The 66,211-nt window shown below is 41.5% G+C and overlaps 1 protein-coding gene across 1 annotated transcript; it reads right to left on the reverse strand.

Annotated features, from left to right (window-relative positions):
- Positions 1-20,537: 20,537 nt before the first annotated feature.
- On the reverse strand, positions 20,538-58,941 carry RHOH (ras homolog family member H). Its single transcript, XM_081249182.1, has 2 exons — positions 58,689-58,941; positions 20,538-21,852 (listed from the first exon to the last, which is right to left on the reverse strand). The coding sequence occupies exon 2, from the start codon at positions 21,633-21,635 to the stop codon at positions 21,060-21,062; it is 576 nt and encodes a 191-aa protein (XP_081105308.1). The 5' UTR covers positions 21,636-21,852; positions 58,689-58,941; the 3' UTR covers positions 20,538-21,059.
- Between the last annotated feature and the right edge of the window lie 7,270 nt (positions 58,942-66,211).

Below are 66,211 nucleotides of genomic sequence, written 5' to 3' on the forward strand. Positions count from 1 at the left end.
AGAGATTGAGAGAGGTATATACTCTAAGCAAAAGGAGAGAGCGGAGGGGGAAATGTCATCTTACATCCACTCCCTATATGTACCTCATTTTAAGCTCTTGATTTAAACCCTCTCAGCTTCCGTTTTTTCTGTAAAATGGGGTTAAATACACTTGCCTTGGAGGATTCTTTAAGAATTGAGTTAGCTTTAGCAAAACAGACAGTGGTTTGGTGCATAAATTCTGGAACTAGATTGACAGGGTTTAAATTCCAGATTTCCCACTTATTAACTAAATCCATGCATAGTGCCTAGACAGATGCAAACTGTTCTTAATAGATGTTCAATAAAGTTACTTTAGTCCATACCCCCGTAAGAATTATTTCTAATCTTTACATTGTTCTAGTAAATGATTTACAATCAAAGCTAATTTTAAAGCAGATTATTATTTTAGAAATACCCTAAGAACTGATAGGGGCCAAAACAATGTCAATATGTTGAGTATTAAATAACTTTGATAAGATTATAAAATATTTATACCTTCTGATCAAGGTATAAACACCTGAAGATAGCCCAGAAAAATAACATAAATGCAAAAACACTTAGATATTTATGGCATCTATTCATGCAATGGAATATTTAGCCATAAAATAAATATTACTGTGGAAAAACATGAAAATTTGTTCAGAAAATAATGTTAAATGAAAAAAATATATATACAAAAGAGTATATACATATTAATTGCAATTCTACAAAAATACAACTACACATTGAAAATGATCGGAAGAGAATATTGAATAATATGAATAGTTGTCATTCCAAGTTTGTAAGATTTTAATAAAATTATCAACAAGTATACTATAATTTTAAAGTTCGGAAAATGCAGATCATTATGCTATACTATCATAAAAAGTGTAAGTATTCGTAGGCCATTACTCAGAGAGAATAACAATATATTTTTATTGGTATTTATCAATAAATTTAATTAAGCATTGGTATGTTTTATTGGTAAACATAAGAACAAGCTATTACATAAGCAAAATTTTTTATTCTCTTAAAACCTGCAATCTGAATGTTTACACTAGGACTCTTTCCCTCACTCCCACTCCCAAACCTACATCCATTCCTCCTTGTTTTTAAAAACGAAACAGAACAAGACAAAATTCCAATACTTCTAGGTGTCGATCAGACTATATCAGGGGAAATAAAGGTTTCATCCTCACCAGTGACAGCATGTTGTGTTCAGCCCACCAGGTAAACAGCGTAATCCCAGTTCTCCGGGTTCCATGTTGTCTGACAGAACATTCGCACACAGGGCGTCACAGTCACACTCAGCTTTCGGCATGTCCCCCTCTGGTTGCATGTGGAAAAGTAGATCTCCCTCCTCCTGGATACTACTGCTGAGTAGAAGCCACTCCAACATTCTTCCAAAGGAGGATTTGGGTAATTTGTGGTTTATTTTAACAGTGGAGGAAGGGAGGTACTGACTAAAGACAGCTTCATTGATGAGCTGGCGGAGCTCAGTTCTCTTCCTGAATCTTGCCAGTTGAGTATGGACTCTGGTTTTCTTGTCTGTAAAATGGCTGATTCTTTTTGCCCTTTCCTACTTCACAGGTGATGATGGTGGTGGTGATGGTGGTGAGAGCAGCTAATGAGAACCTACTATGTGCTAGACCCTATGTTAAGCTCTTAACCCTCATTATCGCATTTCATCCCCACAAAAACCCATGAGAAAGATATTTGTATTATCCCCAGTTTTATATTTGAGAAAACAGAAATTTGGAGAAGCTACACAATTTGCCTTTGGTCGCACAGCTAACAAAGGGCCATAAAAGAACTAAAACTCAGATCCATCTGATGCTAAAACTTGGCTTTTAACCTTGATGTAAATTTATAAAACATCATAGGAAAGCATGTTAAATAATCCAAAGAGTCTGGAATAGACATATTAGAAGATTAATGAAAGGATATTTCATGCTATTATCCTTGGTATGTAGTATAGGTTCCAAAACAAACTTCATTTCTGAAACATTCTTCTCTACTTGGGAAGAAAAACAAACAAAAAAAGTTGTGTGTGTTTTTTTTTTTAATTGCTCTCAACCCATGGAACTTGCAGTCATGTGATACCAGCTCAGAGCACCAGAAGGGACTTTCAAAGTTACAGAGACCAGTCACCTCCTTTCATAATTGAAGACACTGCAGCTGGGAGAGCCAAGGGTCATGGCCACGCAGAGCTCCAGTCCAAGCTTGATTTTGCCAGGCCTCGTTTAATTCCCTCCTGGCCCCTTCCTCAGAGCTTTAATCTCTGTTCAGATGATTCTCAGAAGCATTGAAAAATTCACTTGTCCTCTCCCCGTCTCTGTCTCCGTCCCTCCCCCCCCACCCCACCAACCACATCCTTGGGCCCTCAGTCATCGTCAAGCTGTCCGTACTTGTTGGGTTGCCTGTTTTCATAGTGCTCCACACGCAGGTGCAGGAAGGGCTGCAGGTGTGAGCTTTGATTAGGTGGTGAGACGCTCTCCCAGACCTCAGCTATTCTCAGGTAACCACGTTCCAGGCAGCCTCATCACTCTGCTGCAGACAGTGGGTCCCTGACTCCACCACAAATTTGAAGGTACCCGCAGCCAAGATGTCTGCAGAACTGCATCTCCAACCTTTGCACAGATTCATGCAGTAGCAAAGGAATGAAATATAACTCTACAAAATACAGAGATCTGTAGAAATACAGCTGACGAAGGCCCATTCTTTAACGTTTCAGTTAGACCCAATAAAAAAATTCTCTATAGAACATACACCAATCAATCTTTTGCCAACAACTTTTGGATGAAACTCCTCTTGACAAGGTCACTACTGTGTTAATAAATCCAATGGCTAATTCTCACTTCTCTTCCACTTGAAACTCAGTAGCATTTGACACAGTTGAAGACAGTGTAAGTGCCCAGATAATAATGTCACTTGGCTGAGAGGTTCATCAATGCCTCAGTGACAAAGTTTTGGTAGTTAACACCAAAGTGGACCAGCATTCTTTGTAGTTGTTGACCATATGTTTGTGCTGAAGTGAACTGTGGACATGTCCCTCTATTTTATTGTCTTTAGGAAGTACCACATTTGTCAAGTCATATAAATTTCTTAATAGAAATCTGTTAAGCCTAAGGGGATGTAATATTACAACTACTACCCACACCCCTGCCACTTGGTGTCAGTCCGCTGTGCATCAGGAGTTGCATAGTCTAGTGGTTAAGGTCACAGACTTACTGGAACCTTCTGGAGCCTCACCACCTGGGTTCAAATTCTGGCTCTAAGACCAAGCAGCTTAGAAAACAAGAGAAATGTAAAACACATAAGGCTACCACGAGCAGTTGCCTAAGTTGTTCACTGCACAAAAGTACTCCACCAACAAGTGAGTGGTGGCTACAGTTATACCCACAGTCCTCTCACCAAGCCCTGTGTCCAGTGCAAGATTATGTCCGCCTGAAGGAGGGGGCACTGCTTGCAGAAGTGTGTGCCTGTGTGACTTCAGACGAAGTGACTTTTTCTAATTTACACAAAGGTACCAAATGGACTAGCAGCAACTCTGAAACTGGGGCCTCTCTCATCAATATAATTTTGTTGTGGGATCAGTTACATTTAGAACTTCAATACCCAGAACACCACCTGGCACACAGCACTCAACAATACTTGTTGAATGAATTAAACAATCTGAGAATTATCTTTATGAAAAAGCTGTAAAAATAATGAACAATAAATCACTGTAGGAACCTCAAAAAATAGTCAAAACTATGTTCATAATAATACTAAGGTCTTACTTGTCTGTTTTGCTCATTCTCTACAAGTGTTCAGAGTTCATTGATATGGTTCCAGATTCCACATTGCAACTAACTTTTAAGAAAATATAACATCAATTTTTGGAGTACTTTCAAAGAAAAATATCCACAATGATCTGAAAAGTCTATGAAAATACTTCTTTTTGTTCATGTGAAGCTGAATTTTCTTCATATATTGCATCCAAAACCACACATTGCAAATTGCACCAGACTGAATGCAAAGACAGATATACAATCCAACTATCATCTATTAAGTTAGACATTAAAGCAATTTGCAAAAAAGTAAAACAATGGTACTCTTCTCATTAAAATTGTTGTTTAGGAAAACATTTTTTATTTAAGAATGTGTCATTCACAGATGTAGAGAACAAATGTATGGACACCAAGGGGGGAAAGTGGTGGGGTGGTGGTGGTGGGATGAATTGGGAGGTTGGGATTGACATGTATACACTAATATGTATAAAATAGGTAACTAATAAGAACCTGCTGTATAAAAAATAAATAAAATAAAATTCAATAAACACACAAACAAAAAAGAATGTGTCATTTATGTTAACATTTAATGGATCTATTATTGTTACTTTGAATGAATTAATATATAAATATTTTGTCATTTATCCATTGTAATTTTAGTTTGGTTAACATTAATAACTACAACTCACATCAACAAAAACTCTTTAGATTTTTCAGTGATTTTTAAGAGTGTAAAGTGGCCCCAAGACAAAAAAGTTTGAGAACTGCAGATATAAAGCAAACTAGGTTATCAAAAACATCTAGGGAACTTTGTAAAAATAAATATTCTGGTGCCCATCCCTCTAGATTCTGATGCAGTAGAGCTGGGATAGAGCTGAGAATTTGTATTTTATAAAACTCTTCCAGTAATTCTGATTATCGGTCCCTGGTAGAAACAATAAATGTAATAGAAGTTCGGGGAAATACAGGTCCGGGGGGGGGGCATGCACTATAATTGTCAGAGAAAACTTCAGTTATCCAATAAATATTTAAGTATCCAAGCACATACTAACTTCCAGGCAATATTGGGAACGTTGGCCAGACACAACCCCTATCTGGAAGAAACTCACTGACCAGTGGGAGAGATGAAGAGGGCAGGCAAGAGTTACTGAACACAGTCATGGGGTCTGTGATGGTGCTGTGGGAACACAGAAGCAGGGCATACCACTTCAGAGAGCTGGCCTTAAATGACGGAAGTTTCTGGAAAACTGAGGGGAAAGGGGTGACAAAGACCTAGATTAAGGGTAATGACCCTTAATGGTTGATGGTCACAATGTCCGTGTCGTGAGCAGTACATTGACCAACCCGGCTGGCATGGAGGGCTGGCTAAAGAACAGAGCAAGATAAGGTCAGGGAGTTTGAGTGGGCCAGACGATGGAGGAGTTTAACACCAATGAATTGCTTGGAGTTTGGTGAAGATATGATGAAAGATACACTTTAGGATTATAACTCTGGTGACATGTAGAGCCTGAGGGGCTGAAGAATGGGAGGCCTGCTAGCTGGCAATTAGAATAATGTGATTCTGGGGACCATCCAAGACAGGCAGGAGAATAAGCAGCAGTGTTCATGCCCGTGGTCTGAAAGAAATTAGATAAGCTGCTGAAAATCAGACAGTGGGATAAAATAAATTTAATAAACCCTCCCTGAACTTTCTATGTCCCTTTTGTTTAGATTCTGTGAGTCATTTTATAGCAGCGGCTCTTGAAATTTTTGGCTCGTGGACTCCTTTGACAATCTGATGAAAGCTTTAAACAGTCTCTCCACGGGGGAAGAAAATAAATTAAAGCAAAAAACTATGGGTGACTAGGCAGGATTTTCTCCACTCTCATGTTCCTTTACCCTCTTAGCTTTTTCTTCTCTTTCTTTCTAAAAGAGGTGTCATTTGATAAGAGGAAAAAAATTTAAAAATAAAAAAAGATTCAGCAGAATAAGGCACCAGAGTTTTCCTGTACGTGGTAGTGAGTATTAGTAGCAGAAATGTTGGGGGTAGAAATTTCACTCTGAAGTCCAGGAAGCCCCTTCCTAGGGAGCCCAAAAGAAGCAATACCGGGGAGGGGGGGAAACAGGGACAGAGTCCAAGTCTGGTGGAAAAGGAGGGGGAGAATTAGACTACATAGGGTTTGACTGATGCTTCGTGGAGAAAGTAAAGAGCTGTACTCGATGAGTAGAGGGACTGCCCAGTAGTAAGGCTTTCTTTCTGGAAATGGACTGTAGCTTTATACCCACCAGACATGGTAGCCATAACCAAGAGCAGGTGTTACCTCTTTGCTTCTTATCTCAGTTTCTTGTGAGCCCTCATCTGCCACAGCATTTGGGAACTGTCTTCTCCCAGTCAGGGCTGCTGGTCACAGTTGTGCAGCTGGTTCACTGAACAAAACTCTAGGCAGAGGGGACAGTGGAGGCTGAAAGCCAGCCTGTGCTGGGCTTGCCAATCTCTGCTGGCTGGCGCAGAGTCAGATGCACCCAGAGCAGGCGGCATTTCTAATCCTCACAAAGGTGCCCTGCCAGCTGGCATCGCTGTACCACCCGCAAACACTCTTTCTCTTCTCCTGCGTCCTCCTCTTCCCTTTACCACTGGGGGCCATGGCAGAGAATGGTCAGTTTGTAAGTCTCCACCATATAAAGTGGTCTGCGGACATTGGCCAGACTCCCATCTCCCTTCCTCTCCCTCCCTTGACTCCTCCTCTGTCTCCCCCTCCTGCCTCTTCCAGAACCTCTTACACAGACGTCATTCTCTCAGAAAAAGCAGATTGAGGTTGAAAGAGGAAAATTATTCACTACATGACACGTGTGCTTCTTCTATCAAGAGCAGAACGGATGGAACAGAACCAGCAGAATTCAGCAGCCTCCCTCCTCCCCTCAGTCCCAGCCTCAAGCTAAGAGAAAAGCTGTGAAAAAGGGCAGCCCATAAACAGTACCTGAGTAACAGCCACAGGACTGAAACCACAGGAGACCACTGCCTTCTCCCACAGTTGTGGGGTGAGTCTGCTTGGCTGGCTTCCAGATCACACACCTGCTGTAAGTCTTTCAGCCAGAATTGGCCCCAAGGTGACTCGAGCTTAATGCCCTCCCCTCTACCGTAGAGGGAGCTTTCAAAGTGTGGGAAATGTGAGTGTTACCCCACATGCACGCCTGGCTGACTTACCCACTTCAGACTGTCCCCTCCTCCCCCTGAGAAACTGGGCTTCTGCTGCTCTAGACAGTTCCTTTCCTGAGCCCGGTGGTGGGTCTGTTCCCTCTAGTCATCGTATAGAGCAAGCTAAGGCCCAGAGCTTGATTTGGAGCAGAGGGGGAACCTGGTACCACAGGGCTTTTGACTCCAAGGAGACCAGGAATCCGCAGTCATCATCATAACAATGGTGAACACTTACGGTGCACTCATTACCTACCAAGCCCTTTCCATTCAATGCCTCACCTAATTCTCACAACCTGAGGTATTAGTCGCTCCATTTCACAGATGAAAAAAATGAGACTCAGAAATTTTATTTATTTATTTTTTTTTTTGCGGTACGCAGGCCTCTCACTGCTGTGGCCTCTCCCGTTGCGGAGCACAGGCTCCGGACGCGCAGGCTCAGCGGCCATGGCTCACGGGCCCAGCCGCTCTGCAGCTTGTGGGATCTTCCCGGACCGGGGCACGAACCCGTGTCCCCTGCATCGGCAGGCGAACTCTTAACCACTGTGCCACCAGGGAAGCCTGAGACTCAGAAATATTATAAAGCTTGCTCAAGGTCATGGGTTCCTGCCAACTCCACCAACCCATGAGAATTGTCGCTTCCTTCCTTAGATATGATCATGTGTCAAACTATTGCAGGCTTTCTCCAAGGGAAGAGGCCTCTAGGAGTCCATTTCAAAGATTCACACTTGATAAGGATGGCCAGATAATCAGGCTAGAAAAGGAAAGAAAAGACTGCCTGGTTGAAGGTCAACTAGACTGTGTCTGAAGGTCAGCTGGGGATGGGGGGAAGGAAGTGCGAGGGTGACTGGTTTCCTGGAACAAGTCTCAATCCCATTACAATCTAGCAGAAAATTGCATAGGTGTTTTATCAGGAGCTTTCATTTTCTTCCCAGAAAGAGGTTTTGAATTATATCACACACAGAAAGGTTCTGTCCCAGATCAGGTCTGGGACAATTTTTCTTTCCAAAGCTATTACAGTGAACATCACATTATATTGATATATACTATGATGATTGCAATTTAATTATGTAAAAATAACACATAATCATGGTGTCACTGTAATCCTGAGAAAGTCAGGATTAACCTATATGCCCCGCCTGTAACAGGTGCTTAACAAATGTTTATTCAGAGAATAAATGAGTGAATGAATGAACTTTTCCGGCAAAGAAACGAGTGAACTAGATCATAGCTGCTCGCAGTGTGATCCAAACACCAGGCAGACAGGTCTTCAAACTGTTATGGACCACAGCAAGATAAGCACAGAAATCAGGAGTTTAGATTAGAAAGTTTTTTAGCAATTGGGTAATGTCTATTGAATCTAATAATAAAAATGGGACTTGCATTTTAAGACTTGTTTTGTTTTGTTTGTTTGATTGTTTGTTTGTTTGTTTTTTGGCAGTGCTGAGTCTTCATTGCTGCGTGGGCTTTCTCTAGTTGCGGCAAGCGGGGGCACTCTTCGTTGCGGTGCACGGGCTTTTCATTGCGGTGCCTTCTCTCGTTGCGGAGCGGGGGCTCTAGGTGTGCGGGCTTTAGCAGTTGCAGCACGTGGGCTCAGTAGTTGTGGCTCACGGGCTCTTGAGCACAAGCTCAGTAGTTGTGGCACACGGGCTTAGTTGCTCTGCGGCATGTGGGATCTTCCCAGACCAGGGCTTGAACCTGTGTCCCCTCATTGGCAGGTGGATTCTTAACCACTGTGCCGCCAGGCATGTCCCATATGTCTTTTTTTTACTTCATTTTTTTTCCTATTAAATCTTTGTCTTTCCTTCTCCGTCCTCCTCCTCCTTCTTCTTCTTGGAATTTATTGTACTTTTAAGCAGTATTTGTCTGCAATGATTGGAAATAAAGAAAAAGAAAAGGTCTTTTACCACAGTGGTTTAATCAGAAGATCACAGACCCACTGGAAAGGCCAGATGACTTTCTCATATGAAAAGTTCCATTCTGAAAACCTCCTGGAAGAGAAGAGACCCTGAGTCCATCCTACACAAACCTCCAGCCATTCAACTCTAACAATAGACTTACCCAAGGTGACTGTCATTCTTTGGAGGGGAGGGAAATAGAGGCATCCATTCAAGGTCCTCATCAAACAGCTTCTTAGAGCCATGCCATTGCTTGGAGGCTCAGCGGCCCTCATGCCCTCCTCCCTACCCCACCCCCCAACTTCAGAACGAACCAGGGAGAATCAGAGACGTTAGCATCAAAGCAGAGCAAAATCCGAGGCTCTGTGTTGTGGCAGGATGGGAGTTTTCTTCCCCTCTCACCCCTCTTTCCTTCCTCCCCAAGGCCCCCAGCCAGCCCTTCCTGGGAGGAAGTCTGGTAAAATGGAAGAAAGTGACTGTGAGAGCCTCACACCAAATAGTTCTGTCTGACAGGTGTCAATAGTAACCAAAGAAAGGTGTGTTTGTTTTATAGCTGTTTCACTCTGAAGGGCTTAAGCCTCCACTGGGGACCTTCTACATGGAGCCCAAGGCTGCGGGAAGGGCAGAGAATGTAGAAGAAGATGGGTTTTGCGGGGGGGACTGCAGGGGGAAGATGGTCGGAGAAGACCAGAGAAAGAACAGCTGGATGGATGATCGTCAAACTCTGTGATGAACTTACAGGTGACTTGACAGGAAAATCAAGAACTCTCTGGACTTCACACCTGTCATACTAAGACTTTTCTTTCTAGGACTGGATGTTCCTACAGGCCCTCCAGTTTTGTAACCGAGGAGCTGGAGTGTAGAACCAAATAGGTGGAACCATTCTTGGAAGTGTGGTGTCAGGAGCACAGGCTTGGGCCAGATTGCCTGGACTGAATCTTGACTCTGACACATGCTAGGTGTCTGACCTTGGGTAAGTTTCCTCATCTGTAAAATGGGGATGATAATATTAACTTCATCTTGAGTGCTTACAAGAAAATAAATTAACATTCATAAAGCACATAGTGCAAGATATATCTATGGTTTTTACTACAGCTTTAAGCAAGGCCACACACACACACACACACGCACACAAATTTCCCATACACAGTTCAATAGATGCCCATAGGTGCAATTAACAAACATGTGGTTACAGGTTCCTTGGAAAAATCTGGAATAGTTACCATGCTGCCTTTACATACAACAGCATAAGAGTATGTATATTCATTGGGGCTTCCCTGGTGGCGCAGTGGTTGAGAGTCCGCCTGCCGATGCAGGGGACACGGGTTTGTGCCCCGGTGTGGGAAGATCCCACATGCCACGGGGCGGCTGGGCCCGTGAGCCATGGCTGCTGAGCCTGCGCATCCGGAGCCTATGCTCCGCAACGGGAGAGGCCACAACAGTGAGAGGCCCGCGTATCGCAAAAAAAAAAAAAAAAAAAAAGAGTATGTATATTCATTAACATGCTAACATAGAAAGCTGTTCACAATATAGTAAATTTTAAAAAGTAGATTGGAAATCAGATTGTACTATATGATCCTATTTTTGCAAAAATACATGCATAAGTGTATAAGAAAAATTCTGTAGGGGTAAATACAAAAAATGATGTAACAGTGATAATCAGTGATTTTAATTATTGTCTTTTGTTTTGCTGTCTTTTTCTAATTTTGTAAACAATAAGCAGGGCTTCCCTGGTGGCGCAGTGGTTGAGAGTCCACCTGCCAATACAGGGGACGCGGGTTGGTGCCTCGGTTCGGGAGGACCCCAGGTGCCGCGGAGTCTGGGCCCGTGAGCCATGGCTGCTGGGCCTGATCATCTGGAGCCTGTGCTCTGCAGTGGGAGGGGCCACAGCAGTGAGAGGCCCGCGTACCGCAAAAAAAAAAAAAAAAAAAAACAATAAGCATGCAATATTTGTATAATCTGGGGGAACAGATATAGAAATACGTATCTATGTAAAGAATCTATTTCCTTTATGACTCTTTTAACCTGTCACAACCAGGCTGGCTTGCAAATTTCCCTTCTGAGCATTTGGGTGGAAGAAGGGAAAGACTCTCTCAGATTGCCCCTGAGCCCATGAAGGCCCAGCTCTGAGTTGTTCAGGGCTCATAGCTCTGGCTGTTGAGCTTGTTAATAACACACACGGCAGCGCTGCTGGCTGGCTGCTGTGTCCTGTGTCTTCCTGCACTTCTACTGTTGCTGGTTTCATGTGCTGGCCTTTCCCTCTGACATTTTCTTTTTTTTTTTTTTTGATCACCTGCCAGTGCCCCTGACGTTTTAAGCAAAGGGTAAACCTTTAAACTTCCATCGTTGAAACCTGAAACAAGGTAGAGGCTGGGAGGTCTGAGGCCTGAGGGAAGATAGAAGAGCTCCTGGGAGCTGAGACCTGGCCCTCAAGGTCCCAGCTTTGCCTGCAGCCAGCTGTGTGTCCTTGGGCAACTTGGAGAGTCAGTTTCTTCATCTGCAAAGTGATGAGCTTGTGTTAAATCCTCCCTGAGTTTTCTTCCAGCTCCAAAAATGTGAGTCTAATAATAGCACATAATAATATAATAATAGTAATAAAATATAATACAATATAATATATTATATAAACATTGATACTATATAGTATAATAATTATAATAATTTAACAAAAATAATAGAGAAACAGAAGAAAATGTTCCAGCCATGTTGATTTATATATTAGACCCTCAATGGAAGTATACACACTAACAGAATGAGAGAAAAAAGTTAGTGTGAGGGGCTTCCCTGGTGGCGCAGTGGTTGAGAATCTGCCTGCTAATGCAGGGGACACAGGTTCGAGCCCTGGGCTGGGAGGATCCCACATGCCACGGAGCAACCAGGCCCGTGAGCCACAACTACTGAGCCTGCGTGTCTGGAGCCTATGCTCCTCAACAAGAGAGGCCGCGATAGTGAGAGGCCCGCGCACCGCGATGAAGAGTGACCCCCACTTGCCACAACTAGAGAAAGCCCTCGCACAGAAACGAAGACCCAGCACAGCAAAAATAAATAAAAATAAATTAATAAACTCCTACCCCCAACATCTTAAAAAAAAAAAGTTAGTGTGAGTTTGCAGGCAGTATCCAGAGAATTAATGCAAATATGGTTTGGACCTAGATTAACAGATAATTTCCCTCTTTCAGACTTTTCCATTTGTTGATCAGAGACAACCACATAGCAATTTCCAATTTTTTAAAAACATGTTCTGATAATAAGAATGATAATATTGACGGCCAGGGCTTAGAAACAGAGACCTCTCTTCTGGTCAGTAACTGTGTGCATGGCCTGGACATGTCACATTGCCTTCCTGGGCCTCATCTCTCTCATTTCTTCTTCACAGGGTTGTCTTGAGCCTCAGATGAAAGCTTAGTGGCATGGAAAATGGAGAGTTTGGAGCCAAGAGATCTAAGCACGATCCCGAGTCTGCCAAGTGTCAGTTAAGTGCACATAGGTGAGTGGTTTAACCTTCCAGAGCCTTAGCTTTCTTGCCTGTAAAATGGGCCAAATAATAATAACCCACAACATTGTTGTGAGGTCATGGGAGACAACGTACACAAAGTACTTGATTGTTTAGGGAGTGCTAAGCAAATACTGGCAATTAGTACCAGAAGACATGGAAGAGCACTTTGGACACTTTTAAAGTGCTATATGAATGGATGTGTGTGATGGTGATAATAAGGATTGATTTACTCAAGAAATAGAGGTCAGCATCTACTATGGGCACGGCACCATTTCAGATGCTGGAACAACCAAAGACAGGTGACAGGGGTACCTAGCTGCAGAGGGAAATGATGAAAAGGAGGAGAAAAGGGGGAAAGAGAGATGTATTTGAGAAGTATATACATGCAGTGATTTATTAGGGGCTTTCTGAAAACGTAAAAAAAAAACATTGTCAATCAAAATCCTCAGTAAATCTTTAGTTCCCTGAGATGACAGCTTTACCACCCAACAACTGCTCTTTGGTTAATTCCAGTGACTCACTCGTAAATTGCACCCCCTCCTGTTTCCATCAGGGTGAAACTTCCACAGAGGGAAGACAAATTGGGGCAATTTACTATGTTTTATTTAAACAACACAGCCATGAAGAGCAAGCACTGCAACTGCATCAGTAGATGGGCTCTAGCATGCTGTAACCTTGCTGTTTCTCAGGCCTGTGCTACCACGTCCACGCACATATTCTTGGAATTGCTCCGCAAGTCCCAGCAGGCAAGCTCTTGGCTCCACATTGAGTCCTATCTAGACCCTGAGTTCTAGTCATTTCCTTCCTTGTTTTCAGAATCTGTTGGAAACCACTTGCCTGTGTAAACCCCAGCTTCTGTAAATCATGTCACTTTTCTGTGCCCGTCTCTTTGCTAATCCATCCTTTGGAACAGCCCTAACCCAACTGTCAGGTGGGTTGGAATCCCCCAAGTCAGTCACTTCTGGAGGGAAATGGGTATTGAACACTGATTGTTGTGAAAAGCTGTGTGTCCCTTTTTTGAGGCCAGCAGAGAAAAAGTTAAGCCTGCTTTCTTTTTCAGAGGGGTGGTTTATTTTTTATTTTTTTTTTGCGGTACGCGGGCCTCTCCCTGTTGTGGCCTCTCCCGCTGCGGAGCACAGGCTCCGGACGCGCAGGCTCAGCGGCCATGGCTCACGGGCCCAGCCGCTCCACGGCACATGGGATCCTCCCGGACCGGGACACGAATCCGTGTCCCCTGCATCGGCAGGAGGACTCTCAACCACTGTGCCACCAGGGAAGCCCAGAGGGGTGGTTTATTTTTAAATGATGCAGTCTGTCTACATCAGCCAGGCCTCTCCACAATTAGGAGGATAAACTACCAAGTGTCCTCTCTCCCTTTTCCTAACTTATTTCCTTATAGTACTGATCACCCATCCATATTTATCAGATTTGTTTACATAATTATCATCTGCCCATACACAGCTATCCCTACCTAACTAGATCCTAAATTCCACAAAAGCAGCAGCTTTGGCTATTTGCAGTCTTGTTGCTAAGAAGGTCATGGTCCAATGGGGGAATGGAAACATGAACACATAATTATGAAACAATATTGTAAATCCAGCGATGGAGAGATGCTCGGCTCGATGTCTCTTTTAGTGACGTCCTCTACTTTCTTTGAATCACCCCCTGAGAGAACGTAAGAAGCCTAGTATCACCCCCTGAAAGAAAAAAAGGAGCCTAGTAAATGCTGAATGAATAAATAAGATAAAGGATTCTCTGTTGATCCCTTCTGTAAGGCACTGAAAGGCACCTGCTTTGTGCTAAGAAAAAACACTGCAAATTATAGAGTACAGGAAACCTGGATTGAAAAGTGAGCTTATAAAAAGTGAACAAGTAAAACAAAACCTCTCTGCTCATGAAGCTTAGAGAAAGAACACCCAAAGGGTGGTAGGGAGAGTGAGGTGGGCTGAGTCTGCCACCAGCTCATAGAGCTTTGGGAAGGTCATTTAACTGTCCCCAGATCTTGATGTCTTCATCCACTAAAGATCAGGATCCTCCCAGCTCTGAGGGAGGATGGCAATTGAATGATAAAGCTGCCATTTATTGAAAACTTGCTATGTGCCAGACATAGTGCAGACTTTACCTGTATTCATTCCTTTCTTTAATCCTCACCACCCTGTGATGTTATTTTCTCCATTTTACAGATGAGGAAATTGATGTACAGAGAGGCTAGTTAACTTGAACAAGGCTGCAAAGCTAGTGAGGGGCAGAGCTGGAATTCTGGAAATTTGACTGTACAACCTGAACTTTAAAAAAAATTTTTTTTTTTTTTTTTGGCCACACCGTGTGGCATGTGGGATCTTAGCTCCCTGACCAGGGATCGAAACTGGGCCCTTGACAGTGAGAGCATGCAGTCCTAACCATGGACCACCAGGGAAGTCCTAAAAAAACTTTTAAAATTATGAATTATATCAGGCACACAAAAGAGTGTATAAAACACATAGGAATATTTTTGAAGAATAAATAACAGAAAAAATTAAATGATCATTCTTGTACCCACTTCCCAAACTTAAGAAATAGAACATTACCAATACCTGTTTCATCCCTGGGTGACCCTGCTCAGTTGTATTCCCTTATCTCCCTAGAAGAGGTAACCACTTAATTAAATGCTGTGTTAATCATTCCCATGCTTTAAAATGTTTTTGACCCTAAGTATTGTATTGTTAAGCTTTGCTTGCATTTGAACTTCACTTAAATGCGATCATAATACATATATTATTTGACTACTTGCTTTTTTCTCAATATTTCTACATTAATTTATATTGATACATACAGCTACAGTTCATTCATTTTCATTGTTGCATAGTATTCTATGTGAGAATATACCAAAATTTATTTAGCCATTCTCTCTTGATTACATTCTGTTGTTTGTAGGTTTTGCTATTATCTACAACGCTACTAAGAACGCTTACATACAGGTCTCCCAGGAAGTCTATGCAAGTATATCTCTAGGGCATGAAATGTCTAGGTCAAGGTTATAGGATATTCAATACTACTAAGTAATGCCCAAATGTTATATCAACTTATATTCCCACAAGAAGCATATAAGTTTTCCTATTGTTTCATACCCTTGCCAGTGCTTCATAGTCATACTTTTAGATTTTCTGCCAATATGGTAGTGTGAAAATGATATTTCATTGTGGATTTTGTTTGCATTTCCCTGCTACTGGTGAGATTGAGCACCTTTTCTATTGTTTATTGGTTATGCATATTTCTTTTTCTGAGAAATATGCACTTTTAAAATTGGGCTGTTTTTCTTGATGATTCATAGTAGTTCTTATATATTATGGATAAAAGCTTCTTAATATAAATATGTCACTAGAAACCCCACAATTCTTGAACTTTGCTCTCCCAGAACTATTCTTTAGCATGTTCAGATTAGAATTAATCAGCATACTCCTTTCTCTTCCAAGCAAATAGAAGTAGAGAGTGATATTTCCTGGCTTTTGAGGCTCAGGAGAGGGGAGTTAGCCAGGCTGCCAAACCCATATCCTTCAGAAGAGTTATGTGTACTCACTTACTGCCAGAACGTATAGATGACTTTTAATATTTGGTGAGTATATCAGTCAAAATTCCATAGGAAACCAAATTTATTCCAGATGGTTCAGATGAAGAGACCTGAATGAAGGCACTACTTGTAGAGGTCTGGGTTAACACAGGAGGGATGTTGCTGCATCCCAAGACTAGCACCAGCAGGAAGCCATTACTTCCTACAGGACGGAGAGGCAGAGAGAGGAAATACCATCCTGGGGCCCCATGAAAGCTGGTGATGTGGAGGAGAAGCTGCTCAACAGGTGGGAGGGATTCACAGCTATGGACAGATAAGCATCACCCAAGCAGGAAAGAAGTAGAAAAAACCACCCAAATATTCTCTCCTCCTACCCTCTGACTTCCAGCCAGAGTCTCCCACCAGCTGCATACAAGTAGAAGCAAGCCAGGAAGAGATCCTGGGTGATACAGCCCACAGGGTTAGCCTCCCAGCCACAGGGGAGGGCAGCCAAGGGTGGAAAATGGAAACAGGGAGTGGGAACAGCCAGCAGAGACCACCATGGCAGTGGGACTGAGACTTTTTCATAGGAAAAGTGACAAAAGGAAGTGCATGTGGGAAGGCTGCCAAGCCCTAATCATTAGCGTGTAACAGGGATCATTCTCACCACCTTAGCTAAGTTAGCAAGTGTAATGAACACTAAATATAATTCACCATATAATTTTTAGCTGGTCAAGTTTAATTAAACCAAAATTACATAGTAAAACTGGGACGTTTTGAAAAGTAACTGTACAAGGGAAATATCTCCATATATCAGTCTGAGCCTCAGTTGCTTATCAACAGAAAGAGAATAATATCTACCTTATGAGCATGTTCTGAGGATTCAATGACATGGTGTATGTAAAGTGCCTAGCACAAAGCTGGAACCAGTAGGAATCAAATGTAGTTTGTTTCCACTATCATTACGTGTCATTTTACTCATCTTGCTCTCTAGCATTGCTACAAATGGCACCTGCTTCTGTGTAGGTTTCCCATTGTGTGGCCCACTATCAACAAATTCTAGAATATTCTGATCTGATCTAGAATGTTCAGCCTATGTATCTGCATAGAGGTCCACCAAAACCGTAACGACACATCCATTTGAACCATAGTTCACAGATATAAAGCTATCTTTGTACGAATACTATTGCACGAATTCTTAGGGGAATCCAGGAATTACTGTTTTAAGTTAAGGAAATTGAGGCTGAAAGACATATGACCCAGACTTTGTGACTCCAAAATATGTCCGCCTCTTACTCCCCCATTATTGCTGTCTATCTACCATTAAGGATTACGTCCCATGTCAGGATATATTTTAGAATTGACCAAAACATGAGCTTTAGGTTGAATCAAGTACTCTTTAGGAACTTTACGTTACAAGTAATTTCTGTGGCTGGTTTTATCCTTTCTGGTGAAAAACTGCTCAGGATCTTGGCTAGTGATTAATGTTTCTTTGCTTTATCAGAAGAGATACAGCCTGAGGGAAAATAGGACCCTACCCTCGAGTTGTTCTGATCTGACTCAAACCATAGAATAGTCTTCTCGGCGCTGGGGATGAACACTTGCAGATGCCCTGTCCCCTCCATCGTATTGTAACCCTATAGATGTGCCCCACTGGAACCCTTTCATCCCATCTCATGATGGGTAAAGTGCCCTTCCTTGGTACCAAATCCTTAAAAGGAAAGAACCGGGCTTTCCTCTCCCCTGTCACTCCCTCATTCAAAGGCGATACCTGAAACCTGAGGGGTGGAAAAGTGAAATAAGCAAAAGAGAATTTTTTCCAAGGTTTTTAAAGCATCAAATCATGATGTATTTCATTTCTGCCAATTCACATGCAGTCAACCTATAAAATTACACTTAAAAGCCAAGGTTTAAAGCAGACACCTTTGCAAATGATGGTGCTCTGTGACTTAGGTGGGTCCCTTTCTTATTGCCAGAAACAAAAATAAAAGGGAAAGATAAAGATCAGACTGGGAATATTTTATTAAAAATAAGTTTTAAAATACAGGGTTGGGGCCTGCAAGGTTACATGAGATGAGATGTGGCAAAACCATACAGCTGGGCTGCTCTGGGCGCAAGTGGGGCACAGTGGTCTTGAGCACAGCTTTGGAGTCTGACAGACCCACTCGAGACTCCTGGTGCTGCCACCCACCTGCTGCGCCAGGCCTCAGTTTCCCCATGTAAGGTGGTGCTCACCCCACATGGTGAGATAACACACGCTCAGGTGCTTAGCACAGGGGTCAGCACATCTGGAGCCCTCCGCAAACTGTAACCGTTGGGATGCCTTCTACTTTCTTGTCGCTCAGCCTCATTTCATCACACTAGCTTCGGCTGCCCCATTAGTCAGTACAAAGTAAAGCAGAATAGGATGAGCTACCCACTCAAACCAACTCTTTCACGTAAACAAGAGCGTATTTAATGTTGCTATTTGGCATGGTTAGAAATCAGCATACAATAGTCTACAAAAAGGCACTGAAAGTTTTGACGGGGAAGAAACACAGCCTAAGTTGAGGCAGGAAAAATAGACATACAGCCATGTAGAACATACACTGCATGGATTCTAACAAAATGACCCATTTTTGCTTCTTCCCCACCCCTGTCCCCCACCCCCCAGGGCTGGTGGAGGTCTGCTTCATTCCCATAAGCACTTCGCAGCACATCAGCCCAATTCTTGTCCTTCTCTCCAATTCAGTTCAACACAACTTCTTTTTGCTATACTTCTTTCCCTGAGCTGGGCCCTGGGAACACCAAGATGAACAGGAGGTGGCCCAGCCTTCAAGAATGATTGTCTAGTAGGGGAGACAGATGCCTGCGGGCCACAGTTTCTGCCAGGCTGGGGAGGGTTTACACGTGGATTCCTGTTCTCAGGTGTGAGGGTTCCCAGAGACAGCCTTTAAGCTTGGCTCCAGCCAGCAAGCAGAGGGCTCATCTGTGGCCCAGATGAAGGCAAAGTCATTTGACCATGCCCTCTATGACCTTCCCTTCCTCTACCGCTTCCACCGTGGAATCACCACCTCTTCCCTCACTTAGGATCAGTTACCTAGGCCCTTGCCATTTTCAGATCCCAGTCCCCGCCAATCTCCCTTCAACAAGAAAGAAGGAAAAGCTTTGGGACAACCACTTTTAGTCACTAGAAATTTATTCCTGCTATCATGTTAAATACCACCTACCTTAGACTGGCCCTGAAGGAAAATCTGCAGAAGTTATTTAAGACCATTTGAGATTGTTGGGGAAGAGGAGGAGGGTCAACAGGGATATCACAAGGAGATGCGCTCCCATCGCCTCCCCTGCCTGGCCAGCTTTGAAGCCCTCCAACCCTCTGGATGCCCTACATAGACAGCTGGATATAGTAGCTCTCAAGTCAAGGGACACAGGTGACACAGAGCCGAGGATGAGCTGTGGGACTGGAGAGCTGGAGCTGTCCGGGTGAAGGCAGATATGTCAGCCCCAGAGGACTGAGGGAACCTTGGACACAGAGATGCAGACCCTGGTCCCAGCCCTTTTCCTGAATGTGGATGGGAGAAGAGGAAAAAGAGAAGGCAGTGTGGAGATGAGCACACCTTTGATTTTGACATCAATTACAGCTATAAAGAACTGACCACCTAAGGAAACTGAAAAATTAGTTTGGTTATGTCAACAGAGGTCTGATCATAGTCATTTATGCCAACTTCCTTACCACTGGTGTGTAATGGCAGGTTACACCAAACCAATGATGTACTTTCATAAACGTGGTTCAGAGTAGTTATAGGTTTTGATTAGGTGAGTAAATGAAACACTTGGGTTCCAGCCTTCACGATTTCTTAAGTTACAGAGTCCTCTGTTCTCAGCTTTCACAGATGGTCAATACCATTGCTTTTAAGCTATTAGACAGAATGGTGGTTGGGGGTTGGAGGGATGTCCCTATTAATTCAGTATTTCCCTTGAGAAATTTTTATTATCTAAGCAATTGCTGTATAGTTTTCCTGTTCCCTGTGCTGGGAATTTGTGATTTTTTTTCCACTCAGGTGTTTCATATTCATGAAATAGTAAAAGCTATAAATTCCCTTTTTTCCCTTAAATATGTACATATACATGTAGACACCATCCCAATTATTCTGATTAGGTCCTAAAATTAATGAATTATTTTGCCATGCCAGCTCAGTTTAGAGCTCAAATAACAAATTTGCTAAATCACAATTATATAGACTTTGAGCCTGCTCTTTCACAAGACCTTCAACCAGATAGGAACCTCGGTGTCAGAAGAAGCAGGCAAAGTGCAGCGGTCTCTGAAATGAAAGTAAGACTTCCTCTCGTCTGTTCCAAGTTCTGCTGCTATCACTGCGAGCAGTCTGATTCTCTACCTGAGAGGTTTTCCTTCAATCTGTTTTGGTGAATGACAGAAGAATACTTAGTACACAACTGGAGTTCTTTGGGTGAAAGACAAAACCATAAGAAAAGCGCTTTTAAAAAAAAATAATTACAGAGACATATAATGATAGCTGTTTAAAATCATTAGGCAGTATTAAAGTATCTTATGTCATTGAACTGTATTTTATATACAACTCTGAATAACAAGTGGGTGGAAAATTAATTGCAAGGATCAGTTTACAGTAATTTTAAAATTTGATTACCTAATAAAATCTAGCTGGCAAGTGGTTTCAACAAAATTACTACTTCAGATGAAAATACCAACACTACAAACATATGGCAGGGCCCTATAAGGTCGTTTCACTCATACATCAATTTGTGTTTGTCAGTAGGTAGGAAAAGACTTCCCAAGTGTGAAAACTAATTATATACCAGTGGTATTTATTTTGTTATTATTTAAATACAATGAGTCTTTAAATATGGAATTCTTTGGAAAACTCACTTCATTATCCAAAATTATGGAGACCACTTTGGTTTTGTAATCGATGATGGAATATTCATTACTGTTTCCCAAGGGATCTTCTAACTGTACTGGGCAAAGAGTTCTTTTGTAGAGTGTATTTCGTAAAAACATCCAGTAGCCAAGTCTCATCAACAACTGTATCCGAATGCTTTCCTGCTGCTGCTCATGCTGTTTCAGGCTGTTCAGGCTGTGCCCAGAAGGAGCATCGACGCTTGCTGGCTTGCCTGCTCTCCCTGTGCCAGTTAGTCTTTGCGGTAAGTGACTGCTGGGTGGAGTCTTTGGGGTTTAGAGGATCTTGCACTCGTTAACAGAGAAGAACCTCCTTCTGTTGCGTCTCCTGGCCTGGTTGATGGCAGTCCGGACGGCACACTCAAATACCTGCTGTACCCCCCGGTTGCTGAGGGCTGAGCACTCCAGGTAGCCCTTGGCTCTCACCTCCTGGGCCAGTCTCTTTCCTTCTATGGCGTTGACGCAAGAAGCCCTGTGGGGCCCCACCTCCCGCTGGTCAGTCTGGGTGGCCACCACCAGCACGGGGGTGCAGGGCAGGTTGCTCCTGACTTCACCAATCCACTTGTTCTTCAGGTTCAGGAAGGAGTTATGGTTGGCCACGGAGTAGCACATCAGCACCACGTCTGCCTGCTGGTAGGACAGAGGGCGGATACTCCTGAAGGCATCATTGCCAGCTGTGTCCCAGAGGCCCAGGCTGATCTGGATGCCATCCATGAAGACGTCTACACCTGTATTTTCATACACTGTGGGCTTGTAGGCCTCTGGGAAGGTCTCTGAGGTGAAGCGCACTAACAGAGAGGTTTTCCCCACAGCAGAATCTCCCACCAACACACACTTGATGGAACTCAGCATCTTCCCAGCTCTGATTCCTAGTTACAAGTTCAGAATTCCGAGGAAAAGAGCCCTCAGTGGGCTGCTGAAGCAAACGCCATTCAACAGCGAGGAATGGAAACCAGATGGATTTGTGTTCTTAGGACCTCTGACAGCAATTTGCAGAATGTTACTTCATGCAGTCCATCCAAGGGAGATGCAGCATCTACTTTGGAAACCTCCAAAGGCTGGTCTTCAACTGGAAAAAGAAAAAGAAGGGGAGAACTTGAGTCTTTTTTCCCTTTTTTGCTGATGGGGGAACTTCCTCATTGGCAAACTGATTAATCAGGGGGTCCACCTCAGTGGAACTCCCCCCTTGTCTAAGCCACTCTTAACCTCGGCGGGGAAAGCTTGGATCTGTTATACCCCATACCCACGACCCCACCCAGTCAAGAAGCAGAAGCTGACCTGATCTCTAAAATCAACCCACAGATAAAAACACAAGCAGTTGCTCTGGTGGCAACATGAAAACGACCACAATAGCAACCTGATGTGTGAATGAGACATATTCAGACTGCTCTCTCTTGGCTTCTGCTCCAAGAAGTGGAGACCACAGCCGACAGTGGTCTCTGCCACTTCAGTCTCTAATGGATCCCAGCCACTTTGGGAACTGCAAGAAAGAGCAATGTGATGAGCCACACATAACAGAAGCACTTCTTTTCATTTATTGATTCATCAGCCAGTCCTTGGTTTATGTGGGAATTTGTGCTGAGGTCAGAGAGAAGAAATCACCAGAACTCTAAAAATCTGCTGTGGTTTTTCCCTTGAGGTTTTTCCAAAAATTGGCTATAGATATAATGGAAAGGGCACTGTCCTTGGCATTTTCTGCATCTGAAATCAGACTCCATTACCTATACAACGACATGGCTTTGAGCACTTTGCTTAATCTCCAAGCCTCGCTTTACTCATCCGCAAGATAGTGATAGATTTAGGAACCACTTGTCAGAGATGTTGTGAGGATAAAATTGTTTCTTTCTTTTCTGAACAGCTACCTATGTAATCAGGAACTCTGCTAGGCCCCTGGTTAAACAAAATAACTTGCTTAAAAGCAACCGTATTCGGTGCCTGTCACTTAAACCAGGCCACATAAATATGACGGAATCTGAATTTCTTGAAAGGGTCAAATAAATTCTCATTCACTGCAGGTGAAAGAGCTCCAGACAATGAGATCAGCCTTGGAGACGGTGTCCCGTCTGCCAAGGGACGTCATCACAGGGCCATCCCAGCTTCAGACGAAGGAAAGGTCTTTTGGACCAAATTTCAAAGTAAAGGTTATTAATACAATCTGGGCTTATAACCTCCTCCATTGGCAATCTTCCTGACAGATCACATGTAACTTAGGATAGACACATAGGATAGGTCTCCTTCAAAAGGTAATTTTTAAAATCACTCCTCTAAATCCAGACATTCCCCTCTAAGACATTATTATCTTTGTCCACCTACAGTCTCTGCTTAATTAGACATAATAGCCTTTACAAATGAGTTAATCAACTAAATAATTCACATGATTTTCACAAATTCATTTTTACCACACATAAGCTGGGTGACCTTGGCCAAGTTATTTAACTTCTCTGAGACTTGGTTTCTTCATAAAAATGAAAATAAGAAAAGCACATTCTTGATGGAATTGTTATAACAATTCAGTATGTGGAGAGTCTGGCTTAGCACAGAACCTGGCACATGGGATCTGTGGGCAGGCACCATACTTTTCAACTTCTACTACTATTTATTTAAAATGCCAAATATTGAATGTTCAAGCATGGGGGCTGGGACGTCAAATATTCGCCCAGACCCTATCTGAAGACTCACATCTTCATATGGAAATTATAACACAGCAATAATTTATGCTTGTACTTTTACAAGACGCTGTACATTTGAGAATACTCCCTTGATTGTCTTGTGAGAAAGCCCCTTCAGAATGACAGAGCACAAAATGATAACAATAATAATTTATAAAATAAAAAAACAGAGAATTCCCTGGTGGTCCAGAGGTTAGGGCTTGGTGCTTTCACTGCCAAGGCCCAGGTTCAATCCCTGTTCAGGGAACTAAGATCCCATAAGCCGTGTGGCACAGCCAAAAATAAAAAATAATAAAACTAACAAAAAATAGGGCTTTCCTGGTGGCGCAGTGGTTGAGAGTCCACCTGCTGATGCAGGGAACACGGGTTCGTGCCCCGGTCCGGGAAGATCCCACATGCTGAGGAGCAGCTGGGCCCGTGAGCCATGGCCGCTGAGCCTGCGCGTCCGGAGCCTGTGCTCAGCAACGGGAGAGGCCACAACAGTGAGAGGCCCGCGTACCGCAAAAAATAAATAAATAAATAAATTAAATTAAATAAATTAAAAGTGAAAACAATGATAGAGCATAAAATAAAACTAAGATGAAATTATGACTTTCATTGACTGATTATTATTATTGCAGATTTTAGGTTACCTGGGCTTCAATTGAATCTGTGGCTTACTTCAAAATGCTGATAAAACCCTGATTTTTTTTTTTTTTTTTTTTTCTTGCGGTACGCGGGCCTCTCACTGTTGTGGCCTCTCCCGTTGTGGAGCACAGGCTCCGGACGCGCAGGCTCAGCGGCCATGGCTCACGGGCCCAGCCGCTCCGCGGCATGTGGGATCCTCCCGGACCGGGGCACGAACCCGTGTCCCCTGCATCGGCAGGCGGACTCTCAACCACTGCGCCACCAGGGAAGCCCCTGATATTTTTTTAAAAAGATGTGCCCATGGCAGCCATCTGCCAGGGATAGCCTGTCAGTGATAAAGAATACATCTAAATGTCATCCTTCTTGTAAGAGTTTTTGGGCAAAGGACTTATACTGGCAGCAGCCAATTCATTCATTAAGGAAATTGCTTCTGCCGTGAATCTAACACACTTAGATGATTAGGAAATCATTGTGCCGCTCAGCAACTCCCGCCAGCGCCTTCTCTCAACAACACTTTTGCAGCCTGGCAGGGACACCACAGCAAGAGCAGGCCCTGCTCGGTATGCGGGGCTCCACGTACTGGGGGCCCTGGGGTGGTGGTAGGGGAGTGGGTGCTTCACTTCGTTTCTTTTTCTTCTGGAGAAAGAGAATCAATTCAAAAAATCTTAAGCAACTTAGTAGAGGAAAACTATAGCCACTTCTAAGCTTTATCAGTCCAAATTGTCATTCAGTTTTCTTTCTGTAATAGATAATACACTTGTATATATCTTCTAAACATTTTTTCCAATTTAAAAAACTTTCTATTTCAACATGATCAACATACTTGCCAGGTTTTAGCTAAATAGCTTTCAATGTTTCAACAATTCATAATTGCACAGCTGTTCCCCACTGCTAGCAGTTTCTGAGTTAGTTTCAATATTTAACAATAATTAACAAGTGTTATTTTATATATAAAAATATATTCATTTATAGAAGTTACTTTTACGTGAAAAAATTTTCTTGGGGAATACATTTACGAATATGACATTACTGGATCAATGGGTCATTTTGTGACTTTTATTTACATTATTGAGCATCTTCTAAGGGCTGTATACATTATTCATTAGTTGTTTTCTTCATTTTTAAAAAATGGTTGTTTGGGGCTTCCTGTGTGGCAGGCACCGTATCAGGTCCTGAGAGCGTAACAGTGAGCAAGCTGGCTTCTGTCCGCATGGAGATCAACATTTCACAACTGCAGAGACTTCAGGGGGTGGGGAGTCCTGTCACAGTCACAATGTGAGGCAATGGCAGAGGCAAAGTTAGACCTAAACAGAGGGTGACCCCAAAGCTGCAGCAGCTCCACGTGTCACCCACACCCCATAATTCCCATTGCCCTACCCAGGGCACCTCAAGTAAAACCATGCTTCCTAAGCAAACCCAGTTTCGAGACACTTTTTCCGGCCATCCCTTCCAAACAGGTCCCTACTCCGATTCTCCTCGTACAAATAAGGAGTTCTTGATATTTACAAGAAGTGTGTTGTGTCTTGATTCGGAAACTGGTTCCACAAGTGTGTTCAGTCTGTGAAAATTCTTCAAGCTACAGACCTATGATGTGTTCACTTTTCTGTATGAAGATTAAACTTCAGGAAAAAGTATTTTTAAAAATAAGGTTACTGCCTTTGCAGGGAACATCTTCTCAAGGAATATTTTATCGTAAGTTTTTCATCTTGCAAGAGTTCATTTCACTAATTCTCAACGCTACTTCAGTAATTCCCCTTAGCTCATTTCTAATTGCCACAAATAGTGATTAAATTTCTCCTCTGAATCACAAAAAGAAATCACTTTTAAATCAGTTTATTTTTATACACAGATCATCTGTATTCCAAGTGGATTTAATTCTGAAAGTTTGCTTGCAAGACGCTGGTTTGCAGCTTTTATTACTGTTCTCCAGAGTCAAGGTTCTAAGCAGTATTTACACTCCTAAACCTAAAGCATATTTAATACCATTATATTTGAATTTAAATGGAATATCACTAAGCCCTGAGGCCTCTTTGAGCCAGGAGCCCTGCCCCCCTGACCCCAGGCCAAGCAGGGACCCTGGCACCCTTCCCCTCCTCTGTCCCACCCACCCTACCCTGAATGGTCCCTTCCACTCCCATGAGCACAGTAACTGGATTGTCTCCACAGGTCTAGAGTTCTCAATTTGGTCCAAGTTCAGAGTCAAAAACAAGGCTAGTCAGCCAGGCAACAGCCCAGAGCACCATTTAAGACTCTAGAATCTCATGTCAAAACTAATAAAGTGGGCTTCCGTGGTGGTGCAGTGGTTGAGAGTCCGCCTGCCGTTGCAGGGGACACAGGTTCGTGCCCCGGTCCGGGAGGATCCCACATGCCACAGAGCAGCTAGGCCCGTGAACCATGGCCGCTGAGCCTGCGGGTCCGGACCCTGTGCTCCACAGCGGGAGAGGCCACAACAGTGAGAGGCCCGCGTACTGCAAAAAAAAAAACTAATAAAGTGATGGGAAAATGTACCTCTCTCAAAGTAGTTGGAATTTTCTGAAAAACTGCCTGGAATTGAGGGTGGAACCCCACGAGGCATACTCAAGGGAAGGTCACTTGGTCTCTGAACTGCTTTCTAAGGGAATTTCCTTTACTGAAGGACTCATATTTTCTCAGTTGGGTATGCACATTTGGGGCCCAAGCTGAATTGTTCAAGGAAAGAAAGCAAAGAGGCAAATACATGCATATCTAACCATTCTAGAATGTAATGACGTTGTAAACCAAAGTTGTCAACTATGGGTCATCTGTGGGCCAAACCCACCATCTGTTTCTGTATGGCCCACGAATTAAGAATGGTTTTTACAATTTTAATGGTTAAAAAAAATCAAAAGAACAGTATTTCATGACATGTGCATATCATATGAAATTCAAATTTGTGTCCATAAATAACATTTTTTTGGATCATAGTCATTATCTTTCATTTACAAATTTTCTATGGCTTCTTTCTTGCTACAACTCAAAGTTACAACAGAGACTTTATGGCCCACAAAGCCTAAAATATTTACTATCTGGCCTTTTATAGAAAAAGTTTGACAACCCCTGCTAAATAAAAAGAGGCAATTCAGAGTAAGAAGGAGAGCACAGACCGTGGGATCAGGCAAGCTTGGGTTTGGCCCCAACATCTGCTGCTTACTGTGCGATCTTGGGTGAATTACTTAACGTCTCTGAGTTTTGCACCTTTGACAATAGAGGCAGTATAGCTCAGTGATTAAGAGCCAGGACTCTGAAACCATGCTGCCTCCAAAGTCACTAAGCCTTAGCTTCTTCAACTGTAAATAGGCAATACTGATAGTATCATACAAGGTTGTTGTATGGGAAGAAATGGGTAAGTGAATGTAAAGCACATAGAATGGTACCTGGCACAGAGTAAGTACTATAGAAGTATCTGTTATTTATCTATTTACCTTGAAGGGTTGTTGTAAGATTATTAGAGCTAGAGCTGACTTGCAGGCCCAAAGTGAGATGATTGTGAGGCCTGGGGGCCTCGGAGGGAGCCACTGGCAAACAGGAAACAAACACTGGAGGAGAGACAGGTCTGTGAGACAAGGGGACAGTGTGGTATTTCAGATCGGGGTGCCAGAGAGATTCCAGGAGAACCAAGGGGAATCTGGCTACATTATATGGGATGAGAATGAGTGAGAAGCGAAGAAGGATGGCAGCGAGGAGAATTCTTATTCTTCCACAAACTTTGACATGAAATATTTAGTTACACACATATTCTTGTCTACGTTGTTTATAATGGGAAAAAAATTATTCAAGAACAGGTGGTTCTTGGATAAACTAATTAGTTTATTCCTGTAATCAATATGCTTTAAAATAACAGAGTACAAGTATATTAACTTAACTGACACAGGAAAAGGGTCCCTATGCTGAATGGGATAAAAGCAGTTTTCAAAATATGTACAGTGTGATTCCACAGTTATGAAAACCTCTAGAGCAGTATATATACCAACATGTTCAGATGAATTGTCTATGGTCCTGAGATTGTAGCTGATTCTCATTTTCTTCTCCTTGCTTCTGTGCATTTTAAAATAAAATTAAAATAAAATAAAACACATTTTAAAAGCATGAGTTCTGGGCTTCCCTGGTGGCGCAGTGGTTGAGCGTCTGCCTGCTGATGCAGGGGACACGGGTTCGTGCCCCGGTCCGGGAGGATCCCACATGCCGCAGAGCGGCTGGGCCTGTGAGCCATGGCCGCTGAGCCTGGGCGTCCAGAGCCTGTGCTCTGCAATGGGAGCGGCCACAGCAGTGAGAGGCCCGTGTACCGCAAAAAAAAAAAAAAAAAAAAAAAAGCATGAGTTCTGTGTACAATTTTGAAGCGCTTTGTGTGTGTTCCTTTGTTTTTTAAATTTGGCTTGAAAAGGCAGAAAAGGCTGATCTGAGGGCCCTTTAGGCTAGAGAATATCTATGAGCCCCCATCGTGTCCAAGACAAGAATTTTCTATATCTGAACAGCTGAATTTGTTTAAAATTCCTAGAAGCACTATCTCTGGCTTCTGGTTCTTTTTTAAGGCACAAGCTAAGCTGAGTAATTATGCCTCCTCTCACAAATGTCCTAAGCCCTTCTCTCTTTTTCCTCCTCATTAGAGAGTTTTTGAAGTCTTTTCTATATTTTTTTAGATATTCAAAGAAGTTTAAATACGGCCTGGGTGTTTGATGACATTAAGGAACTATTGCTAATTTTGTTAGGTGATAATCACATTGTAGTCATATACTTTTTTTTAATATATATATATTTTTTAATTTATTTTTGGCTGCGTTGGGTCTTTGTTGCTGCATATGGGCTTTCTCTAGTTGCGGCGAACAGAGGTTACTCTTCATTGCGGTACGCAGTCTTCTCATTGCAGTGGCTTCTCTTGTTGCAGAGCATGGGCTCTAGGAGCACGGGCTTCAGTAGTTGTGGCACGCGGGCTACTAGTTGTGGCTCACGGGCCCTAGAGCACAGACTCAGTAGTTGCGGCGCACGGGCTTAGTTGCTTTGCGGCATGTGGGATCTTCCCAGACCAGGGTTTGAACCCATGTCCCCTGCATTGGCAGGTGGATTTTTTTTTAAATTTATTTATTTATGGCTGTGTTGGGTCTTTGTTTCTGTGCGAGGGCTTTCTCTAGTTGTGGCAAGTGGGGGCCACTCTTCATTGCGGTGTGCAGGCTTCTCACTATCGTGGCCTCTCTTGTTGCAGAGCACAGGCTCCAGACGCACAGGCTCAGTAATTGTGGTGCACAGGCCCAGTTGCTCCGCGGCATGTGGGATCTTCCCAGACCAGGGCTCGAACCTGTGTCCCCTGCATTGGCAGGCAGATTCTCAACCACTGCGCCACCAGGGAAGCCCCGGCAGGTGGATTCTTAACCACTGTGCCACCAGGGAAGCCCAGTCATATACATTTTTAAAGTCCTTATCAGACAGCTGAAATGAATATGATGTCTGGGATTTATTTTAGATTATTCCAGAAAAGAAAAAAAAACTAAGGATGATGGATGAAATAAGACTGGGAAAATATTGAGAACTGTTGATGTTGAATGATGGTACATGGGGGTATGTTAGTCTATTCTCACTATTTTTATATATATTCAAATTTTTTCATGATAAAAGTTTTAAAGGGTGGGAACTTTTGTTTTCTATAGCATTTTGTCCAAGCTGTGGTTTCATTCTCATCTTTAGTTTTAGAGAAAATGAAGAAAAGTATCACTGAAAAATATAAAGTATACTTTGCTCCTCAGTGACTTGTTCAACTATTTGAAGGAATGTTGATGCATCAAATAAGTGACATAAAGGTAGACAGTGCAAAGGCTTATAGCCTGCCTCCTGGTGGAAGGGAGATAGAGGAGAAAAAGGTGAGGATTCCCAGCCAAGTCATAAAGAGAAAGCCTTGAGTTTCAAGTACAAGCTCTACCTGCATCTCAATAAGACATCACCATCTGCCCCTGGGAAGTAAGGGCCATGGCTAGAAAGTATTCTAGTCAAAGGATACTCTTGAAGTTACTTTGAGATTATGTGAACTTCCTAACTGGTATAACTACGTTCATTAACTTCTCTTGGCCCTCCTTGCCCCAATTCTGCAGAATTCGCTCTTTGCAAAACAGCAAAAAGTAATAATGAAAATAACTTTAAAAAAATGAAAGAAAGAAAAGAAACTCAAGGGTGAAAATGGACTACCCACATAAAACCAGATCACAAATCAAAGCAACTCTGAGAATGAGGAAGACCCTTGGCCCTGGGGGTCTTTCTTTTTGTCTGAAAAGGTGAAGGGGTAGAGAAGAGTTTCTACTTTCAGATTTTATGTTTTCCCCTTAGACTTAAAGTAGCTCCGTCTGATCTTTACTTACTGTGAAAATATGAAATCTACCTGATACCTGGGTAGACCTCCACCAAGCCCATGGTACCTCCCAGCTCTAAAGCACCATCTGTAACGAAGAAAACCATCATATCCCAGGGTTCCCTCATCACACCCCCTCCACCAGAACCACCACCACCACAACCACCACCATCATTCAACACACATACTCAAACCATTAGTAGTGAGCAACATTTCCTCCCTTATTTGCTGATCCAATCAGACTGAAGATGGCCTCCTCACTTTGGCTAACTCTTCCCTTCATTTTGTCTGAATCATCTCTACATACCTTTTTTTCCTGATTATAAAAGTAGTTAATACATGTTATGGAACATTTCAAAACTACTGAACTATCTAAACGACCTAAAGGAGAAATGCAGCTACCACCTAAAACCAAAAGCTGTGAGATATTAGTGTACCTTTTCCTGTTTCGTTTTTTCAGTGTGTCATTTTTTTGTCAAAACTAATATCGTACTTTATATATAGTTTGGCATCTTGCTTTTTTTATTTAACATTTACATCATAAATATTTATTATATCATTGAAATCCTTTGAACATAATTTTAATGACTGTCATATTTCATTATATGAACATAGCATTATTTACTGAACCAACTGACTATTATTTAAATTGTTTCTAATTTTTACTATAATAACACTGAGTGAACATTTAAAAAATAAATTTGAACAAATATACAATTATTTCTTTAGTATAAATAGGTGTGAGCACAATTACTGGAACAAGAAAGATGAAAAACTTGGACAAATTGGTACTCCATATGTAATATATGAGAGTTTTCATTTTATCACACTGCCATCATTGGGTATAATATTTGCCAATTTGATATGTTTTCATTTGCATTTCATTTTTGACTAGTGAAAATTAAAATTCATCTCTTTGTTGACCACTTACAGTTTTTCTTTCATAAGTCACCTACTTTGCCTACTTTTCTAGTAAGGTGGTCATCATTTCTTAAATATTAAAAAAAATCTTTTTAGAGATTAAGGATATTAATCCTCTCTTGGTTAAATAAATATGTAGCTTTTTTTCTTCATATGTTTTGCATCCGTGAATTCTGGTAATTCCCCAAAATCCTGGTACTCCCCCATCATTGAGCAACCACTAAATAGAATGTGAAATAGCATGTCCCCTGATTGTGGAAAGAAACTTAACATGATTAGATACCTTAAAGGTCATCTAGTTCAACCTACTCATTTTCCCATGAGGAAACCAAGGCCCAGAGAGAAGTGGTTTAGGTAGTGGGGGCTGACTTGAAGCCCAGAAACTGAATCACTGAGTCAGCACTCTTTCCATCTACACAGTATTTTTTCACATATATGTTATCTACATTTTATATCCCATACTTAATTTCCTTAATTTTAAAATGTAAACCCTTATAGATAGCTTAGATATATGTTCCAAATTGGTGGCTTTTTACTCAAAAGATAACTCCCAGTATTAATATAAAACTCTTTTTCAAACAGATGTTCTCTTTCTAATTAACTTCCTTTGAGAGATAGATCATCTCTCTTTAGGGGCAATCATTAAGGCTTCCAACATTCTCTAGAATTAGAGTAAACCCTTAATTTACAGATTGTTCAAAATGTAAAAGAAGTCAAGGTATTTTGTTCAGGATATTTAGCCCAGAGCACTGCATGGAGTGAGGTGATTTGGTTTCAGCTTCAAAGTATAAAATTGCTGATATTCCATCATTTGCAGAGCCCAGGTTGTGGAGTTGAGGTCTTGGTTAGATTCTCATCTCTATTGCTGACTAGCAGTATAACCTTCGGCAACTCACATAACAAGAACTGTAAAATGTGGATAATAGTGAATAGTTTGAAGGATTTTTAAGGCAATTAAAAAGATTCTATCTCTCATGCCTAGTGGCATGCCTGACCCTTAGTAGACAAGGATAATAATAAACACATCGGTCAGATAATGTTTAAAGTGCTTTATGAAAATTAGTTCATTAATCATTACAACAATACTATGTGCTCGGGACTTCCCTGGTGGTACAGTGGTTAAGAATCTGCCTGCCCATGCAGGGGACACGGGTTCGAGCCCTGGACTGGGAATATCCCACATGCCGTGGAGCAACTAAGCCCACGCACCACAACTACTGAGCCTGCACTCTAGAGCCCGTGAGCCACAACTACTGAGCCCACGTGCCACAACTACTGAAGCCCTTGAGCCTAGAGCCCGTGCTCCACAACAAGAGAATCCACCGCAATGAGAAGCCTGCACACCATAACGAAGAGTAGCCCCCACTCGCCACAACTAGAGAAAGCCTGCGCGCAGCAACAAAGACCTAACACAGCCAAAAATAAATAAATAAATAAAATAAAACAATACTATGTGCTCAATACATTGTTGTTATTTTACAGCTGGGGAAACTAAGGCACAGAGAAGTAAAGTAACTTGCCCCAAAGGACAAGCTAGTGAGGAAGGCTTGCCTCCAAACCCATTCACAGAGTTGTCTCTATCTCCCCTCCCACTGTCTCTCATCTTGGGCAAGCTTAACTACCTTTGCAACCTTGATGAAACTAAGCAATCTGCTGCTATCTGATGCTTGTGTGCCCCTAAAATTCATATGGTGATGGTATTAGGAGGTGGGGCCTTTGAGATGTGATTAGGTCATGAGGGTGGAGCCCTAATCAATGGAATTAGTGCACTTATAAAGGAGCCCCAGAGAGCTCCTTTGCCCCTTCCACCATATGAGGACACAGTGAGAAGGCACAATCAATGAATCAGGAAGCAAGCTCTCACTAGACACTGAATCTGCCAGGGCCATCATTTTGGACTCCCCAACCTCCAGAACTGTGAGAAATAAATTTCTATTGTTTATAAGCCACCTAGTCTGTGGCATTTTGTTATAATAGCTCGAATAGGCTAAGACACAATCCTAAAATAAAGGCAGCAGATGAGGAGGGAGAGCTGGAAAGACATTTTTCAGCTGGTGGGTGTTTTCTTTCTTACTATAGGCCTTATTTCTAACAACATTTGAAAGATTTCTCCCTTAAGCAGACTCTCTCAGACACCATTGGAAGATGTACGGAAGAATGCCATCTTTGTAGAAGGCAATATGACAGAATTCAGTGGCACACTTTGTGTTTTTGACACCCGGAGCTGATCATTTTTTAACCTCCCTCATTTTTATGGCAAAATTAGCTTCAGTAATAATGTGTAAGAGTCAGGAACAATCATTATTTCCTTGACTCATTCTGTAGCTTTAAAATAAACAAGTAACAACTTACAAGAAAGATAAATTTCAATTTTTAAAGTATTATTCAAGTGCAATAAAATATTTCCTGTACGAACTAAAACTTGCAGTTACCGATCAGAAATATCACACTTTGCAATTTGCACTCTGCTTCACTGTTTTAAATTTAAACACAAAACTCCAAAAAGTCACATAGAATAACAGAATTGAAGTAAGTCAAGTTCTGTTTCATAGTCTCTAAAATCATTGTGCTATCATTCTTTAATTCTAATGTACTGTTTAGGAATCAGTAAACAGGAATCAGGAATACGTAGTGCCATAAGGTTGGGGAATCACAATATACCCCCGAAGTCAGCTCTAATGGAATCCATACACACCCCTAAGCATTACTCTAACTTTATCACTGGCAGTACATGGTGATAATAAAAAGCAAACACCCATTGATTTTATTATTGTCCTTAAATTCTCAGCAGATGATGTACTCCCTCACTGCCTATACCTGGGGTGGACCCCTTCTACCCCCATGTCCTTGGTATATTCCTGCTAGTAGCTATCAAAATTTTAAATGCATATACCTTTTAACCCAGCTATTCTAACTCTTTAAACCCATTGTCTTGTTGTACCTATACAAGTAGTCAAGTAATATGTCCAAGAATTTCATTGCAGGACTTCCCTGGTGGCACAGTGGTTAAGAATCCGCCTGCCAATGCAGGTGACATGGGTTCAAATCCTGGTCTGGGAAGATCCCACATGCCGCAGAGCAACTAAGCCCGTGCGCCGCAACTGCTAAGCCTGCACTCTGGAGCCCGAGAGCCACAACTACTGAGCCCCTGTGCCACAACTACTGAAGCCCATGTGCCTAGAGTCCGTGCTCCACAACAAGAGAAGCCACCGCAACGAGAAGCCCCCGCACCATGACGAAGAATAGCCCCTGCTCACCGCAACTAGAGAAAGCCCACGCGCAGCAACAAAGACCCAACGCAGCCAAAGATAAGTAAATAAAAATAAATAAATCTATTTTAAAAGTATTTTGAAAAAAGAATTTCATTGAAGCATTATTCACTACAGCAAAAAAAAGAACTGAGGATAACTAAAAGGTATCAAAAGGCAGTGGTTAAATTAATTCTGTTGTATCCATACAGTGGAATCTGATACAGCATTAAAAAGAATTAGGATAGCAGTGGGAGGGGGGAATAGGTGAAGGGTTAAAAAATAAATGTCACAGGAATGTAATGCAACAGCATAAGGACTATGGTCAATAATACTGTAATAACTTTGTACGGGAACAGATGGTTACCAGACTTATTGCGGTGATCATTTCACAGTGCATGCAAATGTCAAATCACTATGTAGTACACCTGAAATTAATGTAATATTGTATGTCAACTATATTTTGAATAAAAAAATAGAATTAGGTTAACCTTGTACGTATTGTGAGGAAAGGTACCCATGATATATTAGTAACTGAAAAAGGAAGCAGTTGAATGATTCATTAAAGAATCTCATTTATGTAGAAAAATAAATATACAAGCCTGGTCTGATGCCCTTGAATGCCCAGAATGGCCAGAATGGCATGGGTCCAGGCAGAGGAAACGTATCTGTGCAATGGTGGACAAAACCAGACTTGCTGAGAATTCTAGCTCATCTAATACGTGTTCCTCTACAGATAAAACTGTACTAAGGGCACAGCAGTTACTCCCTAAGTTGTCTAAGGGTGAAGAGGAATAACCTAAGAACACAAGTCTGTACAGCCTTTCTTAGGTTTTTAAAATCCCCTTTTGGGATATCAATGTATATACTTTCTATATTAGCTATATTGCAGATATAATACACAGCAGTGGGATAAACTGTCTCCCTAGATGCTCAACTTCTCCCAGGAAACTGGGAGAAACAAGTTCGTAATGACCCTGAAACTATCAAGATACTCCAGAGCAAAATTCTTTTTTTTTTTTTTTGCTGTTAAATTCATTGCTTATGCCTACATAATGTTCCATGAACATTAAGTTCCAAATCCATAGAAGTCTAAAAAAATGACAGGATGTCTGCCTTTAATTGGCTTTAAACTAGGAATACTTTTAAAGAGCTTAATGGGGACAAAAGATAACAAAGAAAATGTTAATATAGTTTAGACTGGGCGTAGAGGTTTTTAAAAAATTTTTTTTCCTACTTGGTTAATAATGTCTCTAACCCTCACTTTTTTGTTGTGGTTGTTCTCTATAGAAGAAATGACTTCTTGGGGAGAGGTAATGCGATGGCCATGCAAAGGCAGCTGGTATGGCTGTACTTCCGCATACTAAGGCCCCATATAGCTGGGACCTTAGAGAATAAAATCCTAAACTAGAGAGAAAAGAAGCAACCTTCTGCATACAAATGACCTTACGCTCAGCTTCATCCCAGAAAACATTAAAATTTAAAGGGACAAGTGCCATGATAAAGGTAAGTGCAGAATGCCAAGAGAATGCTGAGGACAGAGTGCTTAAATCTTCAAGGGCAGTGGGGGTGGGAGAGGCAGAAAGGAGAGACATCTGAGATCGGTCTCAGAGGGCAGAGAAAATGTGATTGGTGGACTGCATCCAGACCGAGGAAGCGGCCGGTGCCCAGGTGTGCAGGGGAGAAAGGTCTGTGTATTTGGAGGGTAGAGAGTTGGCTTTTGCGGCTGAAGCACAGGCGGGAGAGGAATTGGAAAGGAACACTGGGGCCAATTTGTGAATGCTAAGTATAAAATAACCTCCTTCCCACCAGCTCTCTCATTACTTTCTCCTCTTCCCCACTCCACCTAGCCATTGCTGCCCTGGGACTATGAAACATCCCCCAAACTCTCCCTGCCTTTCCTCACTCAGTAATCTTTTTTTTGTTGGTTTTTTTTTGAATTTTATTTTATTTTTTATACAGCATGTTCTTATTAGTTATCTATTTTATACATATGAGTGTATACATGTCAATTCCAATCTCCCAATTCATCACACCACCACCACCTCCCCGCCACTTTCCCCCCTTGGTGTCCATACCTTTGTTCTCTACATCTGTCTCTATTTCTGCCCTGCAAACTGGTTCATCTGTACCATTTTTCTAGATTCCACATATATGCGTTAATATACGATATTTGTTCTTCTCTTTCTGACTTACTTCACTCTGTATGACAGTCTCTAGATCCATCCACATCTCTACAAATGACCCAGTTTTGTTCCTTTCTATGGCTGAGTAATATTCCATTGTATATATGTACCACATCTTCTTTATCCATTCATCTGTTGATGGGCATTTAGGTTGCTTCTATGACCTGGCTATTGTAAATAGTGCTGCAATAAACATTGGGGTGCATGTGTCTTTTTGAATTACGGTTTTCTCTGGGTATATGCCCAGGAGTGGGATTGCTGGGTCGTATGGTAATTCTATTTTTAGTTTCTTAAGGAACCTCCATACTGTTCTCCATAGTGGCTGTATCAATTTACATTCCCACCAACAGTGCAAGAGGGTTCCCTTTTCTCCACACCCTCTCCAGCATTTGTTGTTTGTAGATTTTCTGATGATGCCCATTCTAACTGGTGTGAGGTAATACCTCATTGTAGTTTTGATTTATGTTTCCCTAATGATTAGTGATGTTGAGCATCCTTTCATGTGCCTCTTGGCCATCTGTATGTCTTCTTTGGAGAAATGTCTATTTAGGTCTTCTGCCCATTTTTGGATTGGGTTGTTTGTTTTTTAATGTTGCCTCACTTAGTAATCTTAAGTGTGTCACTCTCATCTCCTAAAGTACAATCTTCTCTGCTCTGACTCTTCCTGGTAAAGTTCTACCTGTCCCAGAGCCCAGCTCAGACACCACCTCCTCCAGGAGGCCTTCCAGAAACTCCTTGTAAGCATTATTTTTCTCCCTTATTTGAGCTCACATGTAATCTTTAAATGTTTTTATGTTTACCTTTTTGAATAGTTAATATAATACACGCCTATGGTAAAATTCAAAGAGTACAAAAGTGAAAAATATGTCTTCCTCCTCTGCCTGCTCTCAAGGGCCCCAGGCCATTTTCCCAGAGGCAATGATTGTATTAAGTTTTTCATGCATTTTCCCAAAGCTATTAGATTATGGCACATATTCACAAACATATATATGAATGCATATGTGTAATTATCCTAACACACACACATGCTCTTTTTTTTAGTATACAAACTGCAGCATACTATTCTATACTCCCTGATGCTTTTCTCACTTAATTTTTTCTTTATCACCAGATTTTCAGGCATACCTCAAAGGTACGGCAAGTTCGGGTTCCAGACCACGACAATAAAGCAATATCGCAATAAAGTGAGTCACATGAATATTCTGGTTTCCCAATGTGTATTAGTTATGTTTACACTAGACTAGACTGTAGTCTATTAAGTGTGCAATAGCATTTTGTCTTAAAAATAATGTACATGACTTAATTTAAAAATGTTTTATTGCGCCACAGAGCGGCTGGGCCCATGAGCCATGGCCGCTGAGCCTGCGCGTCCGGAGCCTGTGCTCTGCAATGGGAGAGGCTACAGCAGTGAGAGGCCTGTGTGCCTCAAAAAAAAAAAAAAAAGCTTTGCTAAAAAATGCTAACCATCATCTGAGCCTTCATCAAGTCATAAACTTTTTGCTGATGGAGGGTCTTGCCTCCATGTTGATGCCGGCTGACTGATCAGGGTGATAGTTGCTGAAGGCTGGGAGGCTGTGGTAGTTTCTTAAAATAAGACAACAATGAAGTTTACCACATCGATGGGCTCTGCCTTTCATGAACGATTTCTCTGTAGCATGCAATGCTTTTTGATAACATATTACCCACAGTGGAACTTCTTTCAAAATTGTAGTCAGTGCTCTCAAACCCTGCTGCTGCTTTGAGAACAGATATTAACAGAAAAGAGCATGAAGGGTCAGACAGCTCAACCTTCCTGCCGCAGATGCCCTTTCCTTACTCCCGGGCTTTTCTTCTTGCCTTCCCTAGCTTGTCCTTCCTTCTCCACCCCCTAACTTGACCCAGAGGCATGGGTGCTAAAAAGCCCTCAGCCTGGGTTCATGAGCCAAACAAGCACAAGGGGCCCCAGCTGGTGTCGGATTTCAAGACAGTGTTCAGTTGCAACCATCTTAGCTGTACACGTAGAAACAGAATTTGTACCTCTTTTCCCGGGAACACGTCCCAGTCCAATTTAGAGTCCACTGGCCTAATTTGTGACAGAAAGAACTTGCGAACACTTTGCACTTCAGAGAGTTTTCAGAGGCTGATTGGAGAAAACACCCAGCCCCTTTACAGACCTCAGCAGCAGAACAACTAGGCAGCCAAGGTGGCAGAGAGGCCCAAAGGGGAATGTCATGTAGACCCCACAAAATCCCTCAGAGCTCTAAGGCGTGCTCCTGGCTTTCCTCGAGACAGAAAGCAGCCATTGGCCACATCACTCATTTGCCTCCCAAATGTCCACACTGAGAAGTTCTCAGGCCTTGTAAAGCATTCCCCATAACATTAAAATGGCCAGGTCCTAACAGGGAGAGGGACTGGATAACTATTGAATATCTGCTCTCGGCAGGGTAACTTGCGACTCTCTGTAGATTATCCAGAGCTCCTACCTGGAGTCTGATGTTCACCCTTTATGCCAACTCTCACACCTCCACACAGCTATTATCAACATGTATGAAACCAGGAGGCCTAATTGTAAATGTGTTTCTAGCAGCAGGGACTTCCAGAAAACACACTCCCTGTGGAATGGACTTGCCACTTCTGTTCATTTTTGCCCTCATTTGTCTTAACTTTTTAAACACAAGACAACTTGCCAGAAAGGATAACTTTTCAAAGGAGAAAAACATACACACACACCTCTTTTATCATTAAACTCCTTATTATTTTAGAAAAATATTTAATAATGTGGAAAAAAAGTATATGACAACATTGTTACATGAAAAAAAAGCAAGTTCAAAACAGTACGTGAAACACGATCCTGATTTTTTCAGTAAAAATATAGAGAGGAGTAAGAAGCTAAACCCAGATGCTAGCAATGCTCTGATTGGTGCAAATATAGATTTTTTGTGTGCTTATCTATGTTTTACAAATATCCTTCAAAAACATATACTGCTTCGGTAACAAAAGGGAGTTGTAAAAGTAACTCACAACTCTTTGTGAAAGAAAATATAAATGCATCCTGCAGTTTCTTCCTGGATAGAAATAGGATTTGCTACTATCACCAGATACTGTAGTCACTTTCAAGAAAGTATGACACAGGAGACCTGGATCCTGGGTCAGGATTAGCCCCTGACTAACGAAATGACCCTGAACCAGTCCAGGACGCCCCTCCCACCACAGGCACCTTATCTGTCAAATGAGCAGGTCTCACTGCGTCTGTAAGTCCCTTTCTTAGTCTGGAACTCCTCATAGCTCTTTCAGATACCACTCATGTAAAAACAAAACAAACAAAAAACACCTTGGAATATTCCAGTGATTTGGATTGTGCCTATACTACCTTGCTCAACATGCTAGAAAAATTCCTGGGGAAACTCAGATCCTAGGAAAAGAGGTTCCTTGCATAACAGAGATAGTTGCCACGGTTAGGATTTATGGCAACTCCTTTCCTTTTGTCACTGAGTACCAGAAAGTTCAAGGGCATGCTTTAGCCTAAGGCTCACTTCCTCTCTATGGCCTTGTGAATGGGATCAAAATACAGGAAGTCAATTAGCCAAGATTCTTTGGCCATTGACAGTGCATGGATGGGCACTGCCAGAGTACGATTCTCAGACTTGCTTGTTTTCTATGTTTCCATGGATCACCAACCCTCTTTTTTCTGATCAATATCTCTTCATATAAATCCAACTTCTCAGGAGATGACGCTCAGTCATCTTCATGTACTAGGCCACTCAAGTCTTGCCTTAGTGGTACAAGTCCACCTGAAATTACTTTCAAGAGACAATAGTAAGGTTCCAAAAGAAACCCCAGGACATCAGCATTAGCCAACTTCTCATGTCCATAATTCCAAAGTGAACTGAAATGCATCAGAAGATAATCCCCTAAACTCATTCCACCTTCCTGTAACCACCTCTTCACTTGTACATTTTGCTTGTATCTTGTAACACTCACATATCTCATGCAGACATCCATCAGAACACTTCCTTTGGGTTTATCAACCCCAAAGTGCTTACCTTGTAAGATTAAATTTGAAAACCTCCCAGTGAACTCTTCAGTGTTCCTTTTCCCATGAAGCTTTACCAGCCTGGCCCATGAGTATGTGTGTGTGTGCGCACGGGCGTGCGTAAACAGGAAGTAGAAAAGTGAGACCCACACTTGCTATTTTTTTTTTTTTTTTTGGCTGCACCATGCATCCTGTGGGATTTTAGTTCCCCAACTAGGGATTGAACCCAGGCCGTTGGCAGTGAGAGCGTGGAGTCCTAACCACTGGACCACCAGGGAATTCCCCACACTTGCTATTTTTCTAAAATAAGGTCCCAGGAAACTTTACAATCACAGAGTCAACTATCAGTAGGCAAAATATGTCCCCTCCTTTTTGCATCATGGGGCACAGAAAGAGATAGGGGGCTTCCTTTCTCTATGACATGCAAAATCTGTTATCCCATCTCCTCATTTTAATGATATTCTCCTGGCTGAATTCCAGTGTCTTCTTGACTGTGAGTCATCACTGCTACTTGTGCATAGAATTGAATGTTCAGGGCTCCTCATTTTGAAGCAGAACAGCAGTTCAGAGCATCTGATAAGATCCCCACAGCACAGTTCTTGATCTGGGTTCATCCAGAGGCCCAGCTCAGGGTAGCCCTCCCCACAGGGAGGTGGCAAAGGAAGTAGCTTCCCAATCAATCAGCAGTAGCTGCCATCCCTGCCAATAAGGATCCCCTGCAAGAAAGTCTGACACGTGGGCTTTCCAACCAGCTGGCACAGCAGGCACAGCATGTCTCCTTCAGGGGTCAGCCTTACCAGAAGGTACCCGCCTCCACAGGGGACATCAGGGTAACGGGAAGTCCCGTCCCGACTGCGCATCCCTCCCACCACTGAAACAGCCCTTTCTCCAGAGGCTCAGTGCTTTGTTGAAACGCGAATATCCTTGGAAGATAAAGCCCTTTTTACCCTTTCCACATTTATATGAATGTGCTTCAAGTCTCTCTCTACCCTCAAAGCCAGTTTTGATTGGAGGAGGAGAAAGTTTCACCAAAAAACAAAAACTGTATACAAAGAGAGGTAAGGCATTGGGCATTAATCCCATCTAAATCCAGGCCCCTCCTAAACTGGAATAGCACTAGTGGCCTATCAGTCTCTTGTATTGTCTGTGGATTGATAATCTGAAGGGTCATTGATCTGAATTGTCAATAATACCATTCATGTGCTCATTCCTCCAATATGTACTACACTCTGACTACATGCTAGGCACTATACTAAATGTTGCAGGGGGAATAGAGAAAGCTGAAGAATTCTAATCCATCTCAAAGTCAAGAGTCCAACGTGTGGATGAGGATCACCTGGGTTCATAACACTGATCATGACTAAGGTATTAAGGAAGTACTTGGTGTTTATTCACTGCATTTGCTACTCACCCCACAGTGCTGTGATATACCATTAGCCCTAGGAAGTATCATTATTCTCAATTTACAGCTAATTTTTTTTTTTTGGCCGTGCCACGCAGCTTCCGGGATTTTAGTTCCCCAACCAGGGATGGAACCTGGGACTATGGCAGTGAAGCGCCAAGTCCTAACCACTGGACCACCAGGGAATTCCCTCAGTTTACAGATAAATTGATCAATGTCTAGGGGGTAAAGTCTGTGATCTCCAAATTTGAGCATCATCAAAATTAGAGGTTGTTTAAAATGTTTTCCTGGGCCCCTCATGGGGACATTCACATTCAGTAGTCTCGGAAGAACCAAAGAAGCTATTTTTTTTTTTTTTTTTTTTTTTTTTTGCGGTAGGCGGGCCTCTCACTGTTGTGGCCTCTCCCCTTGCAGAGCACAGGCTCCGGATGCGCAGGCTCAGCAGCCATGGCTCACGGGCCTAGCCGCTCTGCGGCATGTGGGATCTTCCCAGACCGGGGCACGAACCCGTGTCCCCTGCATCGGCAGGCGGACTCTCAACCACTGCGCCACCAGGGAAGCCCCCTCCAAAGAAGCTATTTTTAAAGTACTCGGATGACTCAGAAGCACAGTCAAATTGGAGAAACAATGTTACAAATCTAAGCACAGCTTTCTCAGACAGCTTTTCATCTGACCTTCACAATCTGGGTAGTAAGAATTATTATACTATTATCCTCAATTTACATGTGAAGCAGCTTCAGCACAAACACACAAAAAGACAATCACCTGCCACCCCCCAACAAAACAAAACAAAACAAGTATTCTCTTTCCCCATTTTCTTTCCTTCTTTTTATCTGTTGCAAGCAAAGCAATGGAACTACCATAATGGATCATCACATAAACAATCACTTATGACATCGCTCTTTGCAAAGTCTCTTCTGGTCTTTGTACATTACTATCTACAGAAGAGTAATCAAACAACTTGCTATGAATCTAAATAAAACTACCCCCAGACATCAACCAGTGTCTTTCCTCATACTTCATTTTGCCATTAAAAATAATCAACATTAAAGATACTTAAGAGACATAACAACTGTATAATGGATGGACTTTGTTTAAATATTGAATTAACTAAGTCAATTATGAAAAGGTATGTTGGAGACAATCAGGTAGATATGATTATAGATTGGGTATTGGAAGGTTCCAAGGCATTACTGCTAATTTTGTTAGGTGGGCTAATGGCCACATGGTAGTGTAAGAAAATATTCTCGATTTTAGAGATGCATAGCATACGTGGGTAAAGTGACATGATGTCTAGAATTTACTTTAAAGTACTTCAGCAAAGAAGGAAAAAGATGAAACAAATATGGCAGTATCTTGACAGTTGCTGGATTTGGGTGATGAGCTTATGGGAACTTTTAGATGTGTTTGAAATTTTTTTTTTTTTTCCTGCGATACGCGGGCCTCTCACTGCCATGGCCTCTCCCGTTGGGGAGCACAGGCTCCGGACACACAGGCTCAGTGGCCATGGCTCATGGGCCCAGCCGCTCCGCGGCACGTGGGATCCTCCCGGACTGGGGCACGAACCCGTGTCCCCTGCATCGGCAGGCGGACTCTCAACCACTGCGCCACCAGGGAAGCCCTGAAATTTTTTTTTTTTTTTTTTTTTTTTTTTTTTTGGCGGTACGCGGGCCTCTCACTGTTGTGGCCTCTCCCGTTGCGGAGCACAGGCTCCGGACGCGCAGGCTCAGCGGCCATGGGTCACGGGCCCAGCCGCTCCGCGGCACGTGGGATCTTCCCGGACCGGGGCACAAACCCGTGTCCCCTGCATCGGCAGGCGGACTCTCAACCACTGCGCCACCAGGGAAGCTCTGAAATTTTTATAATAATACAATTAAAAAAAAAAAATCAACACCTTCACTTCTCCAAAGTGCCATTTTCCCCTTGTAAAGGCAAGTTCTCAACTCTTATTAAAATAGCTTGCCAATAAGCTATTCCCTTCACATCTATTTTTTCTTATTTATTCTTTAAAAAGGGTTTTTATTTTTTAAACTAATAGCCATGGAACATACGTATACCAAATATTTCTTTGTTCATCTGAAATTCAATATCTAACTAGTATCCTAGTTTTTTATTTGCTAGATCTGGCATCCCTAGACAAGGGGGAAAAGTCCTAATCAGGTGTCAGGATATTTGAGTTCAATTTCATCTCTGTCATTGGCCTCATAACTAGGAGTAACTACTCACCTCTAGGTGCTTCTTTTATCATGCATAAGACAGGAGGGTTTCATTCTGGGTCAAAATATTATGAAATGTAGATACTACTCTTATTCCAACTCCTTGGGTAGAAAATACCTTTTAAATAAATACTCCTAAGTGACCTCTTCAGGGGAATATTGAGAGGGAAATTCAATAAAGCAAAGACATATTGCTCCCAAAACATCAGGCTGATAAACCAAGCCATCGACAGTACCATTTATTGAGTGCCTACACAGTGCCAGATCCTGAAGCAAGCACTTTTATGTATGACCTAATTTTATCCTCACAACTATCCCACAAGGTAAATAATACTATCCCCTTTTTGCAGATGTGATGACTGAGATCCAGAGAAATTAATAACTTGACCCTAGTTAACTCCAAAGCCCTGAGCTTTATACCACACCTCCATGCTTCCAATTCTCTCATGCAGAGAGGATCAGGAAATGGAGGGCAGAACTGAGCTAGTGGATGGTTTCTAGCTCCTAAATCAGGCCTTTAGGTTTGTCTCTTGTGAGTGAATCCCCATGGTGCTGTGCTGGGTTATTAATGTTAAAACACAAATAGTAAAAAAAAAAAAAAAAAAAAAAAAAAAGTTTTTAAATAAATAAATAAATAAATAAAAACCCACACAAATAGTATACAGTGGGTTTGAGAACTGCAAAGAAAGCAAAATGTCCAACTACTTACTGGCTCTCATTTTATCTATTGATATTTATCGATTTTATCTATTATTTAACCAGCTTTTATTAATTGTTTCCTAGATGCACAGCACTACACTGGTCATTGTGAGAGATTCCCTGCTCTCCTGGAATTTAGCCTATTGTGGAGACAAGATATAAATGCTTGAGTCAGGCAACTAACAACTAAAGACATTAGGTACACTTAATTACTTAATTAGGTACACCAAAGAGTGAAACAGATCAGAAACACAATAGGATTTTAAAAGGATGGGAATCATTAAAAACAAACAAACAAAAACCGAAAAAACAGAAAAGGAAGAAAAAAAAGAAAAAAGGATGGAGGTACACATGGGCTGAGGGCACTGAAAAGAACTTGTGAAGAAGTAGGACTTAAACTAGGCTGTGAGGGGAAGGATTTGAAAAGGTTGGAGACAAAGGAAAAGGTCTTCTAGGCAAGTGGAACCACCTAAGGACTCCCGGAGAGAGTGACCTAGAATAGAGTCTCGAGGTGAAAGGAGTTGGAAAGGTAACAAGAGAGGGATTGGCATGTGCAAAAGCACAGAGGACTGTGACCAAAGATGTGTTTAGGGACCAAGTAGATCAGTGTGCCTGGACCCCAGACCAGAGTTCAGGATGTGGTAGGAAATGTGAATGAGAAAGTAGACCTTGTACCTGTAAGGAATTGGAAGCTACTGATGGCTTTTGGGTGGGGAAATATGTTCAAATTAATGTCTGGGGGTAATTGGTCCAGCTGTAAAACAATGTTAGGTAAAACACTGTTTCATTCAATACACAAAATATATATACGGAGGGCCTAGTGTACTAATAAACAAAAATGAATAGAACACAGTTCCTACTCTTAAGAAATTCACAATCCAATGAGAGACCACCAATTACAAGACAATGTAAGTTGTTCCTTAATTTAATTTATGACATTATCTGTGGCACGCATTGTTAGTTTTCTACTCAATATCCAAGCCTCTTTTTGTCATTAATAATATAATCCAATTTTGTTTGTAGGACTTTGTGCAAAGCCTTAGGCAATGGGTCATTCTTGGCCTACGCCACTATTTCTCAACCCTTTTTTCATTATCATCCACCTCAGAGCATTTTTAGACACTTTTTCCCTAATCACCCCACTCATGAAATTTTAATACCATAAATATACTCTACGTCTGTTATGTATTGTATGTATACCTGTGCTATATACATAAAAAGAGTAACATCATTTTTTCTTCCTCTCCTCCCCACCAATAAACAATTCTCCCCCTTAGGGATTATCATCACCACCTCCCCTGTCGGGAATGCATGGTCTAAGGCCATTCTATAACAATTCTACTTCCTGTTTCCTCACCCTCCTCACAGCTGGCCTGGCCACATAACCCAGTCCTAGCAATGACATGAAAGTTGATATCTGTTTAGGAGATCTCTGGGAAAATTCTTGTTTTCCTAGAAAAAGCAACAGCCATTGCCAGATCAGCTTCCTTTCCACCTCCATCCAATTCTACACCTCTCGATGGAGGCACAAGGCTCAAAGCTGCAGCAGCCATCTTGCAGTTATGATGAAAGACACGAGAACTGCAAAGGCAGTATCGCTGAGCCACTGAACCAGTGGCAGAATGCAGATCTCCAGACTTCTTATGTGGGAATCCAGATTTTTTATAAGTTACCATTAGGTATTGTATAAGTTGCAGCTGAAACATTGCTAACTGATATGTTGTCTGTCTCATGAACCATAGCTTGTCTGACATGACCATGAATTATTGTTAAACCAAAGCCTGAGAAAAACACAAACAAAAGTAAAAAAAATGTGATCAGGAATATTACACAAGCAAATAGGAGATTTCACTCATGTTTAAAAGGAAAATGCTTTCCTTCACTAAACTAATCAACTTTTCAAATAATCATAAAGTATTCCAACTAATATCTAGCACTTGAAACTAACAAACTTTAAGATACTTGATATTACTGCATAGAAAAACGGTCATGAAAGTCTACGAGATAATTTTCCTACTTTATACCAAATGAATGATTTGCCTAGTAGGTATGTGTTACAAAATATTTGAAAGTCAGTTATTTCTAAATTAAATATTTAAGATACATAAGGAATATGTGCTTCTTAAAGGATCCCTTTGGGAATCTTTTCACATGTTAAAATTTTTTAGATAATCCTCTATATTCATCATTCAAATATTTTATATTTTACTTAAATTCTGATACTAGCTAAAGCTAATTCTCTTTTGTTTTAAAAATATAAACCAAACCTATTTAATAACTCCAACACCTCTCACTAAAAGTGATTTTCAAGGTTCAAGATAAAAGAAACTCAAAATCCCTTTAAATCTAAAGATCCGCTAAATCTTAAGAGAAAAAATTTAATTATAGGCTTAGGGCTTTCAAGCATTAGGTTTTCTTCAAAATATCAAAATAATTCTCACATCAAAATCATTTTACTAGCTTCACTATTAACCTCACACCATAAATTGACTTTCTTTTAATAAGGATTTTTTACCTTTTTTATTATAAAAGTAATATATGCAAATCACAGAAAATACATGAAAAATAAAAATCATTTTAAAATCATATGTAATCTTATCATACACTAGATGATAACTTTTAACATATTGGTTTATCTACCTTCATATTCTGAACTCATGTATAAAAATATATAGGCCTTTTTAAACAAAAATATGTAATTTTGTACTCAAATTTTTTCTCACGTATTAAACATTCTTCAAAAAATACCTTAATGAATATTTAATAGGCTGAAATATAATTTATTTAATCATGGCTTTCATTTTAAATGATTTTTAGGTTTTTCTATTATAAAAAAATCATTGTGTTGAAAAGCTTTGCTTTTATAATAAAACACTGTTGTCTTAGGACTATTTCTTAGAAGCAGTCACAGTATATGAACATTTTAAGGCTATTCCTTCATACTGCCCAGTTACTTGCAATTTTTCTGAAAAGAAGCCTTTCTATAGCCATCTAAAGTAATTTAAAATAATAATTTAGAACAAAGCTTATTATGTGGTGAGCAGAAGTGATCATTCAACTCTTTTTTCCTGACTGGTGATATTATTTATAAATTGTACTTCAGCCAATATTATATAGGAAAAGGAAAAACTTGATAATAATTTAAAAGTTCTTGATCAAACTCTAAAAGACTATGAAGGCAAGTGAATTTGTTATGTTATTTATTCTGCATTTTAGTAATTAATTTGTTAAAGATCTAGCATTTAAGAATCATTAAGCACTCTCAAAATTGGCAAAAGAAACAAGAAGTAATTATAATTGGTAGATAAAATAACGAGCTACATACCTGTTGAGAAATAAAACCAGTCATGACCAAATACATAAAGGAAGGAGCACTAACATTTAAACTCCAAATAGCGTGAATGAATGTAGGAAAGAATTTTAAATATGATCACTTCAGCCCTCTAAAGAAAGGAAGGGTAAACAGAGGGAGCTTTAAGATAATATAACTTCTTAAGGTTGGCTGGTCACAGGTCTGAAAAAAACATTGTACATGAGCTTAAGCTAAAAATGCTGGTGACTTTTTCTCATGAGTACAATTGCACAACCTAGTTTCTAAACTGAAAACCACAAGAGTCTAGCCCCTGTTGGAAGAGAAACTTTTGTTTTTCCCTCCATATCTATGTGTGTTGGGTCTTTCCTGGATGACATGTCAAATGGGTAGCCCTTGGGGAAATCCAAAACTATTGGTTTGGGTTTTGAACTTTTGGTCCAAGTGTTACACAGAACTTCCCTGCCACCATGCCAAAACTGTCCATGTATTTTCATGGCTCTAGAAGTTAATAGAAACTTTGCCACAATCTACATCTTGAAATCACTTTTCCTGAGATGCAGAGGATGAAAAGGAAAAAAGATAGCTATGGGACTCAGAAAAGATACCATAGTTGCTTGCCCTTCATTAATTCAAGTGATCCATTTAAGCATCAGCTGTATTTCTCTTATATTAAGAAGCAATGTTTACTTTAAGCTCCTTTCTATAGATTCTGCACATTTTGAAGGGAAAGCACTAGCATGATGGTGTTTTTAAGAAAAACTTAAATACTCATAAATAAAATGTATACACGTATATTGAGGTTAAAAGGCATATGCTACATTCTGTTACAATGAACATGCATTACTATTATATTTTTAAAGTCAACATTATTACAGATACTTCTCTGATATTACCAGATATTCTGTGTATAGGAAGAGTGACAGTATCATTTTAGTAAATGTAGGAAGCTGTGGTACTGCCGACATGTAAGGTTTTTCTGCCTGTTCCCCTCCTATTTCCTGTATATACGTCCAACACCCTCTTCTACTCCCTTATCACAGCCAGAGAAAGAGAGAGCGAGAAAGAAAGACTGTCATCGTAAATAACAGCAAGTTACTGTCCAAAGTTTTTGGAGATAGAGGAAAATCAGGTTTTGTCCCAAAAAAGTATACCAAAGGGGATTTCTAGACCCTTTAAGGGTTTCTGCAGCTGATGACGGTGGTTTGACATCATTTAAATTTGAATCCAAATATATGGCTCTCCTTTTCCTTGTTAGAAGGACAAATCCCAGGCATTCGTACACTTCTCAATCATGGCTGAAATCATTTTCAGCTCAAGATTGGAACAAAGACAGTCAGGATTTTTTGTGGCAGCTGAGAAAAAGATTTATGTTAAGATATGTGTATTTAGAAGTGCTCAAGAAGGCAGAAGTTAGAATAGCACTGGTGAAAGCAAAGGAAAAGCAGGGATCCTGCCCCAAAGAAAGGAGCCTCTGAAAGAAAGGAAAAGCCTCAAGGAAGAGATACAAGATACCTGCCAGTCAGTTCCCCACAACAGCAACTAGGTTGCTAGACATAATGCCAAAGCAGGGGAAGCAATCTCCAGGAGACAAGGGGGTGGAGTTTGCCACTGGTCTTTGGTGTACATGGAATATTTCTGTTTTGTGGGCTGTAACTGAGGATTCTATGTTGCCGTGTTATTATTTAAATGCATTAAATGTATTAAGATACACTGAATACATTGAAAAATACATTGAATACATTGAACTGAAATTGGCAGGAGACCTAGTCATGGGTGTACAATAATTTAAATGGTTGTAGAAGGTGAGGCGCACTAATTACTTGAATATATTTGTTACAGATTTTCCTTTTCTACCTCAAAGAAAGACGTATAATTCTTACACTATGCCAGACCAAGAGAAGCCTGACTCATATTTCACAATTTTTTTATCCAGTTGCACATACTTTTTCTCTGGAGAGTTGAAGACTGGGTGCATTTCCCCTCCCCATCCTGTATCTCCCCCACTCCATTAACATGACAGATTTGGGACAAATCTTCACACCCTGCCTAAGCCCCTATCACCATCTAAGTGGATAGGAGATTAACAGAGGCATGAGCTTTCAGCTGAAAAGACCCAGGTCCCCAAACTGCAAGTCAAGTACCCATTAACAAACAGAAGAGGGCCAACTGGGCTTCTGTAGTCTAAAGGCTACACAGGAAAAGTACTATCTCCAAAGTCATCAGGGCCCAAACAGATGTTCAGCTTCAGATAGGAAAACCAGCATTTTACACTCAGAAGCAATCACATTACACACAGGCTAATGCCTTTCCCCTCTAAAAGCAGCCTGGCTGGGTATCCAATACTGAATACCACTCACTACACTCTGGGGTTAGCCAGACTGGTATTTACAAACTGCCTGCATTTCTTGTGGCAACTAGGTACCACATGACAGTAAATAGGACATTAAAATAGAATCTTAGAGATGTTTTCCCAAATAGCTACTGGCTTCACATAAGAGAATTCAGAATTAAGGACGTAGAACATTAGTCATATATACTCTGAAGAGAACAAGCTCTAGCTCCGCATATTTACTGAACTTGAGGATCCAGTGCTATAAAATTACACACGTACCTACCATGTTGTCCTCGTTTTAGCCATCAACTGGAGAGTCAACTTTTCTCTTTAGCAGCTAAATCCAACATCAACAATAACCAGCATTTTCTCAATTTCTGCAATGCCCTCTCTGTTATACTGACAGCCTCTCAGGCAGGATTTCTTAATATGAGGCCTCTGGACTACTGATTGTCCATGGATACACTCCAGAGGATCCCTGAATCCCTAAAAGTGTATGACAAATGTGCATGTTCTTGTACGTGTTCTTTTTCTTGGGGATACGGTCTTTGGTTCTCATCAGATTCTCAAAGGAATTTATGACCAAAAAAGTGATTAGGAAATACTGCTCTAAAGTGTAAGCCAATTAGTCCATGAAACACGCTGTAAAGTAGGGAAAAGGACAGTCAGCAGGCGCTTGCAGAAGGAGGTCTGACTTCAGGTGTCAGACCCTTGCATATCCAACAGACCCTGAGTTGTGCCTCCAAGGCTAAGAAGGGTTGTTGATTTGTCCTTGTTTTATCATGTCATGTCCCAAGAGACTACTGCCCCTGACGATAGGGAATGTGAAATCTTTTTTAAAGTTAAACAGTTTTCAGTGTAAAGTTGAAAGAACCCAATATATTAAAGGCTATTTTAGAGCTTATTACTGTCACTAAAGTTCTAAAGCCAGGTGAAGTCAATAATCTCAGTACCATGGCTTCTGCTACTGCGATGTCACTTACTTTCAATATGTTTATTTTGTGATACGTACATTGTTGTTATGGCACATGTCTGATTGTTATTACTATTTTGAGTGCTACAGTTCTGTACATAAAGTACTGCATTTCATTAAAAATTAGGTTTTCTTAAAAATAGAACTACCATATGACCCAGCAATCCCACTACTAGGCATATACCCTGAGAAAACCATAATTCAAAAAGAGACATGTACCAAAATGTTCATTGCAGCTCTATTCACAATAGCCCGGAGCTGGAAACAACCTAAGTGTCCATCATCGGATGAATGGATAAAGAAGATGTGGCACATATATACAATGGAATATTACTCAGCCATAAAAAGAAACTAAACTGAGCTATTTGTAATGAGGTGGATAGACCTAGAGTCTGTCATACAGAGTGAAGTAAGTCAGAAAGAGAAAGACAAATACCGTATGCTAACACATATATATGGAATTTTTTTAAAAAATGTCATGAAGAACCTAGGGGTAAAATGGGAATAAAGACACAGACCTACTTGAGAATGGACTTGAGGATATGGGGAGGGGGAAGGGTAAGCTGTGACAAAGCGAAAGAGAGGCATGGACATATATACACTACCAAATGTAAGGTAGATAGATAGTGGGAAGCAGCCGCAGAGCACAGGGAGATCAGCTCGGTGCTTTGTGACCGCCTGGAGGGGTGGGATGGGGAGGGTGGGAGGGAGGGAGATGCATGAGGGAAGGGATGTGGGAACAGATGTATATGTATGACTGATTCACTTTGTTATAAAGCAGAAACTAATAAAAAAATAAAAACAAAACAACTACAAAAAAAATTAGGTTTTCTTTCCTTCTTTAATGTGATATTATCATACACTAAGGCCCAAATGTTTTCTGAACATAGCACCGCATATTCTACTCAGGTTTATTGTTGATTACCGCCTCCCAATGATTTGAAATAGAATATTCATGGGTCCTAGACTCTCCCTTTAACCATTTTTCTCTGTGCTTCCCCTTGTAGTTCCCCTGTTCACAGTTACTTTCAGCTGGTCCAAATGCCTGACAAAACTTACTTAACTACAGAAGGGAATTTTATGGCACAAACTATATTCCCCTTTAAGGAGTATCATAAGAACAGTCTCCAGTTTTTAGTTTGTTTCTATAGATTTAACAGAATAACTTGTCCCTTCTGGGCTTTCTCTGTTGTCATACCTCTTTTACATCATAAGCCCTTCGATCCTAAGCCTCAAGGTAACAGGTTCACCCCCGACACACACAGGTAAACACACTGAGATTCGAGAACGCATGATTTAGAAGAATCATTTTCTTTCTGGTTTGAGCCCTATTGTTTTGGGATCTAAATGGAACTATTTTCACATCCATCTGGCTCAGCTCTGAGATCAGCATCTCCCTGTCTCTTCCTAAGAAATATTCTCTCCTCTCTCTCCGGCCTTCAACGGTAGCTTTTTCTCTGGGCTCTTTCTCAATCTCCACCGACTGCGTTAGCAAATCCTCCGAAGGCAGCCAGTCACTTCTTTCTTCCTGAGCTGCCCTAACGAAACCTACTTAGCATTCACCACTCAAGACTGCCTAGATGCTAACTCCCTTTACAATACCCTGCCCTGCCCAGGGTTCACAGTACACATCTGCATGTCAAAAGCAAGCCCCATCTGGTCCACAAACCTTCCCCTTAGCCTTCCCCTTAAATATTAAAACTACTTAAGACCACTTATTTACAGGCTTTCTCCATAGTTTTTAATGCACACACACCACTTCTACAATACATGAAGTAAAAAAAATTCTACTATTTCACCATTCTAACACACCAAATGCTTTATTGTTTTATGCTCACATTTAATCCTCATTCATAACGAAACCAGAATGTAAGTGAAAATCGTAATCCTGATTTTCTAATTTAACACCATATCCAATCAATACATTTTCATAACTACTGTTAATTATGACCTTTAATGACTGTAAAATATTCCACACAGTTAGTGCAGCCAGATCGCTTTTGCTTAATATTTAGGTTATTTTCAGATTTTTCTGTTATACTAACAATACAGTGAACATGTTCATGCATGTTATTTTTTCCCTTCTTTGAATTATTTATTTAGAATAAATTCCCAGAGGTAGAATTAATGGATCAAAGTGTATGAGCATTTCATTAAAAAAAAATTTTTTTTGTATTGTGGCCACACTGCGCAGCATGCGGGATGGTTCCCCAATCAGGGACCGAACCCAGACCTCTGCAGTGAGAGCTCTGAATCCTAACCACTAGGCCACCAGGGAACTCCCCAGTATGAGCATTTTAATGGCTCTTGACACATTTTGACAAGTTGCCATGATTGTATTTTGCACATTTCCTCGTTGTCATTCTGGTAAATGTTTATTCAACAGGCTTTCCTCAAAAAAAAAAAAAAGTGTGGAGAGCCTGGTTGACAGTGTTTGCCAGTTTTTGTGGTGTAAATACTCATGCCATGGCCAGTTTCACTGAATACGAAGTTGGAAAGAGATACTTAATAGCACATCATTGTATAATATTCCTATCACACAGATAAATTGGAGTAGATAACTTCAAAAGCACAGATGACAGTAAAAATGTGGTAAATAATCAGGAGTAATGAGTGTTGAGTATTACCTTTATTTATTATTATTTTTTATTATTTTTTTTTGCCGTACACGGGCCTCTCACTGCTGTGGCCTCTCCCATTGTGGAGCACTTTATTTTTAATATAATTTACTTAACTGTGATTTACAGAATTTAATTTTTAATAGTGACTGTGTTTAACAACTGGCTTGCAAAATTTCTGGAAATATCACAATAAGCTCTTGTAAGCAAGTGCAGTCTCCCGCACACCACAGTGTGTATCTCACTTGATATTTTGCAAAAGCACGTCTTTTTTTTTTTTTTTTTCCATTGGAGCCATTGAAAATTCACCTGATTCTCTCTGTGCCACAAGCAATAACCATGCTTTTAGGTTAGCAGATTATGATAATGCATAATGAATAAAACATAAAACAAAAAAACAAAAAGATGGAGCAGGAGGTCTATCTGGGTCAATTCATTCTGCCCACCCTCCTCCAATATGGATAATGCTCTCTTCATGCATTCACCTTACTAGTGTCTTTCCATGGGTCACCTATTAAAAACTACTCAATCATTTATTTTCTCAAGCAATGACTGAATGGATGATTATACGTAGTTCTCATGGCAAATGTGATGAAAACCATATTGATGTTACTTAACCACTCCCTTCGTTGGTTTTCTTTTCTATGAAATGGGGAAGAGGTCACTGCTGACTTCAGGTTTACAAGAAACTAAGTTTAGTGATAAGAAGACTTCAATTTATGACCTAAGAAATTGAGCATTCTGTAATGCTTTGAAATTTTCTTCCAAAAGTAATTCATCAGTATTCTGTTTTACTGGAAAAGAGAAATGGGAGAGTAATTTGGCACTTTCTCACGTGAAAGCAAATTCCTTTCTTTGGGCTTTCCCTGAGTGAGACTGAATTGCCTCTACATGTCTATAACACTTCAGAATTTTTTAAGTGGTGCCCTACATTTGCATGTTAAAATGTAAATATGGTTGACAAAGACTCTAAACATGCTCATATCCTTGACCAAATCATCCCACTCCCAGAAATTCTCCTAAGAAATAAATTCAAAACAAAGGAAAATGCTTTTGTGTGACGATATTATCCACAATAGAGGGAAGATCATTTCACCTCATTTCAACACTTACTCAACTTACCATCTCAGTGCTGGGGGCCCTGTTAGGAGAGTTCTGGATCAATGGCTCCCCAAAGTTCACCTACAGAACAACTGTCTCCAAGTCAACTGGGGGGAAAAAAAATTTGTACTTTTATCACACAGATTCCCGGACCCCACTCCAGGATTGGGGTGTGAGACATGAGAATTGATATTTTTGAAAAACTTCCCAAAGGGTTTTGATGTCCAACCAGCTTGAGGAACTATGGTTCCAGGCCAGAACTAGACAAATCAAACTGTCTTTGAACAATGGTCCAAATCCAGGAACAGTATGACAACTTATGTAAGGCATCAAGAAGTTGCTCGGAGCATTCAAGCAGCTGTTGGAGTCAAATGACTGAAGAGCCTCAGAGGAGGAGCCTTAATTCTGGCACCTTCCATGGCCTTCTATTCACCCTTTCCCTCTCTGACTGCCCCACCCCTTCACTGCCCAGCCCAGCACTCAATACTGCCAGGCTGCTTTCTAGCACAATCCACTTTGGCATCCTATCCTGACTTGTGTCCTCCCATTTCCATACACAAAGCCTCCAAATTTCCTCCCTTAGGATATTAATGGGGATTTAGAAAGAAAAACAGTATTATGATTTGGCCAAAGTAATCTGCATGTATAATTGAGAATCCCCTGCATAACGAACATACCGGCCATATTTACATTTTTAAAGGGCACTTACTAACTCAAAGGAATCTCTGATCTGGAGAGTGGAACAGGAAAGCAGGATGCTTTTTAATCTTGGCTTTCATCCAGACCCAAGCATCCAGAACTCAAATAAGCACTCTGGGCACTCATTGTCAAAATGGTTCCAATTCCTAAATAGAAGTGGATTTTTAGTTGTGCCTTGTTAGCACTAAAATTAAAAGATATCATAAAAAAAATTTTTAACTTAAACTGGCCAAGGAAGAAGAGTCACCCACTCGCCCCTAATTCCAAGTACTCTATAATGCCACCCTGTGCATTCAGCCACAGATGCCCACAAATAACACAGCAGTCACTCAGAGAGTTGTCCTTTAAGTCTGAGAATTTGCTATGGAAAGGCTTAAAAAAATCAGTTTCTAATCTTGTTTCCCTTTTATCATATACATTATCGCTATAAAACATCTAACCCTGTCCTTAGCCTATTCTTGGTGCTCAAAAAATATTAATTCCCAGCCTCTACTTATCACCCCCACTTTCCTTTTAAAGGAATACTGGCATTTAAAAAGTCACCTTAGAGAGATCTTGTTCCCGAGCCAGGGACCATACCATCTTCATTCTAGTGTCCCCAGCCTTGATAAGAATCATAATAGCTACATTTACTGAGAGTTTATTTTATTCCAGACACTAGGCTAAATGCTTTACATATTTTTATCTCTTTTATCCCTACAACAATCCTCTGAAGTAGATATTTTCATTTATTGTTAGAGCTACTTTACAGATTTTTTTTTAATATGAGGATTGAAGAAGTTAAATAACATGTCCGAGGTTCTCATGAATCAGAAGCAACAGCACCAGGATTCAAAGTCTGGGTTTGTATTCACCGTACTGTGATTTTGTTGTTATGTGGATGCAGATATTTCATAGTCCAGGAAAAAAAAGTGCTCGGAATCATTAGGAAAAGAGCAGCAGCATATCCACAACCTCTCATTCAGACATGCAAAGGAAGTAACATACAGTTCATGGGATTTGGGATCTGACTTTTGAAGAATGGAGACTTGCTTGTAACTGGTCAACCAACTTGTCCTCCCAAGAGGAAGGCCACTTGAATTACCAGATGATTGAAGGGCCTCCTTAACAAGTAGTAACCAGAAATAGAGGTCTTACAGGTACCTTAAACCACACAAACCTTTCTCTACATAAATAATGTACTCGGGGAAAACAGTAGAGGGAGGGCAAGTGGAGGATCACAGATGCGGAGATGCATGAAACAGCTCCAAGCATGAAGGGGCAAGGATCTCATGTGGAATTCTGTTAGAGCTGTGAGAGCTGAGAAGGAGGCACTCAAAGGCATAAGAAGACTAGACAACCACAGAATGGTGTAGACTAGACAACCACGGAATGCTGTAGTCTTTTCTCTTCAGCAGCCTCTCAAGGTCCCCCATAACCTGTCTACACCTTAATTTTCCAAGCGTATTTCCTGCCAATGTGTAAAACAAACTTTCATCTTTTCTCAGGTCAATTTCCTTAGCTGGGCTGGTCATCTTCTAGTCAGTCTCACTTTTGTGCCTTTGCCCACACAGTCCATCCAGTGTGAATCAAACTTCTCCTTCTCCATCTACTAAAATCTCTTATCTTTCCAAGGCCCATGTCTTTCAGACTACTCCAGCTTACCCACAAATCTCGTTCTCAGAACTCCTATAACTCTTACAGCCTGTGGCCACGCCATCCATCCCTTAATTCCCATCTTGCACTGCTTCCTGAATTTTAGTTCTGACCACGTCTACTGGATCCTTCAAAATAGAGAATTCTTTACATTTCTCTTATATCCTTCATGGCACCAGCTTAGAATCAATAATGATTATCAACTACTTGTTGTTTACTTGAATATTTCAATGCCAGCTTTAATTTAATAAAGAACCCAAAACCAGTGATTTCCCAAACTTTATTTAGTTACAACTCAGGCTACCAGCTGGTACCTCACAGCATGTCTCCAAATCAAACCACCTCAAAAACTAAATTTAATTCAATTTAATTTAAAAATATGTACTTATACATCAAATATCACTTTTAGAAAAAGAGGACTTTAGCATTGGGAATAGGTGAAACCCACAAGCTAGGAATTCCAGATACGAATCTACATCATTTGGATTTTTGCTCTGTTTCTTTTTTGAATTAGAAAATTTTAAAACTCATATTTGCACAACTTAGAGGATCTTTGGATTTACTTCATCAAACATTGGGTGATATTTAAACTACCCAAATATTTGAGCTCAGTCATTGCCAATCAAAAGCATATGAATTCTCTAGGAGAATATCTGGAAAACCCAAAAGCCAACTATTATAACTTTTAATGTTTCAAAAACTATAGGTACCTTGTTAGACTTGGGCAGGGGTGGGGGGTAGTTGGATATCAGAGCAATTCCCCTTGCCCCACGTAATGTGGTTCCATACTTCACAACAGGTAGAACAGGGAAATCACTATGTTGAGCCTATTGTAAAAGCTAAATAAAGTCAGAGAGATTTCTGTTAACACTGAAGAAATATTTTTAAAGAAGCCAAACTCTTACCTGTTGTAGAATGCCGAAGAAATTTCTTGACAACAAAATGACTGACTCCAGAAGTCAAATTTGTTCAGCGCAGGTAAGTAAAAACAAAAGCCGCCCAAGCCCTTTCACTGCTATGATTTCCTTCTAGGATCAATCTTTTCTTCCTCCCCAAGAATATAACTGTTTCACATTGGAAGAGCTAAAATTTTGAGAGTTGGGCTGGTGTAGAATCCAACCCAAGATGGTTGGGTTTAGTGTGCGTGGTGACTGAAGCAGCTGAACAATCCAAATGTGACAAAAGAGATTAGCAAGTTCCTGTGCATAAGTCAATTTCCTGTAGCTGGCTTCTCCGAAGAGAGGGTTTCATTTGATGTGTGTATATGTGTGTGCACGTGCATTTCCCTCCATGACAATATGAAAATTTCCCCAGATAAGAGACAGAATAAGACCTTTGCTGCATGGCTGAATTTGTGTTGAATTTATCAGCTCTCTAGGGACCATTTCCCTCTCCCTTTCCCCCCATTTCGCACCAGCTAATCACCTATGAAAAACTGTGGGAAGGAAGAGTGAAAAACCAAGATGGTTCCTTAAGGAAGTGAAATAAACCAAGGGAAAAAAAAAAGGCCACAAGGCTACTCCACAGATTGGTCTTGGTTAATTTAAGCTTAGGAAAAAGCACCTTAGATCTTCATGTCAGCTTGGTGAACATACTGACTATGGAGGGAAAATGGTAAGTGGGCGGTTCACTTTGTTTCATTAATAACTATGAAATAACAATTCGGAAAAGACAGACTCAGCCCTAGTGAGAGCTCAAGCAGCTCCGCCACGCATTTACCCTTCGATGGACCAGCACCTGTGTTGTGAGATACGTGACTATGAGTTGTTTTCAGACTCCTCAGAGTTTCATTATTTGCCTCCAAACACAAATTGACTCCTTCTGTCCGTCAGTGCAATCCAGGTGTAGAGACCATCTGAACATATTTAGATTATGGCTGAGTTGCCTACACCGATACATTTAACTTTCATGATGTGGTCACAATCCCCCTTGCCTCAAATCCCTAAGTAATTGTAAATGCTACCTCCCAGGGTGAAATCTTGGTCAAAATACCTACATGCCATAAGGATAAAATCAAGTTCATTCAAGTCAACAAGCATTTATAGAGCCCCTATTGTGTGCAAGGTCCAGTACTGGGGTGGAGGAGGGCACATAAAGATGAACAAGGGGCTTCCCTGGTGGCACAGTAGTTGAGAGTCCACCTGCCGATGCAGGGGACACGGGTTCGTGCCCCGGTCCAGGAAGATCCCACATGCTGCGGAGCGGCTGGGCCCGTGAGCCACGGCCGCTGAGCCTGTGCGTCCGGAGCCTGTGCTCCGCAACAGAAGAGGTCACAACAGTGAGAGGCCCGCGTACGGCAAAAAAAAAAAAAAAAAAAAAAAAAGATGAACAAGATGGAATCTCTCACTCATGAGAGTCAAAATCAAGTGAAGGGGAAAGACATGGACATAAAGGAGATGCTGTGAGCCAGGATCTATTAACAAATCTCACTCAAGGGAGATTCCCTGGTGGTCCAGCAGTTAGGACTCTGCACTTCCACTGCGGGGGGCACGGGTTCCATCCCTGGTCGGGGAACTACGATCCCGCATGCTGTGCAGGGGCCAAAAAAAAAAACCTCACTCAAAAAATCCTGGGACACAAGAGTCAGGTGAAAGGAAAGTGCATGTACAACTTTTCGGCCAGTTAAGATAGTCATTGAATGTTGACATGGATTCTCTCATAATATTCCAGGGACCCTTGGCTGGCTTCCAGGAGGCCGCTCAGACCTGCATGCATCATCTGAGGGCCACCCTCACTCCCTCATCGTTGCAGCCTCAGTATCCTGTTATGTGCCTGCTACTGTGAACTGAAGAGAAACACAACGGCTGAGACATATATTCCCTGTGCTCATAGGACCTATGTTCTGGTTGGAGGAGACAAAAAAAAAAAATTCATACAAATGCAATAACGACAAATTGTAATAACTATTGCAAAGGAATCAGAGAAGAAGCTTAACTAGAGAGCAAGACAATATCTACATCCCAGGGGTGGTCCAAGAGGGCCTCTTCGTGCAGCTGACATTTAAGGTGAGACCTGAAGCTGTGACTCTAAGCCCTGGTTGAGAAGCTTTTTAAAAATACCAGTACCTAGGGAATTCCCTGGCGGTCCAGTGGTTAGGACTCTGCACTCCCACTGCAGAGGGCACGGGTTTCATCCCTGGTCTGGGAATACAATCCCACATGGGGAAGTAAAATCCCTCATGCAGTGCAGTGCGGCCAAAAATAACCAAAAAAACAAAAAAACAGTACCTAGGCCCCACCCCCAGAGATTCCAGTTTAATTTGTCTGGGTTGGGGCCTGGGCATCAATATTAACTCCCCCCCCATCATTCTAATGTGATGCTACTGCTCTAATGATGAAAAAGGGGAACCTAAGGGGAGTAGAAGGAAACATTCCAAGCGGAGGCAATAGTATGTGCAAAGGCCCTGAGGTGGGAAAGAGCTTGGCGTGTTCAAGGAAGTGAAAGAGGATTGATGTGTCTGGTGTGTAATGATGGCAGGAATAAGTGGTGGAAAATGAGTATTCTCAGAGATGGCCACCCAACTACTAAGGCCATAAGAGACTCTTACATGAGCTCAGGCATCAATTTGTTAATGTGCAGGAAGAACTCAATCTGGCAGGTGAGATCCTTGAGCCCTCTGATATGCACATATCTCCTTTTAGAAAATTCTCCCGGGAAAGTCAGATCACCATCATAATGTTATTAGGTAAGCAGAACATATGGCTCGTGGATACTTTATTTATTTACCTCTAGGTTGGGTCGTCAAGAAACATTTAGGGCAGCTTATAAAAACACATACACCTTAGCAAAAGAAAGCAAATTAAAAACAAGAAATGGAAAGATGAGACCAAAAGAAATGAAGACAAAAATTAAGCTAAAACCAGGGGTGAGGTTGATAGAGAAAATGAAAATGCCATGTTCTAAGCATTTAAGCAACTGGTGTGAAGCAGCAAACACTACCACATAGAAAACTGAGCACCCACTGAATAACTGTGAGCACACTGCTCAGGATGGTGAGGGCTTCCTGGCTCCCCGGTGCTGAGACTAAAGAGAAACTTGGCACCTGGATTCTAATAGGAGGACATCACAACCGAAGTGAAACACCATCCTGAGACTAAACGCTGCCAGCGGCACGTCTTGTGAGATGGTTCCTTACATTTTTCCTCAAGGTAGGTTGATTTCATCTCATGAAAGAGTTGACTGAAAGCAATCCCACGGTGCACATAGGGGAAGGTGTGTGGAAGGATGAGTACAGTGTGTGCTGCCCCATATCCTGCTTTGATATGCCAGTTTAATGGAGAGATGAAAATAGACTTCAGAAATGCTCCTGAAAGTTCAGGATAAAATCGTTTTCTCATCCAAGCTTCCAAAAGCTTTGAGGCAGCAAAGTGGTGAAAATGGATGTAGCTCCAGCAAGAGATCCAGTGGTTTTGTCAGTGCCCCAGTGTCCCTTGAGAAAGCAGAGGCACCGGGCAAGGACAGCTGCCCACGGTGGGCAGCCCCCCCTCAACCTCCAGGAGAAGGCGAGACTCTGCCCTTTGGGAAACAAAGAAAAAGCACTCCAAGCACGGTTTGTAAGTTCAGGGCCTCGGGCCTTGTGCATTTTCTCCACAAACGGCACACATACTCCGGGGCAGGGTAGATGGGGTGTGTCCGCAGGCCCAAGCACTCCCACCCCGCCCTGCAAGGTGCTGGGAAGGGCATGGCCGTCTGGCTGCAAGATGCCCCTTTCCGTCTTGGTTCCCGGCTCACACCCTTGCCTCTTGTGATGGACTTGCTCTCTCTGTGTAGGTAACTGTAGTTTTAGATGTAGGTGGAGTCAGGCTTTGTGCTGCCTCCTACCTCTGACGTTGAGAAATGGTTTTTCCTGTTGCCTTTACACACCTCTAGTCTTCACATATATTTTAATCTAAGGGGATTTTCTGGATGAGGATTGGAGAAGGTTGGGAGACAACTATCTAGCCTTCTCCCTTTTCTGGAAATCCCTCTATCTGTCTCTCTCATTCTTTTAACAGACAGGGGTAGTGGGGACGGAGATGTAGAAAATAACCTAAAATACATGTACACACTACACGCTCACACACACACACACACACACACAGATGCAAACCTCTGGGTGTTTCAGTTCTGATGCTATATAGTCCAGCCTTGGGACAGAAGTGAGGGGAAATCCTGGGGATTCAGTGGTGGGAAGAAAGGAAAGGATGGGTGTGGAGGTCCCTGTAGAATCCAGTCCCTTGTTATAAGCCATATTCAGGAAGCCTTCGTAACAATCTCACAACCCACTGTGAGCCGGGCTAGTGCCCTCCCATGAGCTCCACAGCACCTCCTCTTAACCCTGCCAAGCACTCACCAAACAGCCCTGTCATGTCCCGCTCAGAGGCTCTTGAGGCCCAGGGCCTGGCCTTGCTCACTGGTGCATCTCAGGCACTAACTATTCAGCTACGAAAGAACCACTTGCTGACCCACAGATTGATTCTCTCATCTGACCCTCACAACAGCCTTATGTGGTAATAATCATTCTTAACTATATATTTTACGGCCAAGGAGACCTCAGCTGGCTAAACAATTTGCATGAAACCACATGGCCCCAAAAGAACAAAGATTCACCCTGTCCATCCGTTGTGGCTGTTCACTCTGCTGTTTCCCAAGGGGGAGAGCTGGGCTGCTTTGGGAACAGAGAGGCAGCCTAGCCTTAGCCACAGGTCCATCTTTTCTCTCCTGAGCACTCCTCCACGGAGGTTCTCCAGCAAACACAATCTGCTAAAGGTCAAGACTTGCTTTCTCAAAACCACCTTCATTTGAGATGTCCTCTGATACAGCAGATCAACAGCTTATTTCCTCTTTAACAGTTTCCTAAGAACGAGGACCTCTTCTAGCGAGGGATTTGAAATAATATAACGACTGTCTGTGTACTCTGAACTCACACGTAAGTGGTGTTCTTGCCCATTGCAAAGGTCTCTGCCATCTATACCACAGAGAACTCTTAATGACAAGGGTAATTGTAATGGATAGCAAACCTTGGAAACCCTGTGATATCAATCATTTACTAAATTATTTTTACCCTGGGTTAGTAAGATGCCTCCCCCTTCTTCTTACTGTTAGAGTATTAAGTGAAATGATTTCGATTTCGTAAGTAGCTTTTAACGTCTGCACAGACCCTCATTCACAATATGCCACCTAATAAAATAAAATATTTCACTGGGTTCTGAAGATGGGAAATATGTACTAAAACTCTGTCTGAATGTTTTGAGTTTCAAACCTAGGGCATTAGTCAGACCATAATTATTTTTACTCAGCTCCCCACTAAGTGATAACTGTATTAAACCGAAACACGCTTTCCTTCTGATTGAGAGATTTTATGATAGGGAGTGTAAACTATTAGCTCTTCATAAGAGAAAGAGCTTAACTCTGAAGTATCACTTTCAGTGTAAAAATACACTCATACAAAACACTTTAAAATTCTAAATATTAAAATATCCTAGAAATGCCACAGGCTAGAAATCACATGAATGATTTCCTCCTTATGCATTTTAATTCATTAGAAACAACAGCCTCCCTAACCAGATCAGAGTATCATTTCAAACATCTTCTAGCTTCCCTCTTACAGCCATAGCTATAAAAACATCATTTCCCTGGCTGTGATTCTCATCATCTATTTTCTCTTTAACTGTTTTAATGTAACATAATGTATTGCTTTTTGTTTCAGTGAATGCCAGGTTCTCAGGATTCTCATCTGCCATTTTAATCCTGGTTTGTTTGCCCTGTATAACTGTATTTATCGAGCAAACATTTATATCCTGGTTCTTTTTATTGCAGAGCCATAATTCATAATAATGCAGGGTCTTGTTGCAAAAGATAATAGCACCCAACATAATCATTCAAGCTGTGGTGTAACTTTTTTAAGTGTCAGAGCAGAGCTAATGTTGTCAAACGCCTGTAACCCTTCAAAGCAGTCCCTGGTTAGTTAATGTACTTTTCCAACCCTGCAGACATCAGGCAAAGCACTTTCAGAACCTTTTTAGAACCTTCCGAGACAGCTTAATACACTACAAAAGAAAACCAGTAGTGCTGCATTCTATTCACAACTTGTTTTTGACTCAAAATATAATCTGGCTTGGTCACCTACCTTATTCACTGGAGGTAGCTCCAAAGGGCTGTCTCCCAAAATCATATCCACCCCAAAAGGACAAAGACTGGCTATCACTGAAGAAATTTGAGAGACTGTGCCTCAGGCTCTGAGAGCAAATCCAGGTGAGGAGTTTGAAATGTAATGTGAATAAGAGTAGCATCTTTGGGTCAAGTGCATGAACTTCCAGGGGACTCCTGCACTGCGTACAAGATCCTCTCTGATGTAGAAATTCTGATTTTTTTTAAAAAGAAGAAAGCCATCACTGCTTCTTCTCGCATTCATATTTTACTCGTTGCCTTGATAAGAATCTTCGCTTTGGGCACAAACATCACAGGGTAACTGCATCTCAGCACACCTGCTCAGAGTGGGGGTTGCAGACGTTTCAGTTAAAAGGCAGGGCCCAGTGAGTGCTAACTTGACATCTTTACAAAATAACAGATCTCCAGCACAGTTCTGGAGGGAACGGGTTGAAGCTTGTACCCAAAGGCAATCTGAAATTTTGGAGAATTATAAATTTGGATTTGGACAAAGCAAGATTCAAACCCCAGCTCCACTTACTAGCAAGGATGAGGCCTTGATCTTCCCATCTGGGAAATAGGTATAATTACATCTACCTGGGAAGGGTTTTGTAAAACGGTTGCATAGTCCTTGGAATATAGTAGACACTCAATACATGGTGTCTATTAATAGCTACTCCTGTTTTGGACTTTTGCCTTCTGGAGTTTTTTCCCTCCATTTCTACCCCCACTTTAAATAACAACTGTTATATTTCAGAACTTGAGAAGCTTTGCCAGTGCCAAATTCTGGTTGAATAAAGTCATACAAGCTTACAGATCATGCATAGGATTCTAAGTCATATGTTGATTGTCTCAACAGGTTTATTTTTGTTTTGTTTTTTGTCTTATTTTTTGGCTGCATTGGGTCTTCATTGCTGCATGTGGGCTTCCTCTAGTTGCAGCAAGCAGGGGCTACTCTTCGTTGCAGTGCGCAGGCTTCTCATTGTGGAGGCTTCTCTCGTTGCAGAGCATGGGCTCTGGGTGCGCGGGCTTCAGTAGTTGTGGCTCACGGGCTCTAGAGCACAGGCTCAGTAGTTGTGGCGCACAGGCTTAGTTGCTCTGCGGCATGTGGGTTCTTCCCGGACCAGGGATCAAACCTGTGTCCCCTGAATTGGCAGGCAGATTCTTACCCACTGCGCCACGAGGGTAGCCACGAAGATTGATTTTAAACTTCAAAAGCTGTCAGTAGGGTTTCCCTGGTGGTGCAGTGGTTGAGAGTCCGCCGGCCAATGCAGGGGACACGGGTTCGTGCCCTGGTCCG

Source organism: Mesoplodon bidens (assembly GCF_964165515.1).
Source record: "Mesoplodon bidens genome assembly, chromosome: 1".
Lineage (NCBI taxonomy): Eukaryota > Metazoa > Chordata > Mammalia > Artiodactyla > Ziphiidae > Mesoplodon > Mesoplodon bidens.

Bases quoted from the DNA above. Each gene is read 5' to 3' on its own strand.
- RHOH (XM_081249182.1), bottom strand. From the start codon at position 21,635: ATGCTGAGTTCCATCAAGTGTGTGTTGGTGGGAGATTCTGCTGTGGGG.